A 65,739-nucleotide genomic window follows, 5' to 3' on the forward strand; every position below is an offset into this window, starting at 1 on the left:
CCCATTTGTGCCTGAAATAATGCACGGAAGGGCACCTGAGGTCTTCCTCCACCAGTAAAGCTGGAACGTCGTGATATGACCTATACTGTGTTGATGTGACCTAAAATCCAAACAAACAAAATTTATTGCATTTTACTGACGGTCACCAAAGGAAACATTGCCACCATTGTAAAGAAAATTATTGTAGCTTCTAAAAGGGCATTTCTTACGCAGTCCAGGCTGCTATTTTCAGTAGGGTTAAGATTTAACCATTTTGCAATGTTTTCATGCATCTTAAGGAATCTTATGAATGAATTTCTTTCACACAAATATTTTAGAAGAAATCTTTTTTCAAAAAATTCAAACAATAAGTTTTTAAACATCATGTTTTAGATATTAAATTATAAATAGCTTTTATAAGCTTTAAATTGAAAAGGCTTATGCATGCAGTTTGCATATTAAGTGTATCATTAATTTATATATCTTTGTCTGTATTTCACAACTTTTCTGACTTTTCAATAGTTACTAGTATTGTATTTTTTATTATATTTTCTTTTGCCTAATTCATGGTCATATATTTTTATACAGCGGTAGTCAATTTCATTAACATTTTTTTAAAACTGTTTCCAATTGGACAGTCAGAATATGGCCCAAAAGAAATAAAATGAAAGGTGTATCCATTAATCTCGGAAAACAATATTTCCCACTATCACTTAAGCTTTAAACCCAGGAAAAACATTTTTGAGCCGATGTTATAAGTTTGAAATCAGAACATTTTAATGATATGGGTCAATTGTCAGGATATATCCGTAGTAGTTTTTAAACTTCTCTATTATCTGCTTTTTGTTTGATCGTTTTAATCTGTAATCTGTGACAAAAGAATTTAATATTACGTCAATACATTGTGTTTCGCACAATAATGTGGTTCTCACTCCGAGGTTATAATACATGTAACAAACGATTGTATTTAAATCTACTGTGTTTTGACATTGGGAACACATTTAATTCCAATAGGATTTACAATATACTGCAGTGTAATGGTTTATAGAAAATTTTGAAAAAACGTTTTGAAATAATTTAAACTGTGTGTTTGATCTATAAGAAACGTGTCAAAAGTTTCGTCAATCTGAAATATATAATTTATTTGACTGGATTTTTTTCTTCAACAGTTTGTCAAAGGAAACGTCATTTTGTAAGAGATTTTTAGTGATGGACAGCTTTTAAGATTTCATCTAATTTATTCATAATACTTAGACTATAGGTATGTTATTAAAGTAGCTGGATATATATATACAACAAGTAAGTTGGCTTGCATTAAAAGTGATTTACGTCATTCCATACTCCTATGTATATTTGTCTAAATCTATTTACGTACACATGTCATTAATTTTTTTTAAAAGCCTTTTACGCTCGTATGTTGACATTTGAATTGCAAAGTTGACGTGAACTTTACAAAAAAAATTTTTGGAGAGCTTTAAGAGACAAGGATTTCGAGTATAGATTAATTCACACTTGAAGAAAAGTCCTTAAGAAAATTCTATTCCCATTTACAGATAGATGATGTGAAAAGTAAACAGACTTAAAATGATTGGAGAGAAAAAAAAAACTATGGTTTACTTTTAATTGTGAATGATATAAACATTGAAAAAATTGTAACATAGATTAATAGTTTTTGACTGCTTGAAAATTATAGTTTGTAAGTTTATTTTTTTGATAAAAAGATTTTAATCAAATTTTATTGTTATTTTATCATTATTATTGTAGTAATCATTATTAATTCACAACATTACAATTTCTATTTCTTAAATTTCTGCATTAATGTCATTTAATTTTGTTTTTTCCTTAAAAATAGTAAATGTGATGTGTGCTATTTAAATAAAATGTGTGAAAAAATACCTTAAGAGAAGACTTCATTTTTTTTTTCATTCATTTGTTGTTTTTCAGAATATTTGTAGAATATTATAAATGTTAAGAGAATATTTATTACTTTGAATGAATTATAATAAATCTCTTGGAGAAGTAAGTAATTACCTCTGCATTTGTGGTGAACCAAAGCAGGTGGAGATGACCTGTATGTTTGATCATAGTCTGCACTGTTGTCTATGTAGTAGTACATGTTTTTAAATTTTATTAAAGGTCCATTTATTTTGATGAATTTTCATGTATAAAAAGGAATTAATAACGAGTCGCCACACTGACAATTCGCCCCATAATGACTCGCCCCACTTAAGTGATGGTTTGCCCAAAATGAGTGACGATTCGCCTCTCTTCAAAATATAATTTAAAATGTACTTTAAGTTATTAGAATTACAAAATGATTAGATTTAATTTATATTTGTGTGATATTAGTAATATTATCTGGAAATATAAATTTTATAATTGTTATGCCACCTGAATACATATTTTTTTTTTATCTAATTTCAGACCTACCATACAGTTGATACAGAGTCATAGAAACATCATATCAACTATTTAAAGTAACAATGTGATTGAATAGGCAGAATACGTTATGCTGTGGAAAATCAGCATTGTCTTGAAATGACAAGAGGAAAGTTAAAAGATGCGTTGAAGGGAATGATTGTTATATACAAATAAAGATTCTGTTGCAAAAGAGTCATCAAAAAGACTTGTAACAATGTCAGTCAAGTGTCAGATACCTTTGTTGCTACGACGACGGTACCGGTCATGGCGTCTGTTGATATTAGTGTCGGTATTCATTATAGGCTTCCTCGGAATAATTTTACCAGCAGCTTTGTATAAAAGATATTCAGAGAATGTTATGAGAGAGACGTTTTTTTCACGTAGACTGTTGTCTGAAAATACAACTGATGCTGGATTTCAGTACCCACCGGACGCGTTTTCTCTCGAACAGAGGCGAGACGGCGCAGTGATCTTACATGTGATTTGCCTGATATACATGTTCGTGGCATTAGCTATTGTCTGTGATGAATTTTTTGTTCCCTCCTTGAGTGTTGTAATCGAACGTTTAAATATCTCAGAAGACGTTGCCGGGGCGACTTTCATGGCCGCAGGTGGTAGTGCACCGGAACTTTTCACCAGTTTGATTGGCGTGTTTTTTGCACGGAACAATGTAGGAATAGGAACAATAGTGGGTTCTGCTGTATTTAATATTCTCTTTGTTATAGGAATGTGTGCATTAGTCTCAAAAACTGTATTACACCTGACATGGTGGCCCCTGTTCCGAGATGTTACCTTCTACAGTATCGATCTTATAGTGTTAATTGTGTTTTTTCGGACTGGACAAATTTACTGGTGGCAAGCCCTGACATTGTTTTTACTATACCTTTCATATGTAATTTTCATGAAATTTAACACAAAAGTGGAAACCTTTGTGAAAACGAAGATCTTACGTCGGAAAACCAGAGTACACAGTGATAACAATTTACTTAATGAGGTATGTATTTTTTTTTTTTTTCAAAAAACAACTTAAAAGGAATGTTTATTGTGTATGTTAATTTATATTGTGTTTCTTAGAAATGTTACATAAAGATAGCCATACAGCTATATAATTATAGTAGTTTAAAGCCTATCAAAATTAGCAATTAAAATATTTGTATTTAAATTGCAACAAATTTATCTATATTTCATTTACAGCAAGTGCATGGAAAACTATCTTAATATGCTGAAATATTAAAATCATGATTCAGTGATTGAAAGTTGGCTTTGTTACAGTTTAAGTGCCAGCCTCTCAACAATGGGAAAATGAGTTTGAGTACCACCAGAACTGGTTATAATTCCAGGATTCGCAGCCTCGAAGCTGGTTTACAGGGTATAAAGCTATACATGTATCTCATGAAGTATTTTTACAAAAAATTATGGTAAACTTACACTAGTCTTGGTCTATAATCTTATGGTAGATTCTCGATAGAATCAAGGATTTTATAGTTCTTGAATGATTTTGAGCATGTTCCATTTGCTTTTTAGGTAAAAATTCAAACATGTTTCTATCATACAGGTATTTTTGAATGATTCTCTGTCAAAAAAATAAAACAAAAACTTTGTAGACTACAGACAACAGATAAACATGTACAGCTTTATACACTTTAAATAAGCTTCGTAACAAATGAGCTATAAATAATAATTCATTATAGAGGTAGGAATGGCGTGAGAATATGAACAAAACAACACCTTAATTAATATTATTTATGTTTCTCTTGTAGAAAGGACATTTACCTGTGTTCTCTCATTCATCAGAGATAATGACATCATTATGTATAGCGAGGGTTGACCGCAAAACTGCAGTAACTTGTATGAAATAAAGAAGCACTTGTAACAGTTTAGCAGTCAACCCTCAAATTATGTTTTATGTAATTATAACTGTAGAAAACTGTGTTCTTATGATTCTTTAATTCTGAAGGGCTCTATCTATCTATCCTCGCGGGGACGTAGACATGGTAAGAGAGTGCATCTCAATAATTCGCTTTTGGTCGCCATTTTGATCGCAACCTAACTGGTGTTACATTTTTGCAATGTGTTGTTCAATTTAGAAATCCGTTTTTCTGAGCTCATTCTTATCATACTACAAAGTATTTATTGAAAAATTTGTCTTAGTTCTGACATGTATTATAGGGTGAAGGATTTTCATTTTTTTGGTATTTGTAATATTTCTTTTCAATTCCTTTTGGCATTTCCATGTCTTTGAGTTCAATTTATAAATCTGTAAATTCTCTTTTTTCTTTGATTGTTTTAAAAACAATAATTGGATCAAAACTTACAAAATTATGATGCAATTGTAATTAAACAAACCTTAAGGAAGTAGAGCAATATATAATTACAAGATTGATTTTGTCTGCAATTTCTCATTTATATCAGCCTGATAAATTGCTATAAAAGACAGATTTTAAGAAAACATTGTTCTTTCCAACAGTGTCAAATTACTTATTTGTATATATCGTCACCTTAGTGCAGTAGTAAAAATATCAAATATGAATTTCTTACATAGACAAGTTCTGGGCTTTAAAACAGAAAAAAACAGAAAATTTAGAAATACTCAGAACAAAGTGAAAATTGTATTTTTTAGCAATTCTTTGCCTTATTTAAATTAAAAGCATTGCAATGCAAATCATTAGTCAATATCAAATGCATCAAATAGAACATTTATCTCGACAAATTATTTCCAGTCCAGTCATGTCAAAAAAACACAGTTGAGTCCCTTTAATGAAAGAGAAAAGCCTAGTATGGGGACACTTCTTATCGAACTCGTACCAAATATTTAGGTGACGTAATTTAAAAATAGAAAGTTGAAGCAGACGCATTTAATTTGTATTAGAAACTTTACATTGAAGATGACGCAGGTATAGACCTACATTGATGTACATTTTTCGTTTTCATTTTTTAAAATAAGTAAATTCTTTACATTGAAAATAATGAGGCGTAAAGAGAATTTATTCAGAAGGCATATTTAGTCGCAAAAGCTGTAAATTCTATTCACACTTTCAATTGAACACTTAATGTATTTGAATCCATTCTCAATCACTCCTGAATTTAAAACTGTTAGTCTAAATATTTAATCGAAATGTGTCTATTTATGTTAAGTATACAATAAAACTTTCGCCCGTCCTTCAAATTTAATTTCATATATCATTCGCTCTATCGATGTGAATTTATTTCAGGGGTTTTACAAGCGTCAATGATCGATCCAATTTTTTATTAAGTATTGATGGAAGCAGTATTGAATTTTTCACAAGCTAGACAAAATGATTATTACGAGGCTATTTACTAACACCACTAGTTTCGATTTACTTGGATTTGACCGTATGATATTTTGGGTCTGTTTTCCTCCCTTACATTTAACGTAATATACATTTGTACATTAATTTTATTTTGCTTTATCATTTACAGTTTTCATACCAACTGTACATGTATTTAACGTTCAACCAACCATTCAGACTCAGTAAAGTTTAATTATTTATTTTTTTATTTTTTTTTCATCATTCATGTAAAAGAGATTCTGTAACATAAGATAATACATTTTCCGATACAAATAAATCAAAATGGCCACATTATTCGACTTCTTTTTAACCGGTCCTCGAGTGTGTATATATGTTTATTAAGCCGTAACCATGCACGCTTTTATTTGCAATTGATTTAACATTGGTAGTTTTCAAGCCTCTGATGTCAGAGATGTTTTTATTGATTGCGTACTTAACAAACTCGCAACAAACTCACGTTGATTTCGCGGCAAATCTTTCATTAATTTACTTAGATTTACAATTTCTATCGCTAATCAATGTCACCTGATGAAGCTTGTCAGTAAAGAAGCATTTTCTTTATGCCTGTAACCTTATTTATCTTTAGTATTATGTATTTTCCAGTTAATTCTGATGTTGGAAAATGTTGTTTTTTTATGTTGCTCAAATAGCTAGAGGTTCCAGTCTTTATACTTTGTTATTGTAACAGTTGTACAAAAGCTGTCAATAAACTATAATAGAATTTACAATCTGTAGAAGCATAAAGTTAGTCATTATTTTTTTCTTTATGCCATATTAGGCTCTTTAAAATTCATTATTAATTATACTCAATTAATTATAGTGATTGCATTGTATGCTATATTTAAAACAACTATACTTAATATCACTATTACCAGGTACATAAAAAGCATAATGTGTAAATATATTGTAGTAACATGTCAAAAAATTGTAACATTTAAAAAATTATAACTCCTAAAACAAATGGTACATGTTAACAAATTGTAACATGTAAAACAAATGGTAACATCATAAACGAATGGTAACATATAAATGAATGGTAACATGTAAACAAATTGTAACTTGTAAAACAAATAGTAACATGTAAACAAATTGTAACATGTAAAAACAAAATGGTAACATGCAAATAAATTGTAGTAACATGTAAAAAAATTGTAACATGTAAAACAAATGGTAACATATAAACGAATGGTAACATGTAAACAAATTGTAACATGTAAAAACAAAATGGTAACATGTAAATAAATTGTAGTAACATGTAAAAAAATTGTAACATGTAAAACAAATGGTAACATATAAACGAATGGTAACATGTAAACAAATTATACCAAGTAAACAAATTGTAATGTAAACAAATTGCAACATGGAAACAAATGGTAGCATGGAAACAAATGGTAAACATGCAAACAAATTATAACATGCATACAAATTTTAATAAATAAGCTAATATGAAAATAAAATTTCATTTAATGAATGTTAAAAGATACAATAAAAGGTTTAATTTTTTTCTTACTTATTTTACCAAGAATTTTGTGTGTTATATTATCAATTAAAGATTGTTTTTTTAGCCAGTGCTTGCTTAATTAAATGGACATTAAGAGTATTAGGTGTTATTACCTTCAGGTTCATTAAATTCTCAGTGCCTAATGTCTCGTGGCATATTTTCTCAGTAATACAGATAACTGGTTGAAGATAGTACATCTTCTATACAAGTATCTATTAGCTGTGTCAAGTTATCCTGTCAGAATATAAGTTGACAGTTGAGTTGACACACTTTTGTCAAGGATGGGTTATTTTAGTGCAAGAACATTTCTTAGAAAAAGCTATAATCACATGACCGCCATTTAAATTGCTACATTAAGTTTGATAGAACATCAGGATACATAGCATTGAGGGATGTTGCACTTATTCATCATCCCTCATGTACAGCCTCAATCAAACCGAGTCTGCAATTCTTATGTAATTTTGTTGTGATTATAATGCTTACGAGGGATCACTTTGTTTCCAGATTTTTGTAAAAGTGTGTTGATATTGCAGTATGCATTTGACGCCTACCTGTTTAAGCCAACCCCTGTTATAACACTAACTTCATTATAAGGCTCACACAAAAATATATATAAATAATTATATAACTTTTTCTTGTAACTCTTCTGTTGTAAATTCTTAATCTGAGAATACGTAAAAAGTATCAATACGCTCAAAAAATAAATAAAATAAAATAAATATTTAGCTATGTTTACAAAAAAATGGTTGATAAGAATATAAAGGCGGGATGGCGGATTGGAAATTGTGCAATTGCCGACGTAATAAATCTTTTACAGCAAATTAAATAACCGAAATAGCATATATGGAAGATTGACTTTATTGGCTGTAAGTTATTAGGATGTTACAGTTTCAATATGCATTAGAAATTATCCTTCACAACTGATTACATAATTTGAATTTTTGGGGGGTATCAGTTCAAATGCATATCTTATTGAATAGGAGTATATAGAATCTGCATCTTTATTGAGTTGTTTTTTTTTCCCCATTTGAATAAGCTTAAGAAAATGCGGTTCATATCAGAAATATATTTTATTTAATATATTAATATCTTTATAATAAAAAGTGCAACTTATTTTGGCAACAGGAGTGTGTTTTGATGAGATTAAAATTTCGCATGCTTTTTCCTTTAGCATAAATTATTTTTTGAATTATTAATGTTTTAAATCTTTTTATGATATAAGTCAACCTTAAGATATGAATGGGATTTAAAATGCACTATAGGTCATACTGAGGACATAGGTTCAATATTCTAGAGTTAAGAAATATCTAAACAAGATGGCATCTGAAATCAAAATTATAGTCCATATTTATCATGATCCGCCTTATCTTTTATCCCATATTTTCATTACCTTAATTATTTTTTGCCAAAATTTTAGTTATTAACCTTAATTGTTTTCTAAATCACTATCCACATAATAAAATAAAGAAATTTTTTGCCTAAAATAATTATCTTCCTAAGTTATTTATGATCTACTTAAATGAATATTTGCTTAAATTGTTATCTTGGTAAACTCTTATCTGCCAAAATTATTATTAGCTAAATTATTACCCGCCTAAATAATTATCTGCCTAAATTATTATCAACCAAATAATTATCTGTCTAAAATAATAATCAGTCAAATAATTATCAGCCTAAATTATTATCAACCAATTTATTATCTGCCTAAATAATTATCAGCTAAATTATCAGCCTAAATATTCATGTGCCAAATTATTACCTGTCTAAATGATTATCTACCTAAAAATAATTATCAGTCAAATAATTATCAGCCTAAATTATTACCTGTCTAAAAAATTATCAGCCAAATTATTATCTGCCTAAAAAATTATCAGCCACTTTATTATCTGCCTAAAAAATTATCCATCAAATTATTGTTCGCATAGATAATTATAAGCAATTTAGGGAAGATTCAGTTGCCATAAACAACAATGCCATCTGTGATTGCCCTAGCTTACAGGCAATCTGACTCTGGCTTCTATACTGTTGGCAGCTATTTTCTTACCTCAAACTGATGTTCTAAATTGAAAGCAGAAAAAGGTTCATCATACAAAAATAAAACCTGGGTTAAAAAATGGGAGGGTTAAAATATAGTACAAAGCTGTCTATGTCACTCTCTTAAAACATTGTGACAGAATTATAGATAAAAAAAAAGATAATTGGAGCTGTATGCTGCCTGGCAGCTCTAATTATAACAGGCTTTAACATAACCTTATCAATAAATCAATAATCGTGAATGTTATGTAATGTTTAAAGTTTCAGATTTCAATGCTCTCTTTGTGCAGTGAATACATTTTCGTCTAAAGGTAAATTTCTTTAATCTTTGAAAGTTGGTGAAACTTGAATTTTGTTTGCAGTTCAGATGATATTTCAAGAAAAAGTTGTTACCCGTGCCCTGCAGATTTAGCCTTGTGTCACATCTGTGCAGTCTGACCTGGCTCTATACTGTCAGTGGGTCAGTTTTTTGTTGTTGATAAATCAAATCAAGCTTTTGTTTTGTCATATATCATGTTTAAAAAAAATATACCTTTTAATGTCCCAATAAAACCTTATTAAAAACATCTGTGCTATATTAACTTCCATAATAGAAGCCTATCTATTTGAACTAAAACTGTTCAAAAAAAGACAAAAAACAAAATAAACCATGTCACAGACAGGTTAATCTTGACATAGTAAATCATGTCAAATTTTACAATTTACCAAAACACAGTCAAATTTAAAACTATAAAGTAAACCAAAGTGCATTGTCCTTATGCATATAAAATTTATATTCTTCAAATTTAGATTGATATCAATTTTCATTCTATTCAAAATGATGAAAAGAACAAAGATAATGTTAACAAAGAAATGTCAATCTAAAGGACCTTAACAATTATACATAATAATGATTCCTAAATATTAGTTTCAATATAATGTTTCTATTTTGGTTTATTAATGTAACTGCTGTTTCAAAAAAAGAATACACATGTGGACTTCCATAGACCATCCCAAAGTTATGAAATGGCTTGCTTAGGCTGTAAGATTTAATACGATATTTTTGTCATTATAAATCATTAAGTATGCTATAATTATTTGAACACTGACCTTATCAAAGCTAGTATTAATTTTAGTGCAAATATTATAATTGTCAGCGCTGGCATTAGAAAATGACCCTTAACATGGGCAACGTCAAAATAAGTTAAAGTTTTCATTTATATCAAAAAATAAAAAAATAAATTGCCCTTAAAATGTTGAAGATAAATATATATAGTTAACAATAGGCACATTTCAGAAGTATTTTTATTTATTTTAAGAGCTTTAAAATTGAATTTCATTAAGAATTGAACATGTCAATTTTAAAATAGTTTAAGGCTAGTTTTGTCATGCATTTGTAAGTTGTTAGCCCTTAACATTCTGGGCTGTGTTTAATGGAAAATCCTAAGAGTATCCTTATTCTTAGGACAAATTCTGTGGACTTTGAAATATAATGCGTTCTCCGGAGAAAAGTTAAGAAATACAATGACAGGTCCTTTTATTGGCAATGTGTAGATATCCATCAGCATTGCTATTCAGAATTAAAAAGAATCATAGTAATAAGGTCATAAGTTAGGACATTTTCTTTGAAATGCAAAATTGTCTTAATTTTGGCCTTAAGACTGATTTCAGACTTAAAGGACTTTCTATGGAACTAAAGGATTAGCTTTTGACAGTATAGAGCCAGGTTCAGTCTGTGCCTGAATTTTAGAAAATTAAGACTGTTCTAAATTTAAAGCTTAGGCAAAATCCATTGCATAATTATCAGCAGATTTAAATTAAAGACCAAGACTGTCTGCTACAAAATTAATTACATAATTTGGTTACTTAACAACATTTTACTTAGTATGTCATGTACAATGGAACCAGTCAATCCTTTTCTTCAATCATGCTCAGCCACAGCTAGTATTCTGTTATTGAAAATTCATTCAGTAAGAATCAGCCAAACTAATTGGGTGTTGAGTGATTAATTAATATTACATGTAAGACTTTTATTTTCACAATTATCCTTAATTGAATTATGCATGATGAAAGACTTAATGATAATGAAAATGGAGATCATCCTTTAGTAACAAAAGGTAGAACTTGCAGACATAAAAGGCATTAAACTCTGTAACTTTACCGTCTGCCATGCATGTCTGTAACTGATCCTATACAGAACAGAAACATTGAATTATTTATTTAGGGTCTTAAAGCATTTTTTGTTGTTGTGACGTCTTCTTTTTTTCCAATGATTTTTTTTAGGTGAATTGTAAACAGGCCAATAAGAATCTAGATAATTACATAGTGTTTTTTTGTGCTAGACATGTTGAAAGCATGCAAATAATATTGTGTACTGAATAACACTATAATGACTTTTTTGCACTCATGTTTATGAAATTTTTTTTAAATGTATTGAAAAGAAAAGCAAAATGCACTTGCGATCTATGTAAGCTGGCAAAGAGAGGTCAAAATATTATGCAAAGAAGTACGCTTCATTTTTGCACAATTTCTAATATGCATGATTCAGGGAGCCATGAAAACATCCGTCTGCGACATGACCTAATGATAGCCCTGGTAATTTCATAATCAAAACAATTCCCCCAAATGACATCACATACTCTTGCATTAAAAACATTTTTATACCCTGATTTCTTTATACAAAACTTGAAATTACTTAATCAAACATATTACTTTAATTAGAGGATAGGGCTTAAGCTTTTGCATGCATTTACATGTTTATAACTGCAGAAGCCCCCAGAAGGGAGGGTTTTTCCACTGGCAGCATCCAAAAAAAAAATAAAACAATGATTTTCATGCAATATTTACTGTCAATGTAAATTATATACAAAGATATTTCAGTCTGCCAGTAATACCAATTTATATCATTTTATGGTAAGATATGTTACAATATTCCAATACCAGATACAGTAACACTAGACCTCAGTTTAATAATTTCTAGTGCTATTAGACACTAGGTAATAATCTAAAGCCACACAAAAGACAAAAATATTTATGTTTCAGCTTCATACATCAACTTTACACTTAGAACCTAATAATTTTGTCTCCAAACAATGGCAAGTATCAATTCTTTGCGAGAAATGAGAGAAATGTTTTCATATATGTCTAATTAACAAGTTTTTTAGATCATAAAAACTCAGTTTTCTACAAAAAATATATTATTACATTAATAATTTTATTACATTGTATTTATTACAATGTTTTTTGTTTGTTTTTATTTTTCATCAGATTCGTCATTATTTTATTATTGTATCATCATTATGATGGTATATTATTATCATTATTTCTGATAAATTTAATAGTACTTGTTTCGTTTTCAGGATCACAGGGGTTGTTTTATGCTGTTCCATGTATTATATGGTTTAAATGAATGGAAATGTTTATATGGCATTTGTAGTTAGTTTTAATTTATAGTTTTAAGAAAACTATGAAAAACTACATTTTCATTTTTCATTTTTTTTTACAGAAAAAATGCTGTTATGTAAAAGAAAAGAGAAATACTAATTTATACTTTTGTTTTGTTCATTATTTTAGCAGGATATAATGGCAAATAGGGTAGGTCTTTGAAACAGTATGCTTTTCTTGCAAATTTCCCTGAGTTTTAGATACCATTAGGCTGTGATACCTATTTTTGTGCTTTAAGTATTGAAGCTAAAAATGCCACTGGAAAATGCTAGCTGGTTTGAGAACAGATATACTTGACACACACAATGCTATTGGAAAAAATATAAAATATAAGATTTATTTATTTTTTGCAACAGAACAAAATATATTAGTGAAATATTATTACCTGTTGTTGATATAATAAAATTAAATTTCCAGTGGCACTTGCTTTCATTGAGATTAGCTAGATGTATGTTGATCAAGAGTTCTTTGCAACACAATTTTTTACCCTTTAATTGCAATGCTAAATTTGCATGATGGCCTTGGGCTTGCCCTGCTCTAAATAATGAGCTTAACCTGCTCTAAATAATGGACTTGCCCTGCTCTTGCCCTGCTCTGAATTATTGACTTGCCCTGCTCTGAATTATTGACTTGCCCTGCTCTGAATCATGGAATTTGCCCTGCTCTAAAATTATGGAATTTGCCCTTCACTGAATTATGGAATTTGCCCTGCACTGAATTATGGAATTTGCCCTGCTCTGAATATGTAATGTGTCCTGCTCAACCTGCTGAAACCAAGAGATTAGCTGTTGCAGCCCTGCAGTATAGAGTCAGGCCAAACTGCACTTTCATGCCAGCCTCGGTACTGTTGCCTCAGATTAACTTGAAATTTCCGCTGTGAAATACTCTAAAATAGATCAAATGGAAGCTTGACAAGTCCATTTTAAGAAATTCAGGAAGTTAAAGGTAAACCAGCATTTGAGATAATCCAACTTGTAAAATTATGTAGCCATCAGAAATGAGTCTGGTCAGACTGCATGGGTGTGTCACTCACTGTGCAGACTCTCTTGTGATGGAACAGACAAGTCACTTTTATTCCAATGTGTTGCACTGAGCCTTGAATGCATAATGTCAAGATTATAGTGTACTTTTCTATGGTCATGACTTACATGTTTCTTGAATGATTGATAGTAAAAGAAACCACTGAATGACTAAATACCATAGATTTTTGATATAAGAAAAAATGTTTATAATTGTTGTTTATTCAAAATTATTGCTTTGTTTTTCACATGAATGAATTGAAGGTTACATTTGGAGCTCAGAATTAAAGAAAGTTTTTCTTATTTATGATCTTCAAATTTCAGCTATATTTTAATTTTGAATTTCAGCCATAATTAATGTAAATTCAAGCTGTAATTTGTATTTTAAGCTCTATTAAGGATATAATTCCATAATTTATTCAATAGGTCTTGGTCTTTATTGAAAATATTCATTACAACCATAGTATGGATAATGATTGCTTTTTTTTTCACTTAAGAAAAAAATGGTATTTTTTGTGTAAAATCTGATAAAAAATTAATTTTATAAAATGCAAGCCATAGAATCAGCTGGTCAAAACATTTGATCTTGAAGCGTTTTGCTTGTGACCCTGAGCCTTTGAGCATTATACACATTATTTCATCAAGAATGCTTTACATTTTGTGCATGATTGTTATGTGCTATTGTCTTTTCCCTTTAAAAATATATACTTTACATGTTTTTATTGTAATAAGATAGGAGAATGTAATGTATTGTGTAATGCAGATAACATTGCAATGTAGAGATCAGTTGTTATTGAGATGTAGTGAGCAGACTTGTGTTTAGAGTGTAGTTTTAAATTCAGCAGTAAACAATCAAAGTAATGTAATGTACATGTTTTATATTTTATATTTATTTCTCATGAAAAGTTATATGTATCACAAGCTATAAATTTTGAGTATTTATCAATGTGTAATTTTTTTTCCAAGTAATGAATTGCTCCTTAAAAAAAATCATATTGGTTTATTTTATGCAAATCACTACACTTCTTCAGCATTGTAATATATTTCTGGCCATTTGGTATCAATGATTCCTGCACATTATTATTGAGGCCTCTAATTATTCCTGTTATATTCAAGTTTAGGTTTATGAACAATTATTTTAAGTGGATCAGACCTGAAATTGATTTTATGCAGGTATAGAATTTGTACAGTTTGAGAGTTGCAGTGAGTTCCCAGCTAAAATCATTAGAATCTGCAGCTGCAATTATTACAAACAAATCATAATTTTCTGGCTCTGAATGACAAAATGTTTTAAAATATTGAGAATCTAAAAGCTGTGTTTTATTTAAAAGCTCTGGAAACAATATTTAATTTGAATTAATTTACTACTATTGTCCATGAGCAGTCTGTGGCAAGCCAAGCCTACAACATTTTCAATTTTCCCATTTTGGACATTCTTTAAAGCAGCATGTCTCCACATTCAAACTAATTTTCATGAAAATTTTGAAAATGTGTCAAAAAGTAAAAAAATATTTTTATATTATAAAAATGCATCTTTGTTACGTCACTTTTCATTGGATAAACATGATGTCTATATAATTTTATATAAATTGCTGTAGTGGATTTATGAAGTGATTTCATTTCTTTCTTTAGTAAAGGAAGTTTGAAGTATTATATATCTGTTATAAAGTTTCTTGACTGGTTATACATGTATTTCCATATATAAATGGTTATTTGCAATATAACCAAAGCCATATTATACAAATAACTGTTTATAACATTAGTTATACAAGAAAAGCATTGATGCAAAGCATCAAAGGGCGTCCAAGCAAGAAATGCAGCAAGTGAAGATGAACTAGTACACATATGATGACAAGATATTCTTATAAACTACCAGAAATGTATACCACTTATGAATGAGCGGACGAAAGACATTGTTCATTATGAACTTTGATTAGCATGCTAGAGATTAGAATATTATACAAATATGGACTTTTTAGCTGTTGAATATGATGTGATATGTACTGAAAAAATTAATATTGACCGAGGCGATTGTTATTTCTTTATGATCGTGGTTATTAATAGCAACGGATATACATGTATGCAATCATTTATAATCCATATGTGTAACGCATGATCAACACGTTTAAGTTAGTAAAAATATGACACTGGTTATATTACCATGTTGATCATGTTGAGCATAATTGTTTATTATACAATAATTGTAATATCTATTAATTTTAATTAAAAAAAAATACAAATTTTATGAATATTGTTTTCTTTTATTCTTTTTTGTGTTTTATGTGCTATTTTAATACTGAGTTTTTACTACTCTTTTTTATTAAAATTGTAAAATAAATTTTAAGAATTCAATTGTCATATTGACCGACGATTATAAGTCAAAGCTTAACTGGAAAAAGTCAGTAAATTATGGTTTATCTTTCAATATATAATATTGTTTATTCTTAAACCATGTACATGTACATTGTATTTTTCTTTATCATTTTTTAAATTATCGATCAATTGAATAATTCATAAAATCTAATTTGTAACTTTGAATAATTCCTCGGCATCTTTACTAAACACGGATAACAAATTGAATAATTAAATAAAATGTTTCAAAGTTGATAATGTCATTTTAATACCATAAAAAATGTACCTTTTTCTCAATTATTGTACATATCACGAATTTATATTACATATAAATCCGTGTACATATTTATTGTTTTTATCTCATATAGATAAAATGAAACATGCTATTGTTGTTTTTTTTCTAATTGTAACGATATCAAACATCTACTCCAAAACCGGGAGAGACCGGACAATAAACGTATGGTACTATTCGCCGGTCACTAGTAAATCCTGGTCAAAATAGACCGGGAGAGACCGGCATTTACCGATAGGAGTGATAAATAGATATATCTATAAATAGGTTTTTGGAATATTTAGGTCATCAACTGATCATTCTAGGATACATGTACAACAATAACATACCATGACATGATAACCGACTGTGTACTACAAAATGAGAAATAAAAAACCCCGAAGAGCGCGATTTATTGACGGAAAAGGTTATTTCATTTGTAAATGTTTGCATTGCGAAAATTCATTGTAACATATCGCGACATTTCATTCTTATTTAATAATCAAGCACCCTCATACCGATCGGAATTTTCGGCTTTTATTATGACCGACTAAAAGGCTCGAGAAGTTGCTGTCGCCCTTTCACAAAATCTGATCTCATTCCATAAGAACGCCAATAAAGGATTTGACAGGTTATATGGCCCTGTATGAGCGATTGTTTTGCAAACAACCATTTAAATACTGTCATATAACCTGTCAGGAATATTTATAACGAATTTATAACACAGCAAACTTCTTATTTTGAGATAAAGGTGAAATTACTTTATATTATTGACAGCAGCTGTATATATAAAACTATATAAACATCATGATTATCCAATGAAAGTGACGTTACAAACGTGCAGTATTATAAAGGGCCATAATTTATAACCTGTCTGAAATCTTTATAACTAATAATGAACACAAATCACAAAATTTTGTTGAGTCAGCAAAAATATAATAATAAATATTCATAATGAGATTTGGGTAAGATGAAAGACAGAATCTGATGTCTGAAATCTGATTTCTTGTCTTAAGATATGGCATTAATCATTGCCATAGAACAGTTAACATAAGTCATACATTCTCGTAAACATTTATATACAATCATCTAAAGTAATGCATGAATTATTCCTGAAATATAAGAAATTTTATGTCTAGACAGTAGGGGTTCATGCAAGATTTTCTACTGCAAATTGATGCTTTCTTTTGACAGAAATGTCAATATCTTCCTAGAATTGAATTAGATACCATTTCTAATAAATATAGTGTTTTTTTTTCTTTATAGAAAATCTAATTATTGGTTTTATATATATCAATATGGAATGAAACAGTTGAAAGGAAAAAATAGGCAGTCTACCTACAGTATTTTTGTCAGATTTGTCTAAGATTGTTTGACCATGTATTATATAACCTGAATTGAAAAGGAAATAGAGAAATTGTCTCTATAATTTTTGTCTATATAGTTGTTATTACTTAATGTGATATTGTTTACGTATTTTCAATTTCTTATATATTTTTATCATTAAATCAAATGGTGTTTCAAATATATTGGTAAATAGTCTCATGTAATGGTATACATGTAATTATATTAATGTACATGTATTGGTAATTATAATAATGCATTGATATTTTGATGCATTGGTAAATTTATGTATTTGTATTTTGATTTACTGATATATTGGTATATTTTTATATACTGGTACATTATATGTCATATTGGTATATCAATGCATTGGTATATTGATGCATTGGTAAATTAATGTAATGAAGTGGTATAATATTGTAATGTACTGGTAAAGTATTTGTACATTAACTTATATTGTGTAGTGCTATATTGATCAATTAAGGTAGAGTTGTATATTAATTAATTGGTATAAAATAATGTACTGGTAATGCTTATTGGTACATGTAATTATTGTATGAAGCAATTGGTATAATATAGTGTACATTGTATATTGCTATTGTCGATACATTGGGATATTTAATCTTATGTTGTGTATTAAATTGCTACATTTTTCAATTAACTTAGAGTTGTATATTAATTTTTTAGTATGTTTATATATGTAATTATGTACATAATTAATTGTTATGTTACTGTAGGTTTAGAGACTTGTATGTTTTGTGCATAATGTATGCTGCATGTGGAAAGCTTTTACCTTGCATATGTTCATTACTTGTAGGATTAGGTCTTTTTGTTTGGTGGTTTTTTTGGGGTTCCATTTTTACCATTTGATTCATGTGTTGTTATTTTTGATAAACATGTAAATAAATTAAGAAATTATATTCAGGTTCCAGCAGAGCTTATCGGCGATTTAACACGGGTTTGGAGTTTTGATGCGTAGGGATTGAATAAGTGGTTAATTATTTTGTATCAAAACAAAAAAAAACCAGTGTTAAATAGCCGATAAACACTGCTCAGACAGATTTTATTTCGATTGTAACAAGTTAAAATAAAGTATTTTTCACTGACGCCAATTTTTCAAGTTGCTTTTTTCATATAACACTGTTCTATTTCTCACCTACTGTCGCTAAGGCTAAGGTAATAAAAACTATTTAACAAAAACAAAAAAAAAATAACAAAAAATGTTTCACTTTTTATATCAAAATTTCAACAGTTTAAACTTACGTGTCACACTTGATTGTATTGTTTTTGTAACATCAGTGCTACATATGTAGATTAATCATTCTACAAACCCCACCCATGGCAGTTGAAAATGATGTCATTCTGGCGCCTTTATGAATGAGTTGCCTACTTAGGATGACATCATTATGCTGCTTATGAATTGGTGCCGATTGGTCTTATATAGATTTTATCAACTGATATGGATCAAACCTGTGGCATTAGTGTATGTGAGATATTATTTTAGCATCATATAAAGAACATAATAAGAATGGACAATATCAACAATAATGCGTTATTATTGTTGTCTGAAAAAGGCTTTGTAAACAATTTTATCGAGATCCACATTTACATGTAGTCCTTAACCAGTGTTTATTGGCAGTTAAACACCTTATTGTGTATAGTGACAAAGTCATGAGGAGTGTTAGAAGAAACATTAATGTACTATTAAACTGAAAGAACACACATCAATTCTTGTCCAGTTCATAATCAGCTGATAAAATGTAATTATGAAAAATATTGTTCTGTCACTTATTATATTGTTATGGTAACAGAGTGAATTTAAATGTCAAATTCTTTGCAGGTCAATTTTCTTTCTTCAGTATATGACATAATATAAAAAGTACATGCGTAAACTTGGGACAATAAATCCTTTGTTGCAAAGGTCAGCTATGCAATTTCAAGGTCACTTTTAGGTCAAGAACAATGACCTTGATAAAGGTCAGGCATTAAGTTAGTCTTTGTTCTTTAAAGGGAGACTCAGGCAAAATTTTGATTTCTTAGTTTTGAATTTTTCATTCATTATTCTGTAAATGCCCTCAAAATAAATATATTAGACAGTCAAAGAAACAAACCTTTCCTCCATATAAAGAATAAAATGATGGTTTCCTAACTTGACCCGCGTGGGTCAGGTTAGAGCGCTAGGATTTCACAATAGTTGTCAAAGTGAACTCTGGAAAGGTTAAAGAACATGTCAAATGAATGACTTAGACTTGTTTCAACCATACAATATCCACAATATCTGTTATTGTAACTTCAAGGGTTTGTTAAAGTCATCTGACTTGTTTTAAAACTATTTGGTGATTCTATTGGCGTCTAAATTTTGTTCAACATATATAGATATATTTACGCTTCCATCCAAACTATATAGAATTTAAGCAGAAATTCATGCTGAAACTTCAAGAAAAGTCATTTTAGTGTGATTTGAGTACATAAGATCATTTTAATATTTTTGTCATTATTTTGCCTGAATATCCCTTTAATCACAGAAATTTAAAATACTGTGACGGTATTTCATATTTTAATCAGACCAATGCTAAAATTCTTATACTATAAGAAGTAACAAAGTATCAATATTTCAAGTGGATCATTTTCTATTGGCAGGAAATCCTGGCTAACAGGGTAGGTAACTCTGGTAGAAAATGCTTGATATTTATAGATAGGCATAGATTTAATAGAATAGGACTATTGGTTTAAAACCTGTATATAATTATCAGTAAATTTTGTATATTTTTGTTCATTATTTTTTTCCCAGAAAAAATCAGTTGTTTCAAGTTGAACACGTATGTCTACAAAAACAAAAATATATTCTTTATAGTGCTTTAATTGACATTTTAATGTGCTGATATGATTTTTTGATTATTGTTATTTGAGTTTTTAATTTTTCAGAAGATTGTTGACAATTATAAATGATGTTTCAGTTAGTAGCTTATGTATTTTAGACATCTAGTGCTGTGTTTTATATAATTATAACATTATGTAATGAGATAATGACTTATTTAGATAAGTTATTCACTTTGCACTAGAAAAATAACTTTCTGTGCCAATTGTTTTCATACTAAATGTTCTCAAACAATAGAAACTAGTTATTCATGTTCATGTACAAAAATATATACATGAACATGCTGCTCTGATTACCATATATTACAAATTGTTGTATTATAAAACAGTTTGTGAGTCAGAGGTCATAACTGATGCATTGGAGTAGATTTAATACATGTACATGGTTAATATATATGATTTAGAATTTTGAATGACTTAATAATGTTGTGACAGTACATGATTGAAATGTATTCTAGCAAGGGTACTTTTTATTATACATGTAGTACAAGGTTGAAATGTATTCTATTGAGATACAGTAAATGATTGAAATGTACTCTACCGAGGGAACTTTTATCATACAGTACATGATTGAAATGTATTCTGTCGATTACAGTAAGTGATTGAAAGGTGTATTCTGTTGAGGGAACTTTTATTTTACAGTATGTGATTGAAATGTATTCTATTGAGGGAACTTTTATTATACAGTACATATTTGAAATGTACTCTATCAAGGGAAGTTTTATTAAACAGTACATGATTGAAATGTAATCTATTTAAGGAAGTTTTATAATACAGTACACAATTGAAATCTATTCTATCAGGGAACTTTCATTATATAGTACATGATTGAAATGTACTCTATTGATGGAACTTTTATTATACAGATTACAATCTGCTTTAAGGAACTCAGCAGATGTGGGTTTTTTCCCATGAAATCATGGGGTACAAACAAATATTTTCCATTATTAAGCTTCATGGTGCACTACCATCATTGATACATTTAGCAAGCTATAACTGAAAAACTTTGTTTGTACCCCAAGATTAGGTGGGCAAAACCCCACTTCTGAAGCGTTCCAGAGTATATTTATTGCATAAATGTTGCAAGCCATGTTCTTGTGGTACTAACTTGGGTACTATGTTTTATGCAAGCAGTCTTGGTATGGGGCAGGAGGTAGGGTTGGATGTGGGGGGTTAGGGTCAATTTATAGTAGAGCAGTTTGAAAAGCAGTTTAATTAAACAGATAAAATTATTAAAATTTATTGATAAAACTACAATGTAATATGGTTATGACTTTAAATAACTTTTAAGAATATTTCATAAAAATTGATTATGGTTTATATTGTTATTTTTTTGTATTTTTACAAGTTGACAGAATGTATGTGTCACCAATGGGTAAGATTACCGACAACAACAACAACAAATTTTCACCAATGAACGAACAGTGCTTGGAATCATGTGACCTGAAAAAGTTTATTGTACAAATTTCAGACACAAATTTTATATGAAAAATACAAAATTTCATGTAACCTTACAGCAAATATACTTGCTCTGCACCCAAGACACCTTACATTAAGGGGAGCGGTGGCTTAGTGGTTAAAGTGAAAAGCCTTTAATTACACAGTTATTGAATGATATTCACTAGTTCACATGCCTTTAATCAACGTAACTTCATATAAATCTCTTTTAGGTCAGCAGACCTAGTTAGAAGAAATAAATCCTTTATAGGTTTTTTCCTTGGTTAAGTAAGATAAAGCTGTAGGTAATTCCTTATATAAATTCTGTAGAAAGATAGAGAGGTTATTGATTTATGTTCTTAAAGTGATGCTGCATTAACAGTCTGTCTAAAATTAAAAGATCTGAGATCCTATTATGCATTAAAAGATAGAAAAAAAATCTTCAATAGACTAACTGGTGCACTTGAAATAGAAATATATGCAAAAGGTTATGAAGATGACTGTGTCAATATTTTTTTTCTTGCGATTCTTAGTCTGATTTTAGTAAAAAAGTTAGTCTTCAAACATTTTTTCAATTATGCGTCATTTTGCTCAATAATTATAATCATTCTGGAAAAATAGAGTGAGCAAATTATCTGAAATTTTGCACATAAGTTAAAAGTCCAGACATTCATCAATTGATTCATAATTAAAAAAAAAAAATTGTTTGGTCCCATCTTGTCAAAATCTCAGAGGATTCCCCATAATGTTGTGTTGGCATAGGCCAAAGGGGTTGGTAAAAAGGAAAGGTGATTGTATTAAAAGAATAAAAGTAGCTTGCTTTAATTGTGTCTGTATCTGCCAATAAATTTGTACAAAAAATGATTTCAGGTCGTGAATTTCGGCCTACAAAAACAAACACTACACTGCATTTTCATCAACAATAGTTGCATTTCACAGAATGGTTTCTCACAGATTCAGTTATTTTTTGCAATCATTGATCATACTTGGCTTGAAATGTTTATTTCCATTTTCGTGCCCACTTATCACTTTGATTTATTTTTATACATGCCACAGGTTATTGTATCGGAAGGTGCATTGAGAGTATGGTCATTAACATTGTTATTTGAAATAAAATATATGGTGTGTGCACTTATATATATTATGTCATGCTATATTATTAGCCACACTTTGGAAGAAAAAAGTGGAGCTATTGTTATGAGCCTCTTGTTGGCATTGCCTTGGCGTATTATTTAACCTTTTCATTAAGGTTCATCTTTTCAGAAACTATAAAAGCTATTTACTTCAAACGTGGTATACATGTTTTTTGTCATCAATGGACACCATTTCAAAAGGGTAGATAATCCTGAAATTGTTTTCTTGCATTGTTATGCCTCTTGTTCTACATTACAATACTGAGAAAAATGGAGCATGCTGTCCGCGCACATGCCTTGGTTATTGCCCTTAAAATTTACTTCATTTTTAGCTCTACTATTTGATAAGAATAAGTAGAGCTATTGTAATCACCCGAGTGTGTCTGCGTCGGCGTAACCACTTAAGTTAAAGTTTTGTCATACCTCAAATATTTTCAAAGTCCATTGATTGACATATTATGGCTTTCAAACTTTGCACACTTGTTCACCATCATGACCCCAACCTGTAGGCAGGAGGAGGTAACTGTATCAAGCATTATGACAGAATTATGTCCCTTTTTCGACTTTTTATTACCATAAATTTTTTTTACCACAACCAACCATCATAATAGTCTTAAACATAAATTGCATGTCATAGCTCAACACCATTTTAGCATCAACCAGCAGGAACCAGAAGTGATAAGCTTTTAATTGCCACCAGTAGAAAGCCATCCAGCCTACACATCTGTTTTACTCTGACAAGGCTCTATACTTTAAGTAGCCCAGATGTTTTTTTATTTTGTTTGAAATTCCTTTGTCATTTAAGAGACTGCTCCAAATTCAATGATTTCAGCAGGTTACATGTCAAAGTGTTATTCTATTGCGATACTGACAATGACAAAGATTTTATTCGCTTTAAAGTCTCCGACCCATGCAAAAATATACATACACAATTTTCTTTATGAATTGTACATAACATTAGATATGCTAAATTTTACACATAGTTTTGAACATCTTAATACATGTACATTTTAACTGTACATAACATAAGATATTCTAAATTTTGCACATACATTTGAACATCTTTATATATCTTAATTGTACGTATCATCAGATATGCTAATGTCTTGTTTCTAGATTATTTGTCCTGTATCTTATTCATTGTCTGACCAATGTCTTCAGTTCCTGCGCTATTTTTTACAAAGATATGAGCCGCGTCACGACAAAACCATCAGAGTGCGTTTGCGACCAGCATGGATCCAGACCAGCCTGCGCATCCCCGCAGTCTGATCAGAATCCATGCTGTTTGCTATCAGTTTCTCTACTTGAAATAGAGTTGGTAAGCGAACAATATGGATCCTGATCAGACTGCGCGGATGAGCAGGCTGGTCTTGATCCATGCTGGTCGCAAACGCATTACGTTGGTTTTGTCATGACGCGGCTGATATATTGAATTAAACAATTTACGCACCTTCAATATCATCTTACAAAAATTAAGTAAAGAAATGAAATAATGGCAACCAAGGGAGGTTAAATGGAAAAATCACTACTAGCAAGGGAAGGTAATTCAGCTTTCTGATGAATCAAGAGGAGAAGCTGTATAGAGAAATGCATGATAATTCATAATGATAAAATACTTAAATTAATGGTGCAGCAGTCTGTTATTGCAGAATATTTACATAATTTAACATCATTATTCAACTGATTTTGTTTGAACTAAGTCATTATTCAATTATACATTGACAAAGCACTTCAGAGAATTGTTATCTCTTGGAAAAATAGAAAAAATAGACTAGAAATCTGTAAATTTATTACATGTTGCATTTCTAAAGTGCTTCAATTGAGCTTGTCACAATTTTTCACAATAATGAAAAGTGATTTTGAAGAGAGCAACAATTGGGAGGGAATAAGGCTCTATTGGCTATTTGAAATCCTAAGACTTTGTATCGTAAAGCCAGTTAGGTTGTTCAAGCGACTAGGTATGACCAAAACATTCATGTGCATTATGTATCAAGAGACATTTTTTGTAAAAACTCCAGGTTACTAATAATGAAAACATCTTGATTGCATGGACAGTTTTTGAAATTTATATTGTTATTTTCCGCGGGTTATTTTAGCTGTTAAGTTTTAAGGCAAATCAAGTCATTTAGACTGATTGTAACTTGTGTTTTTCTTTGTACTTGATGAAATACCTTGACAGAGTTTTTTTCTAATTAATTGAAGAAATGTATGTTTCATTAATGGTAATTTGATCATTATCATGTACAAAGTGTGATGCACACAAATGAGACAGTTTGTTGTTGTGTTGTCTGACAGTTTGTTGTTGTGTTGTCAGCTAAACACGAACGTTTCATGTCAGAGTTACGAAATAAAATGCAAGAAACGCACTAGAATTAATGGATCGGCGATATTCAATAACTTTCAAGAAACAAAAGCAATAATAAATGGATGCACCTGCTGGGTGTTTGCAACGTAACTATAGCTGTCCTGGTATTAATTGGTCTTGATTGGTAGACAGAAAAAGTATTTACTTGCTCAATTAGTTGAAATAGATTGAAGGATAAAATGTAGGTGTTTTTGCATAAGTAACAACTGTACAGTGTATGATTGCATCTAGCATAACAACATTTTGTTTTGATTGGCGATGATGTTGTACTTTTATCTATTTTTTCATGATAAAAAAAAGATGTTTGAAAAGAAATAATTATGTTGATTTTGCTCAATACAAATGTACTTAGTTTATGCAAATTATGTAACATTAATTGATAGAAAAGAAAATTCTTTCCAAACAAAATTAGTTGTTTGTAGGTCAACTATTCAAGGGAAAGAGGGGCCATTCTAATTGTCCATGAATCATTTTGTTTTAAATTTAAGGGAAATGTGCATTTAACTTCATTATCTCATTTAATGATAATACACTATATAGAGGATATTGAATGAGTGTAGGTTTAATACTAAATTTATTGAACGAGTTGAATAAAATCATATTATGCGAGCCTCTGGCGAGCATAATATTGTTTTATTCAACGAGTTCAATAAATTTAGTATTGAATCTACACGAATATAATATTCTATTTATCACATATATAAAATAAGAACGGTAAACCGTTAACAACAGTCATTTTTCTTTGACGCGCCTATAGTGTAACGCTAACATTTGCGCGCTTTAACGCTATGTTTATAGTGCAAATGACGTGACGTCAAAGTGTTATTACACTAGTGTAATATCGTCTAGTGTAATATCGTTTTTATTAAATGGCTTTATTACACTCCTGCGCCGCGGTTTATGTGACAAATAATGATTATACACTGAAGTAACTCATTTCAGAATTTCTGATGATTAAAATCAGTCAACAAAACGCCTTGCTCTAGTACTAGTAAGGGCCAGTTTGTTCCAGTTAAAACCATTTTACTCTGGACATTACTAAAACCAATATACTGGCTAAATATTGTAACATCATCATCCAATGCAATAGGTCTCTTTGGTATAGTTGGAACTATTTTCTTGGCGCAGTGATACTAATTCATCAATGATTAATAGGTGCAGTGAAAATAACCACCATCAACCTGTCTGCATAATGTTTATTATCAATCTCATTGTGACAGAAAAATAGTATGAAACCTGACCTGTTTCCTGAATTAATCTGTATTGTTTACAAATGAATTTGTTTTTTTTATCGGTGAATGGTGTAAATTGTCAGGTATTTGTTGGTAAAAGACAGTTAGAGATATCAGTTAATTGCTGCTTGTTGTTTACGACATGTCATTGTATAAAACCATGTTGACATTAGGTCAGCAGTGGGAAAAAAATGGGCAAGAATTCCCTTTGATATAATTGTTAGAATCAGTTAATCAGTCCTGTTTCAGGAACTTTTTTTTCTGATAGTAAAAAAAAAAAATATCTGCTAGCTGTAGTAAAGTAGTTTGTTTGTATACCTAGTCACTATTGGTTACTTATACTATATGTAGGTCATTCCTAAGAGCAGATGCACTGGAACCATGGACGTAACACTGTTTGACCATGAATCCAGGGGTAGTGAGTTCAATCACCTGAAACTCAATAGTCTTTTGCAGACAACATTAAAAACTGAGGTCCAGTTAAATGTTACATTAATATTTTGAATAGTTACGCCACTGTTAGCAAATCATCACACTGGCAAAATCTGTGAGTAGCAAAGCAGCCATATAAAATTATGCCAAAGAGTCTTTTTGGAAAGACATAAAGGCAAAATATATATGCACTAAAAGCATTAAAAATATTCAAAAGAATAATTCTGGCCTGTAGCATTGAAAAGGTGATATATGAAATTACATTGAACGCTGGCAGCTTAAAATTTGGACACAACCAAAATCCTGCAGATGAGAAAGGTATTTATTGTGCGCATATTTTATTTTGACCATTTCTAAGTATTCAACTGACAGATTCATGAAATTGAATAATAAGTAATTTTTCCTCATTCTTTAGCATTTATTTGTGTAATAAATTCATTTAAATTTCAGGCAATTCTTGTACATAAGGCATGTTCGCTATAGTTCCAAACATTTACCTGCAAAAATTCTATTTCTATCGTCCAAATATGTACATGTACCGTCAGCATACTGATAATTTACTGTTGATTGCTTTATAGTAAACAGTGAGAAATGATTATCAAATCATCGATTATTGTTATGGCCAAATTACCTAAGTCTCTATGTAATTTTACCTTAAACTGTATGAATGTTTATTTATAAAGTTGCTAAGATAATTTTTTTTTAGTATTCCATATATTTGTATATAAGTTGCTAGGCAACATCAGAATCTTGTCACCATTGTTTATTGTTTTGTTTAAAGTACTGTACTGTTGCACTACGTTTTTGTCACTAAAATTTTTAAGGTTGCGTGTGGGAGGAGAAGTGGGTGTGGTGTTTAGTGTGTATAGGGGGTGCGGGCGGGAGGTGGTACGGCATTATAAATGCCAAAGCAAGAATATTAGATTTTGATATATATGAATATTTGTATGCATGTTATCACATAAAATAGAATTGATTTTTAGCAATTATTCTCACCTTATTGAGCAATTTTTATTCCCCTGTGTTCATTTACGTTCATTTACGAGGCTATCAATGTTACAATATCAATAGAATGATATAATATAATATTTGTAGAATTGATATGTAGTGTTATACATATCAATGTCATAATATTGTTAACATTATATGACACTTACTAGAAAATAGGATGAAATTTGATGTGTACTTTTGTTTTTGTTTTGTTCCTATTTATAGCTGACCGTATATGAATTTAATACCTCTTTTGGTTTCAGCTTCATGGGAGTCAGATTTTGTTAAATTAGATTATATAGCTTTGCAGGAAGTGAAAAGAATCATGGCGGCTTTATATGACACTATTTGATGTTACTGGTGACAACGTGTTGTTACTGTTCAGAATATGTGTCAGATACGTAATTGTACTTTTGTTAAAAAGTAACAGCAATGTTTCAAGCCGTGACAGTAAAAACAAAAAACATTGCTAATTGAAGGCTCAATGTGTTTCATTTACAGAACGTATATTCAAACGGAGACCTGGACTTGCTGTATAATAAAAAGAAATGTTGCTCAAGCTCACATATAGAGGTTTGAAAACTCTTTTAAAAACAACAACAACAACGTTGATGTTTGCTATTCTCCATAGCTTTTCATGTCTATAATAATGATAATAATCTGTCTTGGTTTCCTTTTATTTTCTTTTTCTTATTTTCCATTCTTTGAGTTTTTTTTTAAGAAGTGGCACCTATATGAATAACTAGAGATTTAATAAATGATAAGGGTTAAATTATAATGCCTTATGCTTGATTAAAGCCTTGCTGAAAAATAAGAACAAAAAAGTAAAATTTGATAGTTTTAAAAAGAATATTAAATGTCGTATTTGTTTTAATTTTGATTTATATTGGTGGGCATAATTATTAGCACACTAACATTTTTTGAGGGTCATCATAAATGATTGCAATTTCACAACTGCTTTATTTTTGGAGGATTTAGGCTCTGCATTATAGGCATTAGAAGCACCTGAGACTAAGTTAGTTAAGCCAGCTGGATGGCTTTCACACTTGATAGAAGGTTAATATTTTAATAAAATAATAAATACAACCTTGTAGGGTTCAAACTTTAATGATAGTGGTGAATGATAAGAGATTTTAAGTCAGTCTGGGGCGTCTGTGACTTCAAACCACTTGCCAGTAACTACTGTGGGTTTGATTCCAGACAGTGACTTTGAATTCTTTTATATGAGGAAGCTATTTTGCAAGCTGACAGAATATAGGTGGTGCCCGTTCTTGCCTAAAATAATGCAGGGTAGGGCATCTGAGGTCTTCCTCTACAAGAAAAGCTGACCGATACTGCGTTGGTGCAATGTGAAACCCAACCAAAAAAGAAAAAATATTAATATCTGCAGTATTTCAGGTATAAATGAGCACTTGAAACTATGTAAGGTTAGCCAGGAGTATAGCTTCCTCACATATGAGAGAAGGTTAATATTTTAATAAAAATATTAAATACAACCTTGTGGGGTTCAAACTATAATGAAAGTGGTGAATGATAAGAGATTTAAAGTCAGTTTTGGGATTCTGTGACTTCAAACCACTTGCCCGTAACTGCTGTTGGTTCGAATCCAGGCAGTGACTTTGAATTTTTTCATGACGAAGCTATTTAGCTAGCTTACAGAACGTGGGTGGTTCTACTGTCAGGTGCCCGTTCATGCCAAAAATAATGAAAGGAAGGGCATCTTAGGTCTTCCTCTACAAGAAAAGCTGACCTATACTGTGTTGGTGCAATGTGTAACCCAACCAATAAAGAAAATAAATGAAAAGATAAAGTCAATGTCCTTAAACACTGTGCCATGGAGCCATCATACAGCGTCTAATTGATCAATTATATCATCGTTGCCCAAGACTTTGATTCTTAATGTATTTTGAGTCTGTACTTGTACTACAGATACTATTCAAACGCATTGAAGCAAATAAAAATTTTATCACTTACAAATAATCAAAGGTCGATGATGTTGAGTAAATCAATATATATATAAAAAGATATATTTGTTTTGTTTTTCTTGTGATCAAATATCATTCGACACTGTTGACCTGCTATGATCAAATCTTGTTTATTCAAACAAAGAGCTGGTGAATATAGTTATATCATTTTACAGGTATATTGATCCACTTATGTTGGATGAGGGGAAAAAATAAAGTAAATAAAGATAAGAAAAACTGTTGATATGATGGAAATATGTTTAAGATCATTCCCTTTGAAAGTTTAAACATCCAGTCTATAATTAAAGACCAATCAGTGATGTCAGAAGTGGGAGGGGCAGTGGTCGGGTGGCAAAATCAATCGTCCATCTTGCCCAGACGGCCAGAGTGTATGGACAAATAAAGCATCTAAAGTACTTATTAACTTGTCCATACAGGCTTTGTGACAGTCAGGGCAATATGGACATATAAAGAAATGCAGCAGGCCAGTGTGGAGGGATGGCAAAATCAGTTGTCCATATTGCCCAGATTGTCCGACGACCTGTACAGACAAAATTAATAAAGCATGTAAAGCACTTATTTATTTGTCCGGGACAGTATTGGCAATATAGACAAGTTAAGAAATGTTTCTGTTTAAACAGATATTAAAGTAAATCATAATCAGATTTTGCCAGGTCTGAAACAAGTGAGTCAGAATCAGATTTTGCCGATCTTGATAATTTAGAACCAGGTCATCCTAAAATTTGATAGCTACTGTCACAACAGGCAACAGAACAATTGCAGCAAAATTAATAAATGTAAAACAACAAACTTTGTTAACTTGTTTAATTTTAAAGTTTGTCCATGAGATTGCATTTTTGTAATTTTTAACTAAGATTAAAGACCTGTTCTTTTTAAAAAAAGAAACAACAGCAAAAAACCAGTATTTGAAGCAATTACGCGGAAGACTTTTGCAAGGTAAATGCCCGCCTGAGTATGATTAAAGTCCCGTAAAAACATGCAAGAATTAAGTAATCCATTTACTGAGGCAAAATAATGTTTTTAAGCTAATTAAATGACTTCGCATGCTAAGGAGATTAATTGGAAGGGATATTGAACTGCAGCTGAAAATAATAAATTGGTTTATATTGGTCAAAGCCATCCTTATTTCCGTCAGTTGAAAAGACTTATTGATTATAATTATAAATGATTCTACAAAAAACAGTATTAATTGTTAATAAGGGAAAAAATTGCTTATTTGTCTTATATTTAACTAACTCTTATCATAGTTTTTTTGCGAGTATTATCAAAAACAAGACAAATTTCCGGCCTGCTTTATCCATGCCATACAGACGTCAAAGGATTGCGGCTTTTACATTTACGTAAAACTTGATTACAAAATTACGAGTTTTGTGAAAACAAAGCTTAAGTTGAAACTTTAAGCACCCTTATTGAAATTCTTTTTCTGCTAACTTTACAGACAGCTGGTCTTTGTATCAAAACCTTATGCAAACCCCAAGAAATTGATGTTAAAGCTGCATGCCTCCAGATCAGCCAAAATATTTCAAGAAAATCAAACTTGAGAAAAATATACTAAGATTTTAAGAGAAGAAAAAAATATTCACAATTTAAGAAAACAACTTACGTGTTGTGTGTGATTATTGACTGATGCTGCAGTATTTATCACCATATTTCTACTGGGCGACTAACACAGTAAGGGCTTTATTTTTTACGTATTCTTACTTAATTTTGGTAATTTTGTAGATTTAAATGCCGTTTGCAATGAGTGAATTACTTTGTTCACTTAATTGACAATATTTTACTTTTTAATACATTTTAAAATGTTTCACTGAAATAATCATGAATCTGGAGGTGTGCTGTTTTAAATAATGCTATTATTTTAATAGTTAAAAAAATATAATAATTATGATCCTTTAAGTTTAATAAGTCAGTTAAAAAAAATTTCATCTATCCATGCCATCTTCAAAACAATGATTTTTATGAATTGCATTCAATGATTTAACGATAACGAGATTATTTTCAATCTGGCCCTTCCAAATAATTTCTATTGGTGCCACTTCTTGCAGTAATACAATATTTTCATCGCCCTCTCTTTTTTTCTTCTTTTCTTTTCTTTAGATAATTCCTTCTTTAATTCAGTTGCCGTGGGGTTACAAGTCTTAACTTCTTAATGTGTTCAATAATTTCAAACTTGTTTTCAAATCGTTTATCATACAACCTAATAACCTTTTCAATGTTCGATGCCAAAAAAATGATCGTTTCTGAAAAACATTTGTATAAATTATATATCATATCTAAAACAACATTAGAAGAATGTATTTTGGATTTTGTCTGCTATTCTTGACCTTCAAACTTTCCCAAAATATTTTTCAGACAAAATGAATTTCTTCGAATGTTTGTTTTGTTTTGATGAGATTTGATTTGAGTTTGAAATTATTTGGATGAAAATAATATTACAGATCTCATGGCTGGGAATCATCTGATGTTTTATACCCATTTATTATCAAAATTTATCACCTACCCTTGCTGCTTTTGCGGCTCTGTTAAAGGGTGTTGCCTGACTGTGTATGACATCATTTGTGTAAAATATAGCATTTGTGTAAAATATAGCATAAGGATGCACTTAATAATAGCATATCACTATAGGGGCGTAAATGAAAAAATTATTATTTTTTAGCATGAACAGTTCTTATTTTAGATATGTGATAAATAGAATATTACATTAAGCAATAAAATCATTTCATTTCATGTAGGGTGTGATAAACCTTAATGTTATAATCAAACTACCTGACAATTTTCTCGGAATTGACAGGGTTTGTCCACCTATGTTGTCAATATGCCATAATAGTCGTGTGATTCCAGCCATGAGACATTGTTACCTATTTATTAACATTGTGAAGGTATAATGCACATTTCCAGAACTGTTATCTGCACCATTTGAGCCGCGTCACGACAAAACCAACATAATAGGTTTGCGACCAGCATGGATCAAGACCAGCCTGCGCATCTGCGCAGTCTGATCAAGATCCATGCTGTTCACTGTCAGTTTCTCCACTTGTAATAGAGTTGGTAAGTGAACAGCATGGTTCCTGATCAGACTGCGTGGATGCGCAGGCTGGTCTGGCTCCATGTTGGTCGCAAACCAATTTGTCATGACACAGCTCATTTTATGAAGCTGTCTGATGTCTATTATTGGATGTGACATTTGGAGTTCCTTCAATAATTCGTCATAGGAAACATTTAAATTTGAATTGAGATAGATTTAGGAAAAAATGCTATTTTGTACAAAATAAAGCCAACCAAACATGATTTAGATTCTATATTAAAAAGAAATATGTTTTAGTCTTGTCAAAGTTTTGTTGAAAGGTTTGTTAGTAGCTTTTGTAGTTGTGTTTTAACAAATCTCATATCTGTATCTGTTTTATGGTAACAATTATTCCATAGAGATGCCATTTGACTACATTGCATATCACTACATTAAGATAACTTTTGACTAACTACTCTACCTATTACTGTATTAAGATACCTTTTGACTAGCTTCAGTACTTTCATATTACTCCATTGAGATACCTTTTGACTAGCCATTTTACATATTACTCCATTAAGATACCTTTTGACTAGCTACTTTACATTTTATTCTTTCGAGATACCTTTTGACTGGCCATTTTACATATTATTACATTAAGATACCTTTTGACTAGCCGTTTTACATATTACTCCATTAAGATACCTTCGTTTTGACTAGCAATTTAACACATTACTCCATTAAGATACCTTTTGACTAGCTACATAACTTAAATATTACTCCATTGAAATACCTTTTGACTAGCTACTTTACATTATTTGTTTACTCTATATATAGATACCTTTTGATTAGCTACTTTAAATATTACTCCATTGAGATACCTTTTGACTAGCTATTTTACTCTTTTGAGATACCCTATTGACTAGATACTTTACATATTATTACTCCCTCGAGATACACTTTTGACTAACAACTTCAATGATTACTCCATTGTGATACCATTTGATTACTTTATAATATTATATTCTTCATTAGTCTCCATTGAGATACCTTTTTAAATTCTTTGCCAGTCATAAAATGAATTTTGTTTTCATTTTTTATTATACATTTAGATATATTTACATACATGTATATGATTGGGAGTCAATACAATTAGATTTGTAATATCACTGTTTTATGACTGTGTTTATTTGTTTATTTTCTTATTAGTATGAAACTATAACAGTCCAGTTTACATGTTCAAACTAATTGTACTACACCACCAGATATTGTGTTATTTTGTGAATGAGCAATATCTCCCCTCTAGAAGCGAGATTCTGACCCAGGACAAATATATCTCAGAATCTAGCTTTGGCACGTCAATATACATTTTGTATTTTGACTATCCCGAGTTACACTCAAGTAGAGTAGAATTTGCACTAACTTTTACTTTTTACTAATTTTAACATTTTTAGATGTGTTTTGCAGTTGTACATTTTCAGCTTTCTTGATGTTTAACACATTTTTCTTCTGTTTTTGTTTGGTTTGTTTTTTTAATGTTTACACCTTTGTTTTCATGTTTTATCCTGAAATATGAATTTTTATTGAACATTTTTGTTATAAATGTTTGTTATTTGTAAAAATTGATACAGCATACATATATAAGTGATAATTGAATCATAATTTTTTTGGTAATTGGTGAAATTATTGTAAATTAAATAGCAATTGATAAGCAATATTTGTTGATAAATTAAATGATACAATCAATATTTGTAATATTTGTAGATCAATTATTTCTGATGCTTTCTTCATATGAATGTCCATCATTTCTGTCAATATCAAATTATATATATTGTCTCATTTTCTGAAGAAAAAAGAGGAATTTTTATTAAATTACAATTTATAATTAAATTAATTAATATCATATGTCAGGTGTAAAATTATATCTTTTTATAAGAATTAATGATTGAAGTGTGGATTTATATTTTATATAAATATTCACTATAAATATGTGGATTTTAAAAATATATAATTGGAGTGAATTATTATTTCAAATTTATTTATTTCAAAGAACATTATTATAAATAGCACAATGTCATGTATTAAACACCTTATTTCAGTGTAATATAAATACTTCTGGTATGACACTATAGCATTTCATTAACAAATGTACATTTTGCTAGAGTTGTGTCCCTTTTTAATAAGACACTAATTTTAAGATGATAAAATATAGCTGTATAATATAAAACATGTCATAGAATAATGATTTTAATTTTATTTTATGTAATGCATGTAAGTTAATATTATAGCTTAAATATTTGATTAAACATTCTCTGCATTATTATATTTTTTTTTAATTAGGGTGTTTTAATTTTTAAATTCCGATTGGAAATAAGTTAGCAACATTTTTATAGGATGAATGTTTAATTTTATTTAAGCAAGGATGTGTAACACAAAATGTCTAAGAGAAATTATACAGAACCACGATATAGGTTTGAGAAATTACATTTAATAACCGAAACACTAAATAATCCCTTGCATGTATTTTTTTTTCGTCACAGAAACCACACAGAAGCTGTAGTATACCAATTTTACACTCGGGTACGAGCCATTTCAGGCATGGGGTACTGCAGTTGATGATCCACACTATAGATCCTATTGCTGAAGGTAAGGCTGATTAAGTTTCTATGAATATGATGAAAGAATAATGAGTGACAAAAAAGTTTGAAAATCTGAATTATTAAAATCCTATTTTTTTTTTCAACTTTTATCAAGGTCTTCATCAGGGATACATAAATCTTGTAATAGCTATTATTTGTATCAATCTCTAGTATTTACTTCTCGTAATTCTTATCCCAAAATGAGTTGATTTCATTGCAATTAACAATTTATTTTATGTTTTAGCCTAATAAGGTTAATGCAGGTTCTTTCAAATTTGAAAGACTCCTGGTTAATGTAAATATGAATATTGAAGTCAACTCCACTTTAAATTTTAAAATATATTAATGGGTGTCTATGGTGGACTGGTTAAGGTTGTTGACTTCAAACAACTTGCCCCTCTATGCTGTGGGTGGGTCCATCCCAGCTGGGACTTTGTATTCTTTCATATGAGGAAACAATTCAGCTAAGTTAGAGAATGTCTGTGGTTCTACTAAGGTAACCATTTATGTTTGAAATAATGCATGGAAGGGCAACTGAGGTCTTCCACAAGTGAAAGCTGGAAAGTAGCAAATATTATTACCTATACTGTGTTGGTGCAATGTAAAACCCAACCAATAAAAGAAAAAAGAAAAATGTATTGTTTTATTTAAGAAAGACACCGTTTCAACTCAACATAGGTCTACATCAGTTTCATCTAGGATCATTTTATTCAGAACGTAATTTATGTAATCCTATATGGACTGCAATGAGTTTATCATAATTAATTGATCTTTTCTGTTGCTTATTTTTTTCAATGAATAACACTCCTATATTTATGTTATATAATAATCATAATCTGTACAATACTATAATTAACTACATCAAGACGATGCCTTTTTTAAGCCGCTGTACACGCAGCAGTCAAGCTGGTTTTTTATGCAATGACATTCCCTAGTCTGTTGCTTATTGAAATCAAACATTTATACCTTTAGTCAGGGAAAATGAATTAAGTAATGATATACAATGTAGATATAGAAAAATTATATTTTCATTTTTTTTGCGTTTTTTTCCTGTAGAAATGTTTACTTTTCAGACCAATAATTTTTCCACATAGTTAAAGTGGCAGGTGGGGCCCAGATAAATCACCTTTAGTGGTAGCTCTAGTTGAATATATTTTCAGTGTTAATGGAATTTTTATTGTTGTTTTTCTTTCATGCATGTTTTTGCTTCAAAACTTATGTTCAGAACCAGAAATACCGGAAATATACCGGAAAGATCCGAAACAAGAGGATCCAGGTGATGTGTATAGGAAACATGTACTTATAAATCAAAATGCTTCATGCTTGTTTACACAAATTAATCTGCTGTGCACTTCATAGTCTGTAATTGAAGCCAATTTATATTATTCGATAATATTATTGTTTTTTACTTCCGTCATGTCGGAAAAGGTTGTTGACATTTGTAATTCATCAAAAGATAAAGCTGTATTTGGACATTAATTGCAAATATTTCTTCCTGATCCTTAAATAAGAAACCCTTTACCTTAGTGAAACAATTTTTCTTGTAAATGTATGTCATTACTACCGTAACTTAAAGTTTAATTGTTACAAAAGTGTATGAATTACAACTTTATTCATAACGGTAAAATTACGTCATCCTAAGTGTACAGCACACGACTCATCTGGCACCCTCCACCCCCATGCCAGATAAAAATTTCCGGAAAGGGGTAAAACTAACGGAAACACCAGTGAGATATGCACGAAATACTATTCTGTCATGCCACAACTTGGGGTCTCCAGTATTGTTGAATACAAAAGTTGCTGCTTAACAAATACAAGTAAGGTTTTAATGGCAAGCAGCCTCTGTTCTTTTATCACTTGTGTGCAAGCAAGCAAGCAGACAAGCTAGCATAATGGCTTAATGCAGACTAATAACCTTAAACAGACTAGGAAGTAGATGGTATAGCATTGCTGTCTAACAAAATTTTCAAGTTTTTGTCTTCATTACATGTAAAAACAGGAGAATAATGCTAGATTGCAAGAAATACTGAAAGTCGGTGAATTACGTAACATATTATTGAATCAAATTATTTTTTTTTACCTTACTGTTTATTAATCACAGACAATATAATATTTCTCTTGTCATTATCATTGCCATTCTGTGTATATTTTAAATGTCTTTGTTAAAAACCTATTTACTATAACAGAAATACTTTATTTTGTACAAAAGCTTACAGTTTCTAAAGTAGTTTTTAATGTAGATGTTCACTTTTGTGAGAATGGGCATTTGTGACATATGTATTTTCTTGACAAAATGGCACTTTTGTTTAGTTGTAATGTGGAAATGTAGTGTATCTCTGAGAGCAAGAAAAAAAAAGGGAGAAAAAATATGCATTTGTATTTAGAAATAAGCATTGGAAAAATGATTGCCTAGAAAAAATATCATAAAAGTGCCTATAGTAAAGTTTTGTATCATTAGTAGGGTAAAATAAAAGAGAGTTTTTAAATACTGCACTGTCCTAACATAATAAGACAATACATGTATCTTAAATTATAATTATAATGTACCTTTTAATATTTATAAGTGTAGATTTTTAGAGTATATTTAAAGATACTATACAATGTGTAGCAATGTGTACACGTGTATCAATGTGTACACGTGTATCAATGTGTACACGTGTATCAATATTAACCTGCTGAATTTATATTATGGATTTGCCCTGCTTCAAATTTGGAATAGTTCATCCCAAGTTTATGGCATCCATACCACACATGCTATAATTCAAACCACCCAGATAAGGTGATTTGGCCTTAATAAGCAAGAGATTTGGACCAAAAATGAAAGTACAAAAATAATGCTACCAATAGTATAGGACCTTGTCAGAGTGTAAATAAATGCAGACTGGCCTGGCTCCACACTGTTGGCAAAGGCTTAACAGTCCAGCAGGTTCAGGCAAATCTCAATCCATAGAATCTGATATATTATAATGATCAATCTCAAGGAAAGTGACCTGCTCCTTCCAGGAATCAAACCTGTGTCACCTGATTCACAGTCCAAAGCTACCTTTTGAGCCTAATCTGCAGGACGGATTCTCCAAAATTGATAATTGACGGTCTAAAAAATGGAAGCTGGGCTAGTGCATTTAAGAAATTCAGCAGGATTAATGTAGAAAACTCAATAATTGCTACTAATTTCCATAAGACTTTACCATGACTAGATGTAAAATATACTTATATGCGATGCTGAAAATTGCACAGAATATAATTATATCAACTTCCTGTAATAAATACTGTTAATCATGTACTGAAGACAAAATAAAAGATCGTAATTATGTTGATATAGTCTTAAGGTGAAATCAAGTATATAGTCTTAAGGTGAAATCAAGTAGTTAGCTTTCTCCTATGTCTGGTTTCTGCTATGTCTCTTATTTTCCTAGTTTTTTTGGTTTTTTTTGCTTAAAGTACTGCTATTACAGGCCAATGTCGAGACTCTTTTGCATGAAATAACATTCTTAAAAGGGCAAATTTGACTTAATTTTACAATATTTAAGAATAAATTTACACAGAAATTGGTTTTGAGTTATTGTTTTGTGGTTGTCTAGTATTCCATTAGAATAACAAAATAAATCATTACGTGAGATGTTTGCTACATTACAATAATTCAAAGGTTCTGAGGATTCTTTCAGGTCATTGATATTCAACAGTCTTTAGCTTCATCTCCAATTTTTATATCCATATATTTAAGAAGATATTCAAGAAACATTTAATGATGTTCATTTGATAGCAAGTCAACAAAAAAGAAATGTTTTACATAGCTATATATTCCGAAATAACTACATGGTATTCTGTCTATTTTTAGATCATATCCAAGACAAAGCGATGAAGCTACATGCTGTTGCGCATGTAAATACCAACGGGGAATCGCAAGAATCTCTAGCCAATGGTGAAGTTCATAACGGAGGTTTTCATAGCAGTCCTGATAAAAACAGTAACCAAAAACAAATGAAAGTGACTGCTATTTCAAATGGAATTCAAGGTTACCAGACTGAATTTACAACAAGGATTGTCTCCCCTGCCAAATCTACAAGCTCTCCAGTTGAGGAGGAGAGAATACAAATGCAAAGCTCTTCAACGCGTATCAGCAATAACACAGAAACAACCACCGTTGAATCTCCCAAAAATTCTTCTGATCCAGAAAGTGCTAAAGAGGTAATTTCTAAATTTTGTATATATTGCTAATATTAGGGTAACAGATTGTATATGAATACATTGTAAATTTCATGATAAATTTTTCAGAAATACTTTTCATGATAAATTTTTAGAAATAATTTATCTTGCACCCTCATTTAGTTTGTGTAATAAAACAGTCCTTGAGAAGTTAAAAGAATTTCTGTATTGTGACAGAGATGTTTTTTTAATGAATAGTGACTTATATTGCAGACCATGATCAGATGGCACAAAATGGCATTAAATATAAAATGCCATTTGTTCCTTTTATACATGTATGTCTTACCAACCCCTGAATATATTCAGGTATCCTTATACATGTAATAGTATGACACTGTATTAATGGACATGTCATGCTTTGAATAAAGAACAGTCTGGGATTTTTGGTATCTAAATATGGATTAAATAAGCACCAAGCAGTTTATATAGAGACATATAGGCCTTATGCCTGTATAAGGGGGTGCCTAAGAGATTTTGCACGAGCCATATAGGCCTTATGCCTGTGCTAGGGGGTGCCTAAGAGATGTTGCACGAGCCATATAGGCCTTATGCCTGTGTTAGGGGGTGCCTAAGAGATGTTGCACGAGCCATATAGGCCTTATGCCTGTGCTAGGGGGTGCCTAAGAGATGTTGCACGAGCCATATAGGCCTTATGCCTGTGTTAGGGGTGCCTAAGAGATGTTGCACGAGCCATATAGGCCTTATGCCTGTGTTAGGGGTGCCTAAGAGATGTTTGCACGAGCCATATAGGCCTTATGCCTGTGTAAGGGGGTGCCTAAGAGATGTTGCACGAGCCATATAGGCCTTATGTCTGTGTTAGGGGTGCCTAAGAGATGTTGCACGAGCCATATAGGCCTTATGCCTGTGTAAGGGGGTGCCTAAGAGATGTTGCACGAGCCATATAGGCCTTATGCCTGTGTTAGGGGGTGCCTAAGAGATGTTGCACGAGCCATATAGGCCTTATGCCTGTGCTAGGGGGTGCCTAAGAGATGTTGCAGGAGCCATATAGGCCTTATGCCTGTGCAAGGGGGTGCCTAAGAGATGTTGCAGGAGCCATATAGGCCTTATGCCTGTGTTAGGGGGTGCCTAAGAGATGTTGCACGAGCCATATAGGCCTTATGCCTGTGCAAGGGGGTGCCTAAGAGATGTTGCACGAGCCATATAGGCCTTATGCCTGTGTTAGGGGGTGCCTAAGAGATGTTGCACGAGCCATATAGGCGTTATGCCCGTGTTAGAGGGTGCCTTAGAGATGTTGCACAGTTACATTATCTCACATGAACAGACTTATTGAAGCAAAGTCTACAATTTTCATGTAATACTGTTGGTTCATTTCTTCTGAGGGATCACCCATTTTCCAGATATTTATAATTAGACTGTATAGTGATGTGCAGGCTGTCATGATTCTACTATGTTGATTTGCTATTGATTAAGCCTGCTATATTTTCAAGCATTAATTCTAAAATACTCTCAATTCTAAACACCATCCACTTTTGACTTAACTAGGTCATATAAAAGTAGGAATTGTACCTAACCTGTTTTTTGTTGTTTTTTTTTAATATTTAAATATGCATTGTTAAAAATCAGGCTGATTAATTCCACATAAAATATTCATATTTCAAGATCATATTTATTCCATTGTTTCATGTATTTGTTTTGTTACATTATATCAGTGATATGAAAAATTAATGTTTTATTGAACTTGTCACTGGATTCTTTATTGTTTTAACTACTTAATGAACAATACAGTACCTCCCAATATTGTACTTTTAACTTTTCAAATACAATACCTTTCAGTGAAGCTTTTTAGATTAATATGAAAGAATTAATGGATAAGGTTTGCTGGCATAATTAGCTCAATTTAGAGAGTGACAGGTCTTTGGCCTGCAGGTCTGTGAGTTTGAAGCCGTAAGCCGGGCACAAGAATATAAAACTGTCTTATCTCTATAAAATTATATAGTCCTCCGCGACTGTTTCAGCCTTCCAGTTATAAAATAAATATTGAGTATAAGATTCACACATTTGGAGCAGGAATCAAGTGTTCATGCCCTGTTTTCAGTTTTTCACACAATTGCAGAAAATTTCAGGTAAAAGAATATTTTGAACAAAAATTTTTTGAATCTGCACATTTTTTTCCTTTCACATTATGGTGCCACATTTTTTTTTGTTTCTCTTTTTTTTTTCCATTTTTAATTTTTTTAATTACTTTCCTGGACAAATTATTTAAACTGAAAATTTTAAAAAAAAACAACAAAACAATAGTTGTAATTTGTATAAAATGTAAAAGAAAGTAAAGAAAACAACAAAATTTAAGAACCTTCAAAACGAGAGCATTTCATACAAGTGAAATCCACAGCAGGAACATTTATATCGCTGATACAATATGACTACAAGCTAAATATCAATTCTAATTTTTATCAGATGTTTTACTAATTGTCTTTTGAACAGCTCTTGATTTTGCTTTTTTTAAGCAAGGGACAAATATAAAAAGCAATTTTCAAATATGGTTAAATTATGGAATTATTTAAATACAATGTAAACATAGGCATGCAGTCAGCTTATAAAAAGCATTGTTGCATCTAGTGATCACATTAAGTGATGATTATTTCACAGTGATACAAAAAAAGTACAGGTTTTTCGTATTTAAACCAAAATTGTTATAAACTGTTCACAAATTTTAGAATATAGAAAAAATGTATGATTGAGTTATACATGTAGACCATTAAGTTTGAATCGGTTGCTTATACATGTAATTGTATACTCCTATGTCAATATTCTGCACAACTCAGGAGATTGACTTAGCTACATGAGATAGAGCGGCACAGAATATTTGTTGACAGTAAACTAATGCAACAATATTGATCAGAATTTGCACAAACTTCTTATCTCAGGGATCACAACTTTGAATCCTACCATGGTCATCACCATGTTACCTACTGTATCAATTTTACTTATTAGTTCCAAAAAAAAAATTATTTCTGGAACAATATACTAAAGAATATCAAAGCTGTAATATTCTCCCACTTCTAAGGTTAAATAGTCACTATATGATCTAAAGAATTTATAAGTCTATAGAACCATCTCCGTGGTCTAGGGGTAAGAGACGATGACTTCTAATCCAGTTACCTCTCTGGCATAGGTTTGATCCCCGGGAGATGCTTTGGTAGTTTAGCGCGGAGGAAGGTAGTCTAGTACTGGTGTAGTTCTACAGTAACGATGGTTAGGAAACTACCCGCCTATATGACTGAAATACTGTTGGGAAAGGCGTAAAATGAAACAAACAAACATATAAGTCTATATAAAGATGTAAAAAGACCAGGTTGAACATTTACCCTCTTACCGGTATCTATGTCTTATTCATGTTACACACTGACTTTATTTTTAGAATGAAATGCCTGATGATGGTGATGAACCCCTAGATCTGTCATGGCCTCCTGAGTGGCGGAGAAGAATAACCTACGTCCTTCTGGCTCCACTTATATTTCCAATGTGGCTCACACTACCCGACACACGTAGAGAGGTTAGATTGTTTTGTTTTTTGGGTTTTTTTACTGACAGCGCTATCTTTGTGCAAAGGCACATTTATCCTCTGAACCTTTTTTTTTCTTTAGAAAGGGCACAAAAGAGTTTTATAATGTTTAAATAATGGTTTAAGAGGTTTCTAGATGCTTATCATAACAAGAAAATAGAATTGAAAGTCATAAAAGTATCAAATATACAAAAAAATTCTGTCATTATCTTAACATATTATAAATACAAAATTAATGCAGATTGTAAAATGGGGATGGAGTGAGAGAGCATATTTGAGACAAAATCTATCAGATAAAAGGGCATGTATAAGTTGGGATTGTAATAATTTGAAAGAAAAAAGTTTATTTATTTATAGTTAGAAAGAATTTATTAGCTTAAAATGCAATGTAAAATGACCTTTCTGACCATTGTATTTTGTTATCCAGGATAAGAAGAAATGGTTTCTGGTGACGTTTTTTGGCAGTATAATTTGGATATTTATTTTCTCGTACTTGATGGTGTGGATGGCCAACCAGACAGGGGAGACAATTGGAATCCCCGATGAAATTATGGGTCTTACGATCCTAGCAGCAGGTACAAGCATACCGGATCTGATCACCAGTGTAATTGTAGCGAAGAAAGGATTTGGTGATATGGCAGTTTCTAGTTCAGTCGGAAGTAATATTTTTGATATCACAGTTGGGTAAGTAAAATTTCATTATCATTATTTTATATTTATAATGAATTACTCAAAATGAATGTGTTTGGTTAATGTAAAACATTGAGATGATGACACCTTTGTAAAAGACAATGTCCTCTCTTTAAAAGTTAAGACCCTAACACCTAACCAGCTCAAAGTGATAAGCCTTTGTTTGCCTCAGTATAAGGTCCAGTCCACTCTGCACTTTTGTGCAGTCTGACCAGGCTCTGTAAATTTTTGTACTTTGATATTACTATTTTCCTTAAACTGTGAATGGACTGTTCCAAATTCAAAGCTAGACAAATCCATTACACAAGTTCAGTCGTTTAATTTCTGATGCAAGTGTATGGAGCTGTAGAGTTAAATCATCAGGTATCATTGCGATCATTAGAGATGTAGTACTTTTCAACGATTTGAAAAATCCAATAACATACAATGTATCCTCAAATCACCTTTAAAGCCATTTAATGATTCTACTTGAAATGAGAAAATATCAATAAAACTTTACTAATTAAGCTTGAATCAGGGACAGTTGATTGGAAATATGAGCAGCTGATCGGAAAATATAGAAAAATGGGCTAATTTAGTGTATAAAAAATGAAAAAAGGCATAAATTGTATTAAGACTGTGATGTTTTCCTTGAATAAGTTCGTAGAATTTCTGATATGAAACTTTAGCTTGATATTTCTTCATTATACATGTACAATAGATAATTATGTTTGACGTGGTGTAATCGTACATATTATATGTAACTATGATTACTTATTCCCATTCTGAAAAACTTCACCCATTGACTTTTTAATGCTTACCTATCAAGTGTTTTTGAATATGTATTTTGAAAGGGGGCATTTACATGTATATTTGACATAACCAGGGCAATTAGACTGGGGTATATGGTAATGTATTCTCCAAAATGAAGGACCCCTGAAATGTTTAGGTATATAAAGAAGAAACTTAGTGTTTTACATCTCAAAAGAAACTATTGCTGTGCACCGCCATCAATTATGAATACTTCTGTTGGCAATATCTGTTTTTGCACACTTTTCGACCATGATGAACAAATTATTGAAATATAAGATTTTTATTTGATCATTTTGTTTTTTCTCCTCCTTTCAGATTACCCATTCCATGGTTGTTATATAGTGCAGCTTATGAAGGGACTCCCATCAATGTAGACAGCAATGGACTGGCATGCTCTATTGTGTTACTCTTTGCAATGCTTCTTATAGTTGTAATGGTGATAGCCTCCTCAAAGTGGAAAATGACAAAACTAATGGGCGCATCAATGCTCGTGTTATATGCAGTCTTTCTAATATTCAGTGTTCTCCTTGAACTGAAAATAGTTCCGTGTCTTGTAGACTAGTGTCATCAATATCATTATTATTATTTCATCATATGTCTGTGTTATTATTTTTTTTTTTTGTGGTTTTCTTTTCCAAAAATGCTTGCAGTGCTGAGTGCTGCATATCAGATAGGATAATGCCATGAGATTTTTGTAACAAATGTTTTCATTGGTTAAAAACATGTTATATTATTAGGTTTATGTAACAATTGTTTTCATTGGTTAAAATGTGTAATTTTTTTTTTAGATTTTTGTAACAATTGTATTCATTGGTTGAAATGATATGAAGGTAATGATGCAATTTATATGACAGGCCAGACAGGGTTTAAAGGGTAATAGAATGAGATTTTGTTAGAATACTTTTCATTGGTTTACAATGTTTGAAGTTTGATGTACAGAACAATAATTATATACACGTTAGAATTATTTGATCAGTTACAATTTTAGTGAAAGCATATATCTACTTACTATTTTACCCTTATGATATTATTTATTTTTACATCTTTAGTTTTAGTTCATCTCTGAGTTTGCTTATTACAATAGCTATGGTATGTACATAGTGTAGGGCATCAGGGTAAAGTTGGGGTTGTTACGGGGAAACACTTACTCTGACACTCATATCACTCACCTCTTTTTTGGCATTTGAATATCAATGCACATTTCAATTATTTTTTAATATTTTTGGTAAAATGGAGAATTTTCTGTTTGAGCAATATATATATCAACAGTATCATCTTTTATACTTTGTATATACAATAACTTATTGTTAACCAGGTTTTCAACGAAAACCGGGTTATTGTTATGCCGAAGTCGGCGGGCGGGCGGGCAGGCGGGCGGGTGGGCAGGCGGGCGGGCGGGCAGGCGTCAACTTTTGGTTTCCGCTCAATAACTTTAGTTTGCTTTGGCCTATTGACACCAAACTTGGTGTGTAGGTAGCTTATTATCAAGAGGCAGCTTGGGATTGCTACCCAGGTGTCTGTGATCAAGGTCAAGGTCACTGTTACTAAAAATAGAAAATCAGTTTCCCCTCAATAACTTGAGTTTGCTTTGACCTATTGACACCAAACTTGGTGTATGGATAGCTTATATCAAGAGGCAGCTTGGGATTGCTACCCAGATGTCTGTGATCAAGGTCAAGGTCACTGTTACTAAAAATAGAAATTCAGTTTCCGCTCAATAACTTGAGTTTGCTTTGCCCTATTAACACCAAACTTGGTGTATGGGTAGCTTATATCATGAGGCAGCTTGGGATTGCTACCCAGGTGTCTGTGATCAAGGTCAAGGTCACTGTTACTAAAAATAGAAATTCAGTTTCTGCTCAATAACTTGAGTTTGCTTTGGCCTATTGACACCAAACTTGGTGTATGGATAGCTTATATCAAGAGGTAGCTTTGGATTGCTACCCAGGTGTCTGTGATCAAGATCAAGGTCACTGTTACTAAAAATAGAAATTCAGTTTCCGCTTAATAACTTGAGTTTGCTTTGCCCTATTGACACTAAACTTGTTGTATGGATAGCGTATATCAAGAGGCATCTTGGGATTGCTACCCAGATGTCTGTGATCAAGGTCAAGGTCACTGTAATCAAGAATAGAAGTTCATTTTCCGCTCAATAACTTGAGTTTGCTTTGTCCTATTGACACCAAACTTAATGAATGGATAGGTTATATCAAGAGGCAGCTTGGGATTGTTCTCCAGTTGTCTGTGATCAAGGTCAAGGTCACTGTTACTAAAAATAGAAATTCATTTTCTGCTCAATAACTTGAGTTTGCTTTGGCCTATTGACACCAAACTTGATGAATGGGTAGCTTATATCAAGAGGCAGCTTGGGATTGCTACCCAGGTGTCTGTGATCAAGATTAATGTATTTAGTTTTCATGTTATACCTTGAGTTTGCTTGGACCTTTTGCCACCAAACTTGCTGAGTGGCAGCTTTGGATTGCCACTAAGGTATCTGGGAGCAAGTTCAAGGTCTTTTGCTTACAATAGAATTTTCAGCTTCTACTCAATAACTTCAGTGCTTTTTGGCCTATTGATTGCTGTCACATCAAAACTTGGTCGTTGAAAACCTGGTTTTCTTCGCATTGCGGCGCTTCTTGTAAAGATTTTGTTATCATTTCAACAAATATGCATCCTCCAATATTAGAAGTCCAGCAATTGGTTAATAAAAAGAACACAGGAGTGGGTCAACCAATCAAATGTCTTGTTACTAAAGTATGTACTAGATAACTTTGTATTAGAGAGAAAAGAACTGGTACCCTTTAGATATTAACATTGCTCTTGTTAAGGTCATAATTCAAGTTCAAAGGTCAAAGGTCAGAAGTGTGAAAGGAATGACTTCACATTTGACAAATATGAAGGGATTTCACCATTCTGAGGAAATATATCAAAATAAAATGTGTGTCATCTAGTACATTGAATGTCAAGGTCATACATTGTACCCAAATAGCAGCCTCGTAATCGCAGCAAGAACAGACTTCTAATGTATGAGAATAAACATTTGATGTAATTTATTTAAATACGCTCAATCCATTTAAGTTTATTTATTTTGTATTACGTCACAGATCATCCATTTAGGTTTTGTGCATATTTCAATTACTTTACAAATAATGTACTCATCATTTTTGTACTAGATTTTTTGTTTATTTTGTACCTCCACCATTTCTTTTTTTTTATTTATGTATAATAGAGGTTTTATTGAAATTTAGTTGTAAAACTCTGATGTATGACACTTAATAGTCTGAATGTAAGGTGCATTAATGGCTGAACCATTTCATCTATGTAGAGTTAGGCAAGTGTATTTTACTTTATTTGTGACGAACTGCTTATGGACAGTTCCAAAATTAAAGCAAGTATATGTCCATCACTCAATTAATAGTAAAGTACAGGTTCAATAAACATCTGGATATTTTTTTGTTTTGTGTGTGGAGGGGCGTGGGGTCACGATGGTCACCATTATGGTAATGGGTCTTGGTTAGCCCAACACAGAGATGTTTGTTTTGAATCTTCAAATTATCATTAAAATGGGAATGTTTTTGGAATAAAATACAAAAATGTCCAAACAGCATCAAAACTATGAAGTGTTATTGTAATTGAGCATTTTCAACACCATTTCATTGTGAAAAACGATTCTACAGTTAGAAACCAGAACATTAGTTGAAAACTAGGAAAGATTTTGATTAGAGAAAATGAAAATTAACATGTTGTATATTTCAATAGGTCTTCACAAGGACTTTCATAAATTGTATGTAAGACGTTTATGTTGTCTTGAAAGTTATTTTCTTTTAAATACAAATTATTATTATATAAATAAAGTCTTTCTAAAGTTTTGTTTTAAAAGCAACTTATTTTTTTTGTGTTTTTTTTTAATGTTTTATACATGTACATTAAAATTAGAGATTCATAGAAATAATTAAGATTTATTGTATTTGTTTGTAGTAGTATAAATACACATGTAATATATACATGTATTATCTAGAACTTTGGAACACCATTAGATCTACCTGGTTTTTGGACATGAAGGGACTGGAAATATTTTTCAGAGATTTGTGTTAACTATCTCTTGAAAGTCTAGACCAATAACTTGTATGCAAATTTTCAGATCATTCCTTCCACCCACCTTCCCACAATTATCATTTTTATTGTGAGAAATGACCAAAAAAAAGAAAAGCTTCTCACTCAAATTGGTTAAGAATGAAAAAAAAATTGATATTCAATTTAATTGTGCATATACTTTATTATTATTCTTTGCAAATTTTTCTATTCTAAGTGTTTCACTTGAACTATGTTACAATTTCAAATTCTATATACATGTATTTAGTCTATTTGACCTTAGTAAAGCTCCAAGCTTCTTTAAGCTAACTGGTCTGTTAGCTTTATTACCTTAATAAATCTGTGATAATATTTCATCATGTTACTGCAGTAATGAGCTAACTCTTATTGAAATTTTATAGGAGTTAACCTATTACTGCACTAAGGTGACAATTTAATTCAATATTCCGTCTAACAAGAGATATTCCATGCAGCATTTTGAAATTGTAGCCAAATCCACTTGTTAAGCAGTAGCTATGATATTTTTTATTTTAATATTGTAAAAGTCTGATCTGTTACTTGTTTAAAGTCTTAATCATTTTTTTTTTTTTTTTTTTTTTTGTGGAGGGTCACTCTGGAGAGATATTTCAAATATTTATATCTTTTGGAGTGAAGTTTATCCCTATTTACAGATCTATGCCTCCAGTATTAAGCCAGGTCAACCTGCACCCTTGAGCAGTCTATGTTTATAGTAAAAACCTCGATACTGAACTCCCTTAAACTGAAAATGAAATGTTCCAATATCAAGGCTGGGCAAGTCAATTATAAAACTAGAAATGTGTCCATAGGACACGGATGCCCCCACACACCACTGTTCTGTCAATCTTATGACTCTAGGTCAAATTTTTTTTGGACTACATGTGCCACAAGTTGAAAACTAAAAATCAACAAAGGGCCATAATTCTGATAAATTTGGTCGCAGCAAAAATTCCTACCTTTACTACCATCTACACATTAAGGTTGTTAATCCCTGGAAGTTTAAGCAAAATCTGCCATCCGGTTTAAGAGGAGTTGCGTTCACAAAATTTCTACATAGTATATAATGAAAAAAAACAACAAAGGGCCATAATTCTGTTAAATTTGGTTGCAGCGAAAATTCCTTCCTTTACTGCCATCTACACATAAAGGTTGTTCATCCTTGGAAGTTTAAGCATAATCTGCCATCCGGTTTAAGAGGAGTTGCATTCACAAAATTTCTATATAGTATATAGTGAAAAAATCAACAAAGGGCCATAATTCTGTAAAGTTTGGTCGCAGCGAAAATTCCTTCCTTTACTACCATCTTCACCTTAAGGTTGTTCATCCCTGTAAGTTTAAGCAAAATCTGCCATGCGGTTTAAGAGGAGTTGCGTTCACAAAATTTCTACATAGTATATAGTGAAAAAATCAACAAAGGGCCATAATTCTGTTAAATTTGGTCGCAGCGAAAATTCCTTTCTTTACTACCATCTACACATTAAGGTTGTTCATCCCTGTAAGTTTAAGCAAAATCTGCCATCCGGTTTAAGAGGAGTTGCGTTCACAAGATTTCGGGACGTACGGACGGACTGACGGACTGACACTCGGACGGACAAGTGCAACGCTATATGCTCCCACTCTGTGGGGGCATAAAAATTAGTAGGGTAAGAGTTAAGTTTAGGTCCTGGATATAATGATATTATATTAGCTGTATCTAAAGATAATAAATGATACACAGTGTAACCTCTGTAAAAATGCCCTCTCTACACCAACAACCACTTTTACACTGTCAGTTCCTATGGTAAGACTTCACAATTAATTCAATCTCCCTGGACCAACCACCTCTGGGCAACAGCCAAAATCTTTGTCTCATAAAGGGTGTTGCTCTGAAGAGGTTTTACTGTACATAAAGGTCATTGTTTCTCATAGTTGTCTTTAGCACAGGGTGCACTGTAGATTTACAAAAATGACATTTAGGTACTGACTGAAACTTTGATGTTAGTGTAACAACCATGTGACCTAATGACACATACTATTATCACTCTTCATATGTCATTTATCTTTTTTTTGAACACAAAAGAAACTGGTGAAAATATTGTTTTTGTCAGTAAATCTTACAATCAGTGAAATGTCATTGCTGCCTTAATGACCGAACTTTCAAAGAAAAAAAAAATGAAAAAAAGAAGCGTTAATAATAAAATATGTTACAGTAGTGAATCTATATTCCGCTTCCACAGGCTTATTTTGGTCTTGAAATCTGCCATGTACACATTCACTCGTTATTACGTTGTGGCAGGGAAAAGTTATTAAATGAAGGGGAAAAGTTGTTAAATGAAGGGAAACGCAGTTAAACCACATACAAACATTTTCATTAAGCAATATATACGGTTGTTAATTACCAGTTGGGCCATTTACAGTAAATAATAATGGCGAAAGTTGCACAATACATTATTGTTACCTGTAACCCTGCGTAACCAGTCATAATAATTTAGTAGATGATAAAAAAAATGTCATTTGATGAACCATTATTTTGTAGCATCCACGCTTGTAATAACAAATCAATGCGCTTTTATTCAAATGGTTAGATAAAATGTCAACATGCACACGATTTTCCTTTCTAAACTGACATGAAAGAAGCTTCAATCAACATGACCATATGCTTCTCTCGGAAAATCCAATCATACGGCCTTCGTACCATTTTGAAATTCATTCCTCGGTAAATATTTGTTGCCGTTTCTATAGGCACTAGAAACATTTACTATACCTATAACTAGGCCAGCGTTCTTGCAATTAAAGCATTGTATTGCAAATTGATTTCTATGGACGTTATTATTGCCTATTGTTAGAAATTTGTAAAAAAAATAATTATCGATTCCTTTTACTAGAGATAATTAGTTTGATTAGCAAAACAGAGTGTTAATCTTCCTTAACAGATAGCCGTATATTTTAACTTGCAAATGATCTGTATTTTATTTTTTTGGTTGCCATGGTAACAAGAGCAGGATTTTCTGTTTTATCTTTTTTTTTTTTGGTTTGTTTTGTGTTTTACTCATAAGTTTTGTTAAAAATTATTATTTATTTTTTGATGTGTTATGATTGTTAATAAAGAGACTTACATTTTCGGAAAATAGACATATGTTGTATTGGAGTAAGAAATGCATTTTTTTAGAGGGGGTTAGGCTTCAAGTCACATCAACAGGGCTAATGTCATATTTTACAGTTTTACTGGGGGGCGGCAGACTTCACACATCACAAGCAGTCACCCAAGTAGAACCACCTACATGTATAATAATCAGGTAAAAATTGAAGGGTATTAAAAAAGAAAATTATTGAATTTGTTTTATTGAATTTCAATTGAATTATTATGTATCATTGCATTATGGGAAATATTATGAATATTCAATCATACATGCAATAATTGATCACACCACAGCTTGTAAATAGTTAATCATTTTTATAATGCCACTGAAAGAAATTTGATATGCACGAGTCATTTGACAATGTTATGTATTTTGATGTAATATGGCAGGCTTTTTAAAATAAAAAAATCACGATGGCTGAAACTAAGGATAGAATAAGGTAGTTATTGCTTTGAGGAAAAAAGAATATAAAATTTGTTAATTCACAGACAATAGTTTAATGCTATCTGTTTAATTTTAGTGCATTTGATTTAAATTCTTGTAGACAATGAGTCCTATATGTTTCATTGGCACATCATTTAAGCTTGTTTGTTTTAAGAGAAAAAGTCAAGCAATTATGTTGTCCAAAAACTTTCAAGTAGCCCATTACTCAAATACTTTTCATAGTTATCAACATGAAAATTGGAATACTTAATAATCATAACACAGTTGTACAAGGGAAAATATTCTGAAAGCAATAATTTGGAGTTATTCCCCTTTTTAACATAGATTTTTTTTGGTCAAAATTACTTATTTAATATGAAGTGTTGAAAACTATTGATGAGAAACATAGAATACTTGAATTGCAGTTCTCAGACAAAGGGGGTATTATCATAAAAGCAATATTTTTGGAGTTATGCCCCTTTTAACCAAATATGTATCTCTTGTATCTGTAGAAAACATGATTTTAAGTATAGATTACATGTAATATTACTTTCATTTATCTTATCCTTTTTTGATGTGATACTAAAATATACCAGTGAGATTTTACATGTATCACACTGTTAGAAGCCGAGTTAATATTGAGCCGCATCACGACAAAACCAACACTGCGCAGTCTGATCAGGATCCATGCTGTTTGCTATCAGTTTCTTTACTTGTTATAGGGTCTGTAAGTGAACAGCATGGATCCTGATCAGACTGCGCGGATGCGCAGGCTGGTCTATGTCCATGCTGGTCGCAAACACATTATGTTGGTTTTGTCATGGCGCTGCTCAAATGTTGGTCTCAGGTGTCCTATACAATTTAAGATAAAGCAATTAAAGTGGGACTAGATATAGATTTTCAGTATGTCACTGTAACAGCATATTTAGTTATAAATATGTGTCATTTAGGCACATTTGTTTTTGGTAATTAAGCTTAAGAATGTATGTAAAGAAAAATATTGTTTGTTCTGAGTAAAAATAGAACATATCCCCCTTCAGTGAGCTTTTTTAAAAAATTCACTTGTGCTTTGGGCCATTAGTTATATCTCAAATATAGTAAGAGTTAAGATAAATGCATAATTCACAATCCTCTTTATTTAAACCTTTGATTAGTTCACTTGAAGACAAAAAATAGAAATAGAAAATAACATATTTTATGAAATAAAAATTTTTTCTAAAACCTGTTTCTGTAACTGTTTAATTTGTTGTCCATTCTTTAGTGGCTTTTCTAATAAAAATGATATGAATAATTAATAGACAAGCAATATTTGTGAAATTAGCGTCAATTTCTGTGAATATTCATGAAGGAGCAATATATTTTAGTTTCTGGAGAGCATGTTCAATGAATATTCATGAAGGATATTAATCTTATGAATATTCATGATAGAATAATTTCACCTAGCTGAAATGTTTTCAGATGCAGACATTTTTCTGCCCTTCAACCAAAGAAAATGCTGAACATTAGAAATTGCAAAAAAAAACAACGTTTAAAAGCCCTATAGATCAGAATATAGAAGAGATTTTTACAAAACTAAAAGATATTTTGTATTTGACCACTCCTCAAAGATGACAAAAGTCACATATTTTTAACCCTGTCAAGAAAGGTCACTTGGTACGGTAATTGACTTGTATTTATGTAATTTTGTAATAGTAATGATATGTCGAAGAAATATAAAATCATGTTTTACACATGTTAGTGATAACGCTTTACATTGTTCTTTGTTATTATTTGTTTATATTTTTATGTTGATGTTTCAACAAAAATTGTTAAATTATGAATACATTGTTTTGTAAATAACTGTTTGAAATAAAACTTCATTTAGATAAAACTGGTCTTGTCATATCTACATGTAATTGCAAACCTGAATGTGACATTATTAAATGTGACATTATGAACAAAGTAAATGGCAGAAAACACCTAAAATTAGCCCTGATTCAGCCAGGTGTTTTGTGAACATCATATTAATGACTGGGTTGATTTCAATAGCATGGTGGGCCTGTGGCCAAATGGTTAAGGTTGTTGACTTCAAATCTCCTGCCCCTCACAGCTGTGGGTTTTATACTTGTCAGGGACTTGGGATTCTTTCATGTGAGGAAAGCTATCAAATTAGCTTACGGAATGTTGGTGGTTTTTAGGTGCCTTTTTGTGCCTGAAGTAATGCATGGAGGGGCACCAGATTTCTTCCTCCATCAGTAAAGCTGGAAAGTCACCATATGACCTATACTGTGTTGGTTTGACGTAAAACCCAACTGAAAAAAAGATTTCATTAGATTGCTCAGGAAATCAATTCAGTTTTGCTGAATATTGCTATAGTATTGATACAGGACCATATCTTATCCATTTCCAATGTTTTATTTATATGATCAATCAATCTATATCAATTTAGCTTTCATCTTGGAATTGGATTAAAGAAAGCAAAATTGCCTCATTCATTTCATAGAACTGTTAATTAACAGCATTGTGATTATCGATCACTCTGTGAATCAATAGAAAATAAGATTATTTGCATTTAAGTGGGCGTCCATGGCCAAGTGGTAAAGGTTGCTGGACTTCAAACTGCTTGCTCCTCACCTTTGTGCAGGGACTTTGGATTCTTTCATGTGAGGAAGTTATCCAGGTAGCTAACAAAATGTTGGGGTTATACCCAGGTGTCTATTTGTGCCTTAAATAATACACAGAGGGGCACCTAGTACAGCCAGAAAGAATTCAACAAACACAAGTTTAATTAAAGCAAGGTGTATTGATAATACACAATGAAAGATAAACATTAATTTCAACTTTAAATCATGTTATTTTTGGCTTTTACTTTTAAAAGCTGTTCTGTTCAAAAATTTTGACATTTCAATACTGACTTTATGCCATAAATTTTTTGAATTGTCAGTCCATAACTACTATTCATGGATTGATTTTGAAATAAGTACTTTGCTTGAATGTGAGTCAAAATGTGTGAGGTATGATGACAATGGGCCTTTAGCACAAAGGTCAAGGTCAACACTTGTACTTCTTATTTTTTAACAAATGTGCATTGATTGTAATACTTGCTCTGCAAAATAGATTTTATAATTACTTGTACTTGGCATAAATGTGTTTGACATGATGACAATGTGTCATGTGCAAGAATCAGGCCTACAGTTCAAAAGGTCAAGGTCATACTTAAAAATCATAATCATTATACCCCCGAAACAAAGTTTTGGGGGGTATATAGGAGTCACCCGGTGGTCAATCGGTCCAGCGGTCCGTTGCATTTTCCTTGTTTGGAGCATAACTTGAAGACTAATGGTTGGAATTCAATATAACTTCATACAATGGTCAAGCACATTGAGAGGAAGTGCAGTGCACAAGAACCATAACTCCATCTTGACTAATTTCAGAGTTATTGTCCTTTATTACTTTTACTTTTGTCCGGAGCATAACTTGAAAACTACTGGTTGGAATTCAAAACTACTTCATACAGTTGTCAATCACAATACGGGGAAGTGCAGTGCACAAGAACCATAACTCTATCTAAAGTAATTACAGAGTTATTGCCCTTTGTTACTTTTCCATTGCTTTCCTTTGTCTGGAACACAATTTGAAGACTAATGGTTGGAATTCAATATAACTTCATACAATGGTCAAGCACATTGAGAGAAAGTGCAGTTCACAAGAACCATAACTCCATTTTGACTAATTACAGAGTTATTGCTCTTTGTTACTTTTTTTTGTCCGGAGCATAACTTGAAAAGGACTGGTTGGACTTCAATACAACTTCATACAGTTGTCAAGCACATTAAGAAGAAGTGCAGTGCATAAGAACCATAACGCCATTTTGACTAATTACAGAGTTATTGCCCTTTGTTACTTTTCCTTGTCTGGAGCATAACTTAAAACATACTGGTTGGAATTCAAAACAACTTCATACAATGGTCAAGCACAATAAGAGGAAGTGCAGTACATAGACCTATAACTCTGTCCAGAGTAATTGTAGAGTTATTGCCCTTTGCTACTTTTCCATTTCTTTTTTCTTGTCTAGAGCATAACTTGAAAACTACCAGTTAGAATTCAATACTATTTCATACAATGGTCAAGTATATTGAGAGGAAGCGCAGTGCACAGAAACATAAATCTTTCTTGACTCATTTAAAAGTTTTTGCCCTTTGTTACTTTTTATTGTCCAGTGCATACATGTAGCTTGAAAATTAATGATTGGAATTCAATGAAACTTTATACAATGGTCAAGGGCAGTGAGATGAAGTGCAGTGCACAAAACCCATAACTCTATTTGGACTAATTTCAGTTATTGCCTTTTGTTACTTTTTTGTCCAGTGCATAACTTGAAAACAAGTAGTTAGAATTCAGAACATCTTCATACAATGGTCAAGCTCAATGAGAGGAAGTGCAGTGTACAATAACCATAACTCCATCTTCAGTATTTATAGAGTTATTGTCCTTTGTTCCTTTTCCTTGTCTTTCTGGACTTATTACAGAGTAATTTAATAAAACTTCATCAATGGCCAACCACATTGAAAGGAAATGCAACATACAAGAACCACAACTATCTTTAATTGCTCACAACCATAACTCTATTTCAATTCTTTTACGAGGTATTCTGACTGCCTCCGTGGTCGAGGGGTTAGAGTCGATGACTTCTAATCCAGTTACCTCTCTGGCGTGGGTTTGATCCCCCGGAGATGCTTTGGTAGTTTAGCACGGAGGAAGGTAGTCTAGTACTGGTGTAACTCTCCAGGAACGATGGTTAGGAAACTACCCGCCTATATGACGGAAATACTGTTGGGAAAAGGCGTAAAATGAAACAAACAAAAAAACAAGGTATTCTGTTACTAGTAACATCCTCATTTGCGAAGCAGTCTTGGGGGGGGGGTATTAATCACATTTAGTGATAGTTCTAGTTTAATTAAAAGTCATAATATGATTGTGAATGAATGGCTGTCTCTAGTCATGAACTAAGATGACCCCAATGGTACTACAGACCTCAGAAGCATTCTGTCAACAAAGAAATTCAAAGGTGGTATTCTTTTACAAAGCTGTTATTGTATTTAGAAAACAAGCTAATCAGCAAGTTAAATACTGTCTGAAGAATAAAGGACTAAGGATATTTTATATCTTTTCAAATAATAAATTGTTTGTCTACAAGAGGCCAGCAATCTTTATTGGGAAACAGAAAAACTCTCTACAGTTTAAGAGGGTTTGTCAACACAGAAATATGGCCATAACTGTTCAGGACAAACACTTGGAACAATCAAGATAAAAAGAATCCCTTGAGGACACACTTCACATTGCAATTGTTATTGCAGAATTACCCTTTCACATAAAGAGTTTTTTCTATTAAATTAGTATAAATACAAATTAATTGTCCAGTAATTTATGTCTGATTCTTGCAATAAAAAAAGTAACAATGATATGGCACATGTACAGACTCAATCAAACCAAGCTTGGCAATTCTCATGAATTTTTGTTGTTTTTAATGCTTCTGAGGGGTCACTCACTTACGGGTTAAAAATGCTTCCTCCTTGGAGGTCATATAGTATCATAAGGATAATTTGGATAAAACATTTTTCATTTTTTTCTTGATTGGGTCTCTACCCTAATTAAAAGATTACTTTACTTAATCAAACCAATTATATTTGGGCATATAGAGCCTCACCTTGCGATACTCTTGTTTATCATATATCACAATTAAGTTTAACAATATTGTAAATAACAGATACTGATCTTTTATTTTGAAATTGTTTGGCAGAATATTGTTACCTAAAAAGTCATTGCACAAAAGTATTTTAAAATTTCTCATAAAGCAGATGAAATGTATGCACAAAATCATTACTGGTTAGTTCTCGGCACTTGCTATTACACAGCTGGCATGTCAGCAGTTAACCTTTTCCCTCATATAGACGTGTTTTGACGTCTTTTTGTCCCCCCCCCCCTTTTTGAGGCCTCAAACAGTGAAAAAATGCCCTATTTAGGCCCCAAACACTGTTTTTCGTTTGGGTTATGTTGTTAAAAAAAGTGATCAGGTTGATCCTAAGGTAACGTGTAACCAACGCTGAAAAGTCTTTTACTCCATCTCAATGCATTGAGAAGTTACAGCAATTTGAAATCAGTTTTTAATGCAAAATTAAGTGATTTTTCGCAATTTTGAGACACCCTCCCGTTGCCATGGTGACAGGAAATTTAAGATTGAGCATGCTTTTACAGAGGTTATGGTTCTGACAGTCAACATTTGCGCCAAGTTTCATGAGTATTGAAGCATTTTTCATAGTTTTATAGCAGTTTGAACTGTAACAGGAGGCTTTTCAATGAAAACGGCCATTTTTCACAATATGCTCATGTAGTAAAAGGTAAAAAGAGCATAACAGCATTAAATATCACATTGAGCACTTAGAATGGAAAAATATCAAAAAGATAAAAAAGAAATATACTCAAAATTTTAAATATACTTCTGGGTTCGATTTAAGTTAAAAGTATTACAATGTCACATTATGCCTTAATTAGAAATGAAGAAATTTTACTTGAAATAATTTGTCATAACGTAACAAAAAGGAAACAAATATATATATTATATATATACATGTATATAGTACTTTGACTTCCATACAAAATACTAAATCACTATTACTTTACTGTTGCAAAATAAGCAACAGAAGAAAAAGAATGTTAAAGTAATTGCCCAATGAGTAACATTTTGGAAATATTAAGTGTACCAAAAATAAAGAGAGTTTCTGAGTGAAAAATAAAATTAAAAGCATTTCTGGGGCATTATAGGCCTTTCAGTCATAATCAAAAACGTTTATCCTGAAAAAAACAAAGTATGCAAATGATTTGAAATTTTGCACACAAGTTTTATCAGTGCAGATTATTTTAAATGATGTAATCCTGTGATGTAATTGAAAGGGAGGTTTTTTGACATGACTGAACTGGAATATTTTTTTTCAAGATAAGTGTTCATTTCGATAAACCAATAGTGTGCAATTTCAGGTCATTTGCTATCTCTGCTTTTTCAAGAATAATTATTCTAATGTAAAAATGACCCAAAACTTAAAAGCATTGCATTGCTTTTCACTCAAATCAGTCTAAGATTAGAATATCACAAAAATAAGAGTTTCAATTTATTTCTGAGTATATTTCCAAGTTATCATTTGCGTATCTTCATATTTGAAGTGTCCAAGTTGGTCTTTGTAAGAATTTCAAATTTTATTTTTTTGGGGTTTTTGGACCTCAGTGGAGATCCTTTAAGGATTGTTATACTGCATAATTAAATACCTTTTTGTAAAATTGTTCACAGTCATTTTTAAGACAGAGATATTTTAATGAACTGGTTTTTTTTGTTTTTTTTATATGACATTCATTTAACAAGTAGATCATCATTTTTTTTAAAAAAACTGCTTTAAACTGGAATTTTATGATTAGTTTTTCTCAGTGAATTGAAGTAATGTTTGATTAGAACAGAGTTGATAAAACAGTATCACAGGCAACTAATGGGATATAATAGAAAACAAATATTGAAGTCATTCAGATTCAAAGAAGGATGTTAAGGATACCACTCCAGGCATCAAACATTAATTCTAAGTAATATCCTTTGACAGAGACACTTTAGTTCAGGTTTATTAAGTAAATCAGTAATTGATCCAATTTTGTTGTCTCTTAGGTATTGTTATATTGATGTCTTGTTGCAAAAATGGTTATAATTAATCTCCATGTTGCATTTTGCATTGCACCAGGCAGTTGTAGCCGCAAAATTATGCTGTAGGCAGTTGCAGCTAGTTTGAACCAGGCAGTTGCAGCCAGTTTGAACCAGGCAGTTCCTGCTGCTAAATAATGCTCTAAGCAGTTGCAGCCAGTTTGAACCAGGCAGTTTCAGCCAGACAGTGAACAGGGCAGTTGCATCTGCTTTGCACCTGAGGCAGTTAGAGCCGCTATGCTCTTAGCAGTTGCAGCCAGTTTAGACCAGGCAGTTTCAGCCAGACAGTGAACAGGGCTGAGTTGCATATGCTTTGCACCAGGCAGTTGGAGCCACTATGCTCTTGGCAGTTGCAGCCAGTTTGAACCAGGCAGTTTCAGCCAGACAGTGAACAGGGCTGAGTTGCATCTGCTTTGCACCAGGCAATTGGAGCCGCTATGCTTTGGCAGCTGCAGCCAGTTTAAACCAGGCAGTTTCAACCAGACAGTGATCAGGGCAGTTGCATCTGCTTTTCACCAGGCAGTTTAAGCTGCTATGCTCTTGGCAGTTGCAGCCAGTTTAGACCAGGCAGTTTCAGCGAGACAGTGATCATGGCAGTTCATCTGCTTTGCACCAGGCAGTTTAAGCTGCTATGCTCTTGGCAGTTGCAGCCAGTTTAGACCAGGCAGTTTCAGCGAGACAGTGATCATGGCAGTTGCATCTGCTTTGCACCAGGTAGTTGGAGCCAGCTTGAACCAGGCAGTTTCATGCAGAAAGCTAGTGCACTGGGCAGTTATATCTGCATTGCAGTGCAGATCATGATCAGACAGTACTAAAGTCGGCAGGCTGGTCTTGGTCTGCACTTGTCACATGGGCAGAATCTGCTAGGGGTTAAAATGACAATGACAGTTGTTCTAATATGGCAGTGTGTAAGGTACAATGTATAAGCAAGGTCATCATTTAATGTGCCATCTTTATATCAAATTATTCTGCACATCAATAAAGGCTTTATTGAATAGTTACTCTCATATCAGTGATGTGATATGACCCTATAACAGGAGATCTTGTAGATTATTTTCAATTAAATTGTGCATGCACATTGTGCGTCAGACAAGAACAGTAATCGTTCACATTTCTATTCCATTTGATTATCATCAATTTGAAATGAAATTGTGTATTATCATGAAAATAAAAATGTAAGTTGCTATGTGAGCTAGTGAATGTTTCACCTTTAACGGGCTTGAACCCAAAGTGACTAGCCTCTGCCACCAGTATAGAACCAGGCCAAGCTGCTCATCTGTATAGTCTGACCAGGCTCTATACTGTTGGTAGTTCAATTTTAAATGAATTGTTCCAAATAATTTAAAGCAGGGCAAATTCATTCAATAAATCAGCACGATAATGTTGATAGAAATGGACAACATTTTAATTTATTAATCAATTAACTCTGATCAGGTTCATTTCTGTTATGCTACAATATATCTGAGCCGCGTCATGACAAAACCAACATAATGAGTTTGCGACCAGCATGGATCCAGACTAGTCTGCACATCCGCGCACTCTGATCAGGATCCATGCTGTTCGCTATCAGTTTCTCTACTTGTTATAGGGTTTGTAAGCGAACAGCATGGATCCTGACCAGACTGCGCGGATGCGCAGGCTGGTCTGGATCCATGCTGGTCGCAAACCCATTATGTTGGTTTTGTCATGACGCCGCTCATCTTCTTATTGTTAGCAATGTCATATCCAAATCCTTATGGTTTCAAAATGAATTTAATTCATCAATATTCCCTACAATAACAACTGACAGTTCCAAATTAAATTACATCATCAACAACTAAAAGTTCTAAATCAATTTAAATCATAAAAAATCCATAATTAACACATTAAAATCATCAAATTTCCTTACATTAACATTTCCAAACAAAAAATTTCAATAGTCCATAATTATGTTTACCCTCAGAATATGGTACTGAAGGGATACAATTTTTAGGGCCCTTTAATTTATTTGAATTTAAATTATCTTAAAAGCCTTCCACTACACTATTCAAGCAAGTAAATAAACCAATTTTGAACAAATTATTAATGAAAAACATTCAGTTTTGCATTATTTATCAGATAAAATTCAGATGTCAACTTCTTTCTGGACTGGAGAAAGAAATGAGCCGTGTCACAACAAAACCAACATAGTGCGTTTGCGACAAGCATGGATCCAGACCAGCCTGCGCATCCGTGCAGTCTGATCAGGATCCATGCTGTTCGCTTACCAACTCTATTACAAGTAGAGAAACTGATAGCGAACAGCATGGATCCTGATCAGACTGTGCGGATGCGCAGGCTGGTCTGGATCCATGCTGGTCGCAAACCCACTATGTTGGTTTTGTCGTGACGCGGCTCAAATACAAATTCTTCATTAAAAATTTATATGAAGTAACATGTCAAAGTGTTGTCATACATATAAATGTCTAAGAAATATGATGTTTAATTGATAATAGAAGATCATGTTACATGTTGTAATATGACAATTTTAAAGCCCTGTCAGTATATAATTTTTGACATTTACAGATGTCAAATTCCAGCCTTTATTATTGGTTAGAAAAGCTACAGCTAGCTGCATGCATGATGTCAATTATTCCACTATTTCAGGATGTAAAAAAATGTATAAATGTAAAAAACTTCAAAATGTGCTTATGCTAAATACCGGGTGTCTCCATAAAAGAAATTTATATTGTAGCTCTACTTTTCAAAAAAAAAAATGTAGCTATTGCCATGACCCTCTTGTTGCGGCTGGGGTTGGCATTGAGGTTGGTTAACTTTTTTTTTCAGAATCTATAGAAGTTATTTACTTCAAACTTGGCATACAAATCAATGGCCAATTCAAAAGGGCAGGTAATCCTGATATAAGAGCAGGTAACTATATCATTTATTTATTCATGGGTTATGCCCCCTTTTTTACTTTGAATTTCTTGGTTAACTCTTATTTTTACACATTAATGATTTCCACTTATACTAGTTTAAATTACTATCAAATTTGAAATGTATTTTCTAGATAGCAGATAATCCTGGGAGCCATTTATACATAATTAACTCCCTTTTTTACTTGACAGGTAAGACTGCTAATAAATATTACAGAATTATGCCCCCTTTTCTATGATGCTTTAATTTAACCTTCCAAAAATAGAGTGTGCTGCAGATATGTCTTGTTTGAACTAGATAGTAAAGCCATTTAGGATTTTACTTTTCTTACATATGATATTGTATACACATAGTTTAATAAACAACTTATTCTACCCTTGTGCCAGGTCCATATTTGAAACTTTTCCAAATAAATAATGCATTGAAAGATGGATAAGTCCATTTAAGGTAATTAGTGTAGTTACTTAAGGGTTAATGATACAAAACTCAAGGTAAAATTACCCTTAGTAGCCAAACTTAAATAATATAAGTACAATGTACAAAATATTGGACTATGTTTATGATAAAATTAAGTCTTAAAAGATTATTAATTTAATTGTAAGTAAATAATTTTAAACAAAATGACTGTTTTATGCCAGCTAACCTTTGATTAGAAATGCACAAAATAATTCATATATAAGCACTTAACAAATATTTAACACAGGAAATTTGAAGTTAGCCAAAAGTATTCATTAAATATGAATAAAAAGCTAATACAATATTCAATGCCTAATGAATATAGACTTTATTCAAGAAAAAATATATTGATATGCCACGTGAATGAAAAATGGTAATGTCCAAAGGGGCACAACTCATGGTTTCAAATTGCAAAAGTTTTAGTTGAGTTACCTGTACTTGATAATTTTTGGTCTCATTGACTCAACCACCTTAAATTTTGAGTTGTATGAAATGAAACAATATGTATTATAATTCATCTACTTTTTGAAAAGACCCAGCTGTATATTGTTGTGGATTATTCAGGTAGTGTAAATAATTCCTTCAACTATTTGTTATTTGTTATACACGTATACTTTACTGAAAATAGTCTGCAATTACTTTGATCCATTGCTATATGAATTTCAGAAAAACAATCATACGCCATGTATAAGAATCAATATGAGCCGCGTCACGACAAAACCAACATAGTGCGTTTGCGACCAGCATGGATCCAGAGTCTGATCAGGATCGATGCTGTTCGCTTACAAACCCTATAACAAGTATAGAAACTGATAGCGAACAGCATGCATCCTGATCAGACTGCGCGGATGCGCAGGCTGGTCTGGATCCATGCTGGTCGCAAACCGATTATGTTGGTTTTGTCATGATGCGGCTCATATGTTTTGATGTTACAAGGCACACTACACATGATTTATTTGTTATTGTTGTTACTGTTTGGTTAGTGCTGACAAATTCAGACTTGAAATATGCACAATTATTCCTTGTTTATATAAATAGGGAAGATAAAGATGGTGAAAAAAAGAAGAAGGTTTAGTCATGTTTCACAAAGAACACCAATTGTTACAGGGCATGTTAACAGGTGCTTGTCCAGTCTTGGTGCCCATACAACCTCCAAAACAAAAACAAGCCCGAAAACAACTTTTCTGTGATAAATGAAAGAAAAAAAAATATAATTTTTTTTTCTTAAGCCTCGGTCTCACTTACTTCCGGCAGAGCCCAGGACCATCCCGGTAAGTTACCGGGATGATCCGGGATGAAATTATTGTTGCGGTCACTTTTACCTCGGCAGCACTACGGTAGTTCCCTACTAACCACCAAGGATGCGCTCCAGATCATCCAGGCAGAGCCCAAGTGAAGCTATGGTTCATGGCGGTGCTTCCCCAGTCGTTCCCGGATGATGCCGGAAGAGCCCCGGTTGACCCAGGCAGAGCCCCGGTCGATCCAGGCAGAGCCCAGGACGATCCAGGCAGAGCCCCGGTAGAACCCCGGTGGATTGAAAACGCCCGAAAATGATAACATTGATATATAATTTTTATTATCTCTGCCGGGATGTGAGACTGTAGCTTTATATACTTACAAAATTCCATGTCCGTCTTAAATTAGCAAGAAAATATGATATACACAGACATTTTAAGCATTTTCCTGCTTTTTTAAGCAAAATCCTGCTATTTTTTCGTACGGGTTGTAAAGAGGTATGGGATGACTGTTTTCTGTGGGCTATATCAATCCTCACAACCATGGCATTGGTGATGATATTATAAATGATGATTGAATTTGTGATGATTTGATAATGATTTTAATGAATAAGTATGATAATGAGAGGGGATAATGGTATGATTATGATGATATTGTGATGACGTTGTTATTTGTTACGTCAATTAATTTATTCACGGAATCACGGATTTATATTACAGGGATCGGACACTCCCAGCCAACATAGTGCGTTTGCGACCAGCATTGATCCAGACCAGCCTAGCCCATCCGCGCAGTCTATCAGGATCCATGGCTGAATGCT

At 31.8% G+C, this 65,739-nt stretch overlaps 1 protein-coding gene across 5 annotated transcripts; it reads left to right on the plus strand.

The window, feature by feature from the left end:
- The first annotated feature begins 2,406 nt into the window (after nucleotides 1-2,406).
- LOC132752668 (sodium/potassium/calcium exchanger 2-like) lies at nucleotides 2,407-46,268 on the plus strand. Of its 5 annotated transcripts, XM_060743024.1 has the most exons (9): nucleotides 2,407-3,394; nucleotides 12,799-12,819; nucleotides 20,296-20,313; nucleotides 28,623-28,694; nucleotides 35,651-35,756; nucleotides 39,588-39,937; nucleotides 43,338-43,472; nucleotides 43,909-44,165; nucleotides 45,279-46,268. In XM_060743024.1, exons 1-9 carry the CDS (start codon nucleotides 2,615-2,617, stop codon nucleotides 45,523-45,525), a joined length of 1,986 nt encoding a protein of 661 aa, XP_060599007.1. In that variant the 5' UTR covers nucleotides 2,407-2,614; the 3' UTR covers nucleotides 45,526-46,268. The 5 variants fall into 5 exon arrangements, with proteins under 5 accessions (XP_060599007.1, XP_060599009.1, XP_060599010.1 ...); XM_060743026.1 differs by lacking the exon at nucleotides 28,623-28,694; XM_060743027.1 differs by lacking the exons at nucleotides 20,296-20,313; nucleotides 28,623-28,694.
- The last annotated feature ends 19,471 nt before the right edge of the window (nucleotides 46,269-65,739 follow it).

This window comes from Ruditapes philippinarum, unplaced genomic scaffold (genome assembly GCF_026571515.1).
Source record: "Ruditapes philippinarum isolate M1 unplaced genomic scaffold, ASM2657151v2 ctg528_1_1_1_1, whole genome shotgun sequence".
NCBI classification, from domain to species: domain Eukaryota; kingdom Metazoa; phylum Mollusca; class Bivalvia; order Venerida; family Veneridae; genus Ruditapes; species Ruditapes philippinarum.

Excerpts from the sequence above, each read along its gene's own strand:
- LOC132752668 (XM_060743024.1), top strand. The coding sequence starts at position 2,615 with ATGTCAGTCAAGTGTCAGATACCTTTGTTGCTACGACGACGGTACCGG. Across the intron at positions 39,938-43,337 it reads ATCCAGAAAGTGCTAAAGAG|AATGAAATGCCTGATGATGG; the intron begins GTAATTTCTAAA and ends CTTTATTTTTAG. Across the intron at positions 43,473-43,908 it reads TACCCGACACACGTAGAGAG|GATAAGAAGAAATGGTTTCT; the intron begins GTTAGATTGTTT and ends TTTGTTATCCAG.